The following is a 72,089-nucleotide window of genomic DNA, read 5'->3' on the forward strand; positions in this document are numbered from 1 at the left end:
GTGTTGGAATGGGAACAGGGAAGGGGCTGGATGGGTGAGAACAGTGACTAACAAAAATTGAGGCCAGGGTGGTTACAGCAACATAGGATGTATTGCAGGCAAAGTTCCCACTTGCACAACTCAGAAAATCTGGTGTCGGTGGAAAGGATCTCCAGTGACTCCTCAAATCCTTAGGCCCATCCCAGAACCTCTCCCTGGAGTCCATCTCCCTGCTCACCCCTACCATTCCCCACACTCCTACCTTCTACATGCCTCCTAAAGTCCATAAATCCAACCACCTATGATGCTCCATTGTGGCCGGTTACTGTGCTCCCACTGAGAGAATCTCTTCTCTCATAGACCATCACCTTCAAATTATTACCCTCCTATATAAAAGATACCGACCATTTCCTCCACTGACTCTCCACAGTTCCTGTTCCTTTACCACATGGTTTCCTGCTCATCACTATTGTGCCACCTGCCTTTACACTAACTTCCCTAATGCCCATGACCTTATCACTATTGAAAACTGCCTTTCCCAATGCCCAACGGCCTTCAGACAAACATCTTCCTTCCTAGTCACCTTGGCCAATTATATCCTCATCCACTATTACAACTCCTTTGAAGGCATTACCGACAAACAAATCCATGGTATGGCTATGGGCAACTACATGGCACCATCCTATGCCAACCTATTCAAGGGCCATCTGGAGGAATCCATTCTCAACATGCAGAATCCTAAACCCCTCACCTCTTTCAGATTCATTGATGACAGCTTTGTCTTCTGAATTGAGGGTGAGGAAACCCTATTCACATTCCTCCAGAGCCTCAACAACTTCTCCCCCATTTGCTCCCGCTGATCCTACTCAATCCAACAAGCCACCTTCCTAGATGTTGACCTCCACCTCAAAGATGGTTACATCAGTACCTCTGTCCGTATCAAACCTATTGATCACCAGCAATACCTCTGCTTCAATAGCTGCCATCCATTCGACACCAAGAAGTCCCTTCCATACAATCTAGCTACCAATGGTTATCATATCTGCAGCGACAAGCTGTCCCTCTCAAAATATATTGAGAGTCTCACTGAAGCCTTCATAGACGATAATTATCCTCCCAACCACGTACAAAAACAAATCTCCTGTGCTTATCTTTCCAGTCTCCCACCACCTTCCAAAGTCCCACAGTCCAGCTACAGAGGAGCACTCCTCTCATAAGTCAGCACCACCCAGGATGGAGTGACTGAATAACATTCACCACCAGGGTTTTGATCACCTCTTGTTGTGCCCCGAAATGAGAAATGTCATGCTCACTATCCTCTATCCTTCTCACCCCTCTCAAAGTGGTATTCTGCTGTCCACCAAATCTACACAATATACTCATCCATACCTACACAGCCCTTGTTCCCAACCCCTTACCTCATGGCTCATACCCCTGCAATAGACTTAGAGCAAACCTGACCTAGACATCCTCCCACCACAACCTACTCCAGTCCAGTCACAAACATCACCTATCCCATCAAAGGCAGGACTACCTGTGAAAAGTCATCTACAAGCTAAGCTGCAACCACTGTGCTGCATTCTATGTGGGCATGACAACCAACAAGCTGTCCGTCTGCATGAATGGCCACCGACAAACTGTGGCCAAGAAACAAGTGGACAACCCCATTGCTCAGCATACTGCCAAACATGACATCCTTCATTTCAATGACTGCTTCGCAACCTGTGACATATGGATCCTTCCCATCAACAATCAGCTTTTCTGAATTGCTCAGGTGGGAACTTTCCCTGCAATACATCCTACTTTCCCGTAACTCTCCTGGCATCAACCTTCGTTAGTCACTTTCCTCACCCATCCAGCCCCTTCCCTGTTCCCATTCCAGCACTTTACAGCCCTTATTCCATTATCACACCCAGTCTTTTTACTGCTCTCCTTTTCCTATGCCCGTCCCCCACTCCCCACCTCTCCCATGCTCTCCGTCCAACCTGCAGCGGTTCACTATGAGTGTGAGTGTGTGAGTGTATATGTATGTGTGTGTGTGTGTGTGTGTGTGTGTGTGTGTGTGTGTGTGTGTGTGTGTGTGTGTGTGTGTGTGTGTGGGTGGGTGTGTGGGTGGGTGGATGGGTGTGTCACCTATTTTACTGGCCTAAAGCTTTATTTGTGACAGCCTTTTTGTTATGCTTATCTGCGACTCCTATGGTGAGTAGCAACTTTCCTTTTCATAATATTGCTACATTCAATCCTGGATTATCCATTGCTCTTTTTATTTCTAAAATTTAGTAAAGTAACTGTAAGCCCCATAATAAATGGTTTATTTGATTACAATATTGAAATGGTGGCTACAATATATCCCCATAAATTAGTTTTAAGTAATAAAGGGGAAGGAAAATTTTATAGAATTGTAAATGCTGACTCAGCTACACTATTCAGAGAGAATTTGTAGCATAAAATATGGGAAAAAGATTTCTAAGGCCACACAGTAGATGATAAATTTAACTATTTCCTAAAAATATTCTTATTAATATGAAACTGTTTACTTTTACAGTGGGTCAGTGATATTTACAGTGGAAGCAGAGATAAATGGTGTCTTACATCTGGAACCAAAATATCTAGTGCGGGGAAGAAAGAGCTCTAGTCAGTCCTTAAAAATAAGCAGTACTGAAAACATTCTTCAACATACCATCAAAAGGTCAAAAACAATGTACTATGCAAAAAAAAAAAAAAAAAAGAGAGAGAGAGAGAGAGAGAGAGAGAGAGAGATTCGAAATTGCAATAACAAGGCAAAGACAATTTGGAATGTTGTTAGCAACTAAATGAATAATCACTGCAAGAAAAATAATATTCAACTCCCAGATGGCAGACACAGATGATACAAACTTAGGATCATTGGCAACTAAGTTCAGTGAATACTTCCTATTACTAGCTGAAAACACTGGAACAAAAAACTTTCCAATGAAAACAAGTCCAATACTTTTTTAGACAGCTAATACATACTCCACCACCGGACATCAATTCTGACAAATTATCTGTTAGAAAGGTCACAAAAATCATTAGACTGCTAAAAAGTGACATCTGGTTACATTGATATCTCAGTAAGTATTAATCTTATGCTGACAATAGTGCCACTATTGTGTTAACCTAGTAATTAGTTGATGAGTCAAGGAGTATTTTTTGAAAGACTGAAGTATGCAAAAGTAAAGATAAGTTACTGATCTCTGATTATAGACCAAGTGAATTCCTTCCCAAAAGGTTTTAAGAAAGTGGGCTAGAATAGAATTTTGAACCATGTTGCTGAGAGTAATCTTTTAACAACACCTCTGTTTGGCTCTGTAAATGCTTCTTTAATGGGAATGCAATACATGATCTCACCATCACAATTCTTGTACAACTAAGCTACAGAAAGTAACTATTGGCAGTTTCTGTGATCTTATCAAGGTCTTTGACTGCGTATGTCATAAAATTGTGCAAGGGAACGTACAATGGTATGGCAATAAAGATCTTCCCTTTCCATGGACAGAGTCATGTCTTGACAATATAAAACAGAGCATCAAATTATAAAATGGTATAACAGGAATAAGATTAAATTCACAGTTAGGAAGCATTAAATGTAGTATGCTCAATGGTTTGTTTCTTAGTCTGCTCCTGTTTTTGGTGTACCCAAATGATTCACTGGGGCCTTAGAGGAACTTTAAAAACTTTAATGTTTGTTGAGGACACAAATGTATTGACAAAAGGTCCAGATACAGGAAAATAATGGAACTGGTCTACACCTGGTTCATAACTGACATTATAACCCTTTATCTTCCAAAAACTAACATTATCCAATTCCAGACATATAAAAATGACTTACAGGAATCACAAATAGAAACCAATTGACTTACATTTGATGAGAGTACATGTATGAAGTTTGAATATATCCAGATGGATTACAAAAGGAGAAGGGCACCAATATGTGGATAACCTAAAAAGAAGGAAAAAGCTCAGATCTGTCTGCTTTGCATTCAGAAATCTCTCTCACTGAGCTGACCTACAGACAAGATTACTAGCATAAGATTGAATACTTTTAATCAGTTCTGTCCTATGGCATAAGTTTCTGGGAAATTGCAAGTAAGGGGAAAATTTGTTTGTTCTACAGAAATTTTTAATAAGAATATTGTGTAAATTCAATAACTGAATGTTTTTAGAAGCCTCTTCAGGGAACCAGGTATTCTTACACTTACATGCCAACACATATATTCCCTACCGATGTTTCTGATCAATAATAAGAGTGAATTTATAAAAAACACAGTATTCACAACCACAGTACTAGTAGTAGAATTAATTTCCTTAAGGGCTATGCATCCCTAATCAACTACCATAATACACACTGATGGCAGTATTTAGACATTATTTCTAAATCTAAATCTTTGCCTGTGTCAATACCAATAACAGATGCAACTCCATACAGAGATGTGTGATCCATTTTCATCCACGTCCCATCTACAGACACACAGAGGTCAGTAACATTTGTAGGAAATTCACTGTCATGAATATCTATCCCAGGATCTATTTCTATCTGGTTTATTTCCACCAATTCCTCACTTCTTTCTTCATAGAAACTTTGACAGTATAGCATACAGCGTCAAACATTTCATTATTTATTTTTTCAAACCTTGCACAGGGTGGAGGCATGTTCAGAAAACCACACAATAAATTACCTCCTTCCCTGTCCTGTCCAAGGCATCTCAAAGCATATGCTGACCTAAAATTGCTTTCATAGGAACTGGTATCAGTTTTTTTGGAGGAGGAAAATGAAAATTCATAGCCATATGAATTACAAATTAATTTAAAATCACAAGCTACTCCTACTCTTCTTCCTTCAACAACAATCATGCATTCTATATTTTTAAAGTTAAACTTTATAGCCTGGCAGAGCAGCTCTAAATCAAAAAGTCTGAATCCAATGGAAATAAATATCAACATCATTCATGCACCTGTGCCATTCTCCTGTCCCAAGTTTCGATGCTGAAGCTGAAAACTTACGTTCTTCATTTCGATTTTCTTCCCCTTTTTTGTTGGTAAACCAATTTCCATGAAATCTCCATTTCTTGAACATAGTTTTTCCACCACCCATTATGCATAGATCTTGACTTTCTAATAAAGGTTTGTGAATTCAACTTTCTTTTTATTTATTTATTTATTTATTCTTTGCCCATGGACTCCAGCTGAAAATCCAGCTGAGAGTATTGGGTGTGTCATACAATAGCCTATTAACATCAAACTTGATTTCAATATATATATAAATGAAACAAATGATTAAACAGAAATAGTCCATAATCATACAAAGGTTTTACATGTTTCACATTATACGTACACACAAATCAAAAAACATACAGAAATGATAATTTTTACAGGTACATTTCAGTAATGATATATTTAAACACCATCTTAGTATTCACTCAAACTGTATATACATTTCTCTGTGAGATATAGTTTCAAATGATTTTTAAAACATTTTAGATCTGTTTCTTTTTTAATGATTTTGGGGAGTTTATTAAAAAACCTTTTGCCTGCTTCTTCTGGGGCAGTCAAAAGGTTTTAATATTGTTTAGTACTGTCAAAACATAAATTTGTTTAGTACTGTCAAAACATAAATGAACCGTATGTAAGAAAGTTTTCAGGAAAAGATACAGATGTCAGCCACAGATATAGATGTCAGCCAAAGATATCAAAACAAAATAACCTTTACACTGACAAAAATTCCACTGAAGCAAGCAGTTTCCCAAATGTCAGAAACGGTGGGAGCAGCTGCCAGTGCAGAGTTAATCAGTTTAACAATTTAAAGGAATTTCTAAAGCTGCTATCACTTTAAAATTCACACAAAACATAGATTAAACTGTATAGATCAATAAAATAATATTTTTTTAAAATCGATTTTTTTACCAAAATCCATAACATCCCCCCTTTCATAAGACATTGTTAATACCCACAAATCCAAAAGAAAATTAAAAACCCATTTACTTCGCAATGTTTACTACAAATTAACTTCATCATCATCATCATCTTCTTCTTCTTCTTCATCCTCTTCTTCTTCTTCCTCAATTCCCTTATGCTCTCTCCCCATTTTTTTTACATTCCACTCTATTCTCACACAGTCTCTCCATTTCCACAATTGTTTTTCCATGCCTTTGTCCCAGTTTCTCAACCCTGCCCTCCCATGTGATCTGAGGTCCTTTTCATCAAATTCTTGTTTAGCTTTTCTTTTCTCTCCCATTCTCTTAACACATGCATACTACTTCAACTTATAATCCTCAGATATAATGTTCATTGCTTTCTTCTATCCAGTCTCTTCTCAAATTCTTTCAGTTCTAACTTGACATCTTCTAAGCTTTCCTCTGCCTTCCTCACAAATTTCATTTTTGTCTCAGTGATCTTACTTAGCTGTTTCTCTTGCAGTGCCATGTAAGGGATGTAGTGGACCAAATGAGAAACCACTGTAATGAGCCACCTGAGAATTGCTAGGAAAACAGTACCTAAATTTGTAAGGAGGAAATTTCTTGCACAAACCTCAACTACTGTGCAATAATGGCAAATAGGAATGTTTGTTATAAAGCCATATGAGAAGTAATAATGCACTGTAAACAGGGCTCACTATTTGTAGATGTAAACATATTTTCTTCAAAAAATGTCAATGCCATCAAGTAAAAATCAATCTACTAATAGCAGATAAACAGCAATTGTATAGTAAAACTGAGAAGACAGCTGCTGTTTTCAGAGTAGCAGATTTCTTACTAATTTACTTCATTATATTTAGTTGGTATGGGGGAAGAGTGGAAGGAGTGAAGCAGTGGGATGAATGTAAGAGTTCAAGTTTTCCATCTGTTTGTTTTTAATTGTTGGTTCCAAATTGTCTCATCAGATGGTGCTCATCTGTTGCACTTCCTGTTCCATCTTGATTACTAAAACTCTTGTTGTTAGGTAAGGAGAGAACACGATTAATATTCGTTCTTAAAAAGTAAGAACTCTTCACAGAAAACAGTTCAACCATTTTTCTAATATTCATTATTTCGAGTGATCTGAAAATGTGAATTAGGATGTGGGATAGTTGATTATGCTCATGAAACAGCAAATATAATTTGGTAAGTTTTTAGGTTATGCTTCGACTGTTATGTGTTGGAGTGCTCCTAAGGGAGGAATGGGCCATCCTGTCTTGGGAGGAATGGGACGGTGTCTCATTTCTCCCAATACCAGCACTTTGAGAATTACTGTTTTTATACACTGACTGCGTAGTCCTTACAGGACAAACTGCACCATAAGTGGGTCAGGAAGTTCCATGAAAGGATGGCTGTGGCTAAGAGTCTCCTTTTAGAGGCTTTAATGTAAGTTGATAAGGGATATAGCATAAAAAAGGTAGCAAAAGCATTTGGGCTCTCCACGTCAGCTCTTCAGTGACATCTTCAGAAATATTCCCAGGCTACTGATAAGGGGAGCATTGCCTTTCAGTGCAGTTTTTATGTGTTTTGATGTTTTCTAAACATCAGGAGTCGGCACTGGTGAGTACTTTTTGACTGCCAGTAGAAAGCATTATGGATTAAGTGAAATTTGGGTGAAAATTCCTGGTTATCAGTGTGCTTGTGCTTTACACAGCAAAATGCTAAATCTTGGGAAGCAAAAATATAAAAAATAAATAAAAAAAAATCACAGGACATGACTAGTTCAAAGATTTTGTAGGATGACACAAGGAACTATCATCGAGGACCCCTGAACCAACCACTTTTAACTCATCAAATGCTGATCTCTTCTCATAATCTATTTATGAAAAATATGAACTTACACCAAATCACGTATTCACTTGTGATGAAGCAAGAATATCTACAGTCAATATACCACCTAAGATTGTTGCAAAGCATGGTGAGAAACAAGTGGGTCAGCAGAAAGAGGAGAGCAAATTATTAGGAACATTTTACCTGCAGCTTTTATATTTCTGAGAGTTAGGTGGAAACATTTCCTTCTAACAAGTGCTATTCCAGGTAGTCTTACACTGACTAGCAGTACAGGATATATGTTGAGCATACTTTTTGAACAGTATTTGCAGCACATAAGTGATCAGACCAAATGCAGCAAGAACCAACCAATACTACTAATCTTGGATAATCACGAGAGCAATGTTGGTGCGGATGTTATCATTACAGCTAAAGAAAAGGGAGTCATTTTGTTAATTGTTTCACCACATCATTGCCCATTGACTCCAGCCTCTTGACATGTAAAAGCCACTATAGTATTTGTAATGACTGGTTACTAAACCACCAAGAAAAAACTATTTCCATCTCTTTCACAGGTGAGCTGGTTGGACAAGCATATCCTTTGAGTGTCACACAAAACAATATTCTTTCTGGCTTTAGGAAATCTGGCATTTATCCTTATAACAATGAGCTCTTCATTGTAGCAGAATCTTTCACATCATCTGTAACTGATTCCTTTCTCTCATCTCCATAAGTTTCCCTTGCATCAAATGAACAACAACATACTTCATCTATAGAATCCATTCAGTTCAATGTGTCTTCACAAGTTTCTTCTGTTGTAGATGAAAAAGGTTCCATAGAATCCAGCCCTTCAATGGTGCAAGCAGGAAGTCCTGAACAGGTTCATCCTTTTCTGAAAGCAGAACCATGAAAAGATGGTCACAAAGGAAGGAAGAGGGGATTCTAACATGCATACCAGAAAAGGCCAATGAAGAAAGATTAGCACCTGAATGGCAAACCAAGCATTCAGAAAAATCAAGTAGGTGTAAGCCTAAAGCCATCAGAAATATATTTAAAAAGAAAGCACTTGGTGATGATTCTGGTTCATGAAAGGCTGCCAAATATGGAGACACTGATGATGATCTTGACATGTTCTTGAGCTCTGAGGAAGATGAAATAGAAGATATGGATTGGGAAGGCCATCAAACAAAGATTAAGGAAAGTGACTTTATTCTTGTTAAGTTTTTTATGAAATAATGTGTTTCATTATTTTGGAAGAATAATTAAGTGTGATCTAAATGATTGTCAAAATTACATTTATATAGAAAGAAGTAGAGTTTCTAAATTCTACTTTCCAGTTGAAAAATATGTGAGCACCGGGGGGGGGGGGGGGGGGGGGGAACAGATATTTTAATGAAGTTACCAGTCCCATTATATTCTGAAAGGACTGAACATATGAAATCTTTGCATACATTTTGTGTAAATCTTTCAGTGGATAATGTACAGCAGTGTTGTGGAGACCAGTACCAGTTATATGTTCAATTGAATGTTGACAGACTACCTCTGTGTCATACTATCTCTCATACCTCCCTAGTTCATCTCATACCTCCCTAGTTCTGTCCCAGCTCTCCCTTAGATATGGCAGGTATGGGACATTTGCATCATCTTACAGCACACTTCACAATTCATTGTTGAAGTGAACTGTGCTGTTCACTTTCTTGAATTTATGTATATCAAAGATGAATGTGCCATAATATGTCATTAAATTTGTTGTAGAGGCTAGTGGAAATAAGTGAAACTGAATTTTTCAAAAAGTGTCACACACCTCTCACTCTTCCATTGTATGTGAAGAGCACAGTGTATTGTTGTTTGTACAGCATGAAGATTAAGTTCTTATGATTTCTTTGTGTCACATTAATGCATACTTTGACCTGTTCCACATCCTTGAAGCTTCTCATTCTTATTGGGATGTGCAGAACAAGACGAATGAATGAATAGAAGACTTAGAACAGCTTTGGTGTGTAATGCACTGCCTTCATGTGACTGTAAAGGTTTGAGTTAGATTTTTTTCTGTGCAGGTGCTGGAACTTGTCATGTTAATGAAACAAATATTTCCAAACAAGCAAGATTAGTTAATGGAAAAGAAATGGATACCACTGTCACACTACCATGTATGACTAGCGGTGGCTGTAAAAGACAGCTGTGAAAAGACATTGCCTAAAAGAGCTGTTGTTATATTAAATGTTGGATACCAACATAGCAATGTATAATGGTCTACAGAACTCTTCATCAGTTCTCAAAATTTGCTGTTGTTTAGGAAGACACCAAAGAACTTACAGCTTACTGTTGCACTGTATGATGGATGTCAACTGTCTTACAGTGTTGTTTACCAAAAAGAAAGATAAAATATTATTATGTACTTTGGTCTACAATTCAAAGTAACTTATACTAATTAACTGTGGTATCTCTTATCAAATATCAATTATCAAAATGAAAACAACTGAAATAGTGATTTAAGGTAACGAACTGAAATAGTGATTTAAAGTAACCAACTAAAAAAAAAAAATAAAGTGATATCCAAATTTTACCCTGTTCCCTCTTCAGCAGAATAAGGAAAGAAAATAATGTAGGACACACAGAAGCTGTGATTTATACTTTCCAGGAGGAATAAAAAGTTGTACTAAACTATACATTCAAAGAGACACATGGAATAGGGAAGGAGTTGTAAGGAACAACTTCCATCTAGTAAGTATGTATCTTACCTTTATTTTTCTTCTCGCTTTTTCTTCTACATGCTAGTGGAAGCACTTCAAAATTACAGTTTTTTGATCTTTTAGCACCGCTACACTTGTTTTCATTTTTTCAGTTCTTGTGTACTTACCCATCACATTTTCCAGACATATTTTTTCAAATCTCATCTGGTGCAGTCCCTAACAATCAGTCTTTCCTTCTCATCCCATCTGGTAGGTCTCCCATGACCCAGTGTTCTAGATGGCTTTTCCTAAACCTCACCAGCCTTTCCTTCACCCCTCTTACTTCCCCTTCAGCTGTTCTCCCAGAAGAATGAGCACTAGGTCTGAAAGTTTGCAAACTTTAATACTATCTACAAGTACATTCTTTTGCTACCATTTGTTGAGTAGATTTTTTTTATCTACCCACTTACATTATATTTTTAAAAACGAAGAGGTATCCAGAACAAGATGATTATCATCTTTTCTATAATCTGGCAAGCAAGATGCAGTTATTGTCAGCCTCTTCCACAATACTTTATCCAACCACAGTTTATGTTCATATATTTGACACCAGCTGGAATTTCTAGTTTTGATGTGTTTAAAAATCTGCTTCTCCCAGCCATGACAAGTTCTTCCCGTTTGTTTCTTCCCAGAAACTCTTCAGTTAAATAATATTCTCAGGATCCTGCAGGGAATGTTTCTCTACATACATCCATACCTCTGTAACTACACTCCTGGAAATTGAAATAAGAACACCGTGAATTCATTGACCCAGGAAGGGGAAACTTTATTGACACATTCCTGGGGTCAGATACATCACATGATCACACTGACAGAACCACAGGCACATAGACACAGGCAACAGAGCATGCACAATGTCGGCACTAGTACAGTGTATATCAACCTTTCGCAGCAATGCAGGCTGCTATTCTCCCATGGAGACGATCGTAGAGATGCTGGATGTAGTCCTGTGGAACGGCTTGCCATGCCATTTCCACCTGGCGCCTCAGTTGGACCAGCGTTCGTGCTGGACGTGCAGACCGCGTGAGACGACGCTTCATCCAGTCCCAAACATGCTCAATGGGGGACAGATCCGGAGATCTTGCTGGCCAGGGTAGTTGACTTACACCTTCTAGAGCACGTTGGGTGGCACGGGATACATGCGGACGTGCATTGTCCTGTTGGAACAGCAAGTTCCCTTGCCGGTCTAGGAATGGTAGAACGATGGGTTCGATGACGGTTTGGATGTACCGTGCACTATTCAGTGTCCCCTCGACGATCACCAGTGGTGTACGGCCAGTGTAGGACATCACTCCCCACACCGTGATGCCGGGTGTTGGCCCTGTGTGCCTCGGTCGTATGCAGTCCTGATTGTGGTGCTCACCTACACGGTGCCAAACACGCATACAACCATCATTGGCACCAAGGCAGAAGCGACTCTCATCGCTGAAGACGACACGTCTCCATTCGTCCCTCCATTCACGCCTGTCGCGACACCACTGGGGGCGGGCTGCACGATGTTGGGGTGTGAGCGGAAGACGGCCTAACGGTGTGCGGGACCGTAGCCCAGCTTCATGGAGATGGTTGCGAATGGTCCTCGCCGATACCCCAGGAGCAACAGTGTCCCTAATTTGCTGGGAAGTGGCGGTGCGGTCCCCTACGGCACTGCGTAGGATCCTACGGTCTTGGCGTGCATCCGTGCGTCGCTGCGGTCCGGTCCCAGGTCGACGGGCACGTGCACCTTCCGCCGACCACTGGCGACAACATCGATGTACTGTGGAGACCTCACGCCCCACGTGTTGAGCAATTCGGCGGTACGTCCACCCGGCCTCCCGCATGCCCACTATACGCCCTCGCTCAAAGTCCGTCAACTGCACATACGGTTCACATCCACGCTGTCGCGGCATGCTACCAGTGTTAAATACTGCGATGGAGCTCCGTATGCCACGGCAAACTGGCTGACACTGACGGCGGCGGTGCACAAATGCTGCGCAGCTAGCGCCATTCGACGGCCAACACCACGGTTCCTGGTGTGTCCGCTGTGCCGTGCGTGTGATCATTGCTTGTACAGCCCTCTCGCAGTGTCCGGAGCAAGTATGGTGGGTCTGACACACCGGTGTCAATGTGTTCCTTTTTCCATTTCCCGGAGTGTATTTTTCTTCAAGAATCTTCAGCAGACCCCATCCCAATCCTAGCTGTTGTCAGAAATCTTCATTTGTTAAATGATTTCACCATTTTTTTTTTTTTTTTTTTTTTTTTTTTTTTTTTTTTTTTTTTTTTTGGTAGACAGTGACAGAAGAACTCCATTTCTGTTGCCTGGAGATGAATCTACGTTGGTCCAATTATTGTTGCTGTTTCTGATATGTGTATAAATATAGACACAAAATATCTAAACAAGCTGATATTGGAAATCTGTGGAAATATTCATAATCAGACATACTATGTGCTATATTTTGGAAGTATTTTGTACTAAATTATGAGTCTAATGGTGTACCATATTATTCACAGAGATAACCCTGTTTAACAGTCTAACTCACCCATATTCTATTTTTTTCTTTTCATCTCAGATTTGTACAGGGACTTTCAGAAGATGTATACTAAAATTTAAAAACACTGCTTGCTTTGCCTGATTTTGATTTCCGCTGACATAAATTCCTCATGCCAGAGATCTAGTTTCAGTTGTACTTCCACTTCTGTCTCTCTGCACGCCATTAAAACATTGTCAAAAACTAAGGTATCATATGTTAGATTCCTTAGTATGATAACTTTTAAATTTCATTTCTATAATGATTAAGGAGAATGGTGAGGGACATTTAACTTGTTGGACCTTGTGCTCAAATCTGAACCAAAATGCAAGTTCATTGTGAAGGTTTTCACAGCTCCTGTTCACATAATGACCATGCTCTTGTAATAATGCTGGCAAGCACATGACAATAGATCCTCCTCTAGTACTGATCTAGGACACTTGGAGCTACTAATGTCAAACTTTGGTTTGTTATCAAAAGTATCAGCCCCAACAACAGCAGAATGACATTGTGAAATAATTAATCAAAGTTTATTTGGAAATCCAGCTAACATTTGTGAAATAGATGTACAAATGTACAATTTCACACTGGTTCACAGGACCATACCAAAAGGGTGCCAAGGATGTAAGCACAAAGAATGTGCAAAAACTGACTGAAAAGAAAAACAAAAATGAAGAATGGTGCAAGAATTAACTCAAAGTTGTGTATGAGTGCTTCTACTGCACTTGTTCCCATCTTCTGCCTGTGAGACCAAGTCTTTCCCTCAGAACACAACTGTAAACACATGCTGTTGTTACATTGTCATATCTACAGTTAATTTCAATCATATACCATCAGAAAAAAATGACTTTATTGAATAGACATCAATTACTTGGCAATAGCGTGGCAACACATGGCAATAGTATGCTTGGTTCATACAGGTGCCACCAACACAAATAGCTCGTGTTCATCAGTGAAACGATTGCAGCTACTTCACTGTGATATTACAGAATATAAAAGATTGGGGAGTGGATGCTGAAGTACATATGCTATTTGAGGAAAGTCTTCTTAGTTTACTGATTTTTTCCAACAGGAAAATGGAGCAAGTTGCAACAGTGGAGAAAATAAGCAAAAAAGGTGGAGAGGATATGTATTTTACTTATCCTCCTGTCAGTACTTCTGCTGATCTCAAAGCAATCTTGCTAAATGTGTGCAGCATACAATCAAAACCTCATTGGCATGCATCCCATGGAAGTGTTAGTTATAATGGTCACTTTGTTTGGGAACATGTTGCAGTTTTCCAACTACTTTGGCAGCTCTACTATGATTATGGAGACTTTAATTTATTGCTTTAAAATGAAGAGAGACTGCAATAAAGGATGTTCCTCTAGCTGTCAAGCAGTGACAGCTTTCCAGAATTTATCATTTAAACCAAGGTGTTACAAGATATGGCCAATAGTGACAAATAAACCACTGAAACAGAAGCATTTTCTAAGATACTTCTGTGAAACAAAAGAAATGACTATGTATTTATGTACTTTTTAGAGATATAGTCTGACATATTAATGAAACCGAACTGTACTAAGGAATCACTGCAAGGAAGGAAGCTATTCTAAATGAAATAAGATAGCCATGTGCTTAGGTAAAATATTATTAACAAGCTATGTGAAGAAGCAATGCAGAAATATGCAGCTAAAGCCAAGGATGCTTGTGATTCAATATACATTCAAGGCAGTGTTGCAGTTCAAAGGTAAAGAGGATGTCTGGAGATATGACTGCATGTGAGGCACACATGATTTGTGCCAAAACTCTGTGTGAGTGCTTCAATGTATTTAACAGAATAATAAGTGAAATGGAAGAAGATTTCACATTGCAATGTCTCAGCAGACCTTAATTTTAAGGCAGGAAACACTTTAATTAAAAGCTCTGTATCTTACTTTTAGAAGCATGCAGCCGAGTTTCATGCCAAATATATTAGAGATATTGCTAGAAGGGAAATAGTTAAGAAAAATAGCTGTGTTGGAGTACTCCCACAGCTGCTATTCAGTTCCAGGTGAAAGAACTGATGAAAAATATTCACACAGATTCCCACATGGGTATTTTGCAGTTTTTTTTAGAGTCTCCAAATCATGGGTTCAGAAAGGCCTTTCCAACCTTAAAAATAGGGTTGAAGATATTTATCATAATGCCTGTGACTGTATCTTATTGTGAACAAAGTTTCAGTAAATTAAAGATAGTAAAAAAAGCTGCTTAAGATCATGTCTTGGCAGAAGCAGGCTGTCAAATTTAGCCATCTTGCCAACAGAATATGGCACAGCTGCAGAAGTTGATTTCAGTGACATAATCAATGGATTTTCTTCCCTGGAAGTGAGAAAATGTAAAGTTAAATTACAATAAAAGCGTCTCCTGGAAAGGGATACCATTTCAACTATTAATTATAACCCTATTTCTTATATTTTGAATTAATGATTTATTAGGAGGAAATAAAATTTATTTTTTGTTATAAATCTACTAAAACCAATGTAAACTAGTTGGCATAAACATAAGATATATGGATTTAGTCATATTATAAAAGTATTAGAAAGCTTATACAATTTGTAATTTGTTTGCTATGATGATACATTAAAGTCCTGTCTGAAATATTTATCATCAATTTTAGATGATTTAAGGAAAATTTTTCAGTAGTGCTTCAATTTTATTAAATTTGGTTTAAAAAAGGACAGAGCAAATTTGGTATTTCTTCAATGGATACTGGACCACTTCAGTGGCTCTGATGACTCAGTAACACAACTCAGAGAGAATTTACGGGATGAAGACTAAGAAGAACTTACCACAAAAGTTATTTACTCCAGAGAACTAGCTCAGTACACACAAATACACTGCAAGTAGTCTTCACAATCAAAATTATTTAAGTGTTTAGCAATCTTTATTGCCCTCTCATTTTCTGAGTTCATGATGATAGGTTGCTTTCACTAAAATATGAACATTAGCAAAGTCTTTATATTGTTAGGATGACTTTAGGCTGCTGGTGACATGGCTGCCTTCCCTCAGTGATAAAACACAAAGTGCCATTCATGTCACACCCTCCAGCCACTTGTACACTAGTTAATGCTTCCATCAACCATGATATTGTCATTGAATAGCTATAACCCACCATTAAGTGTGAGAAATACATGAAATACTGTCCTTAAAATAACAAAATTTTGACTGTGTCCTACAGTGTGCAACTAGTTGACAGAATACAGCAGCAAGAAGACTGCAATGCTGCATCAGCAGATTTTACAAGAACACACCTTTAACAAATTCTCTGAAGGCTTAAATTCTTATGAAAAATTACTCTGGTGGCATTTCCTGTGATTATGCTTTTTAATACTTGGGTGAAACTGCCTAATAGGAGTATTTGTAAGAGTAATGCTTAAACTGTCAGCTGTGAATCACTTGTAGACTCACTCAGCAATTACCTGAGTTGTATCTATTAAGATCTTGTTTGGGCAATTGATTATTATGCTTGTGACATCCGTAAACTTTATAGTCTCTGTGCCATATTTTAAAAGCACTGGAAGGCTGTTTGTAGGTTGATAACAAAAGTGGTCCCAGTACCAATCCTTATAGCACCACACAAGCTATTTTCCTCCAATCTGAGGTTAGTTTCACACCTGTGACTCATCTGTCGAGACCATCTGCTTTCTGTTATGATCGTAAGACTATATCCATGCATATCCGTATTGCCATAACACTTAGTTTACCATGTACCATTTTGAAACTCTCATAATGAAAGGCTTTGTTAAGGTCATGGCTTATACTAACAGGGGATTTTTTCATATTTAATTCTACTAGCAGTTCATTTGTGAAGTCTTGTATCAGTTTCTCTCTGGAAAAGCCTTTACAAAAGTGAAACTGAGAGTTGGTTAACAAGTTAAACTCTGTTAAATGAGTCAGCATTCTATCAAAAATACTACATTGTGACAGATAGGTGTTACTAGAGGCTATTTAAGTCTGTCAGGAAGTAAGCCCTGAGTCACTGATTGATTACGAAGGTAGCCAAATGGCAATCCTATTGATTCAGCATAAGATTTTAATATTCTACTAGATTGTAGACAGCAGAACTGCTGTTTTAGTAATCTTATGAATTTTTTAATGCCACATAGCTTAGAAAAGTTATACTTTCTTAATGACTGACTGCAGGAATTGGGAATACTGGTGGTAATGGACTTTCAATTCTAGACTGCAGCTCATCCTCTGAATTAGGTAGAGCTCTCTCTTCCTAGAACAGGCACCTTAATTCAAAGAATTATCCATCCCTTGTCCATGATGCTGTTTGATTTTGTCCTGAATTGTTTTAGAGGAAAACAAGACTCAACTTTCTGTAGGAATATGTTTAAGAAATAACTAACTTCTCCATCTGCACTTTCTTTTTTATAAATTTCTCCTCAGTATCCTTTCTATAATTTGTCTGTGACTGAATCATTGTTTATTATTATGCAATGCAGTGCTGTTCCTTAATGATCTATACCTAATTAGTGAGTACATTTTATTGTTAAAATTTCATCATCATGGTAAGATAAACCACAGCGTGTTGTTGGGTCTAAAAACAAACTGTCAATAGCTGTAGTGCAATGTCCTCAAACCTCATAGGGAACTTTGCTGTGAAAATTAATATAAAGTTGGACATCAGCAACTCTAGATGTCCTTATCCAGTTCCACAAATCATGATTCTCAAATTATACTCCATAAGCCTGATGAAGTATTGTGGCATCCCATTCACAAAGCTGTTTAACACAAAAATTGCTTAATACCACACACAGCTGTACTTTTCTCAATAAACACTGTTATAGTACTGACACAGGAAATGTAGCATCCATATGATTTCCTTGTTCATGGCTTCTAGAATGTTAAATGAGAAAATTGAATGCTGGCTTTTGCATGATTGAAGTTTTCAAAATCCATGCTAGTTGGTATGAGGAAAGTCATTCTGTTTGACAAGCTCTTTATGTCATTGGGAAGTCGTTGTTCATGGTGATTTCAGTATTGGTATCATGAAAAGAACTGATTGAGGGCATTTAAAGTTAATGGTATCCAGTTTTCAGTTGTTCCTCACTGTAGCACTTCAAATAAAAATATTCATAACATCGCAGAACTTGAAATGCATTTCTAAATCGTACTGTCATTCATAAAGTGCATGTGAGCACTATAATAAATGGTATGTACAATCATGATGGCAAAATGGCGGCAGTAAATAATCCTTACCGACAAGATTTATGTAAGAAAGGAGAAGTACTGCTTCACAGAATTATAAGTGCACATTCAGGCACACTGTTCATTGAAAATTTTAAGTAAGAAAATTGAGAAGAAATGTAGCAAGGACACACAGCCAAAAAGAAATCGAATGCTTTACTAAAATACTATTACAATTCTTAAAGCAATTCTCTTCATATCCTACATTACAGTTTAGTGGGGATTCAAGTAACCAGCCTGACTAGATCACAATGTGCAGCCCAGATAACTGAATTGCACCAAGGAATTATTAGTGCAACAATCTGCTGCAGATTGTACTACAAAATAAACAAAAATAGATTTTTTTTCTGTAGCTGATGGGGTCTTCATGTGAATAATGAGGTGTCTATAATTGTTCACTACAGAAAGTTATCATGGGTATTCATACATGTGGGATCATATTCATGCACTCCATCAAATAATTAAATCTGTTTTATATGTATTTTGACCAACATTTTCCTTTCTCTTACAAAGCAAATTTTCTGGCATATGTACATTGCTGTAATCCTATAGTGTGAGCGTGTAATCAAACACCACACAAAACAAGTGCCTCCAAAGCTGGCATAAGGAGATTGCCTCACAGGAAGAACAGATGACACAGCAAGCACTGTGCTGTGTGCTCAGTAGCCCAATATAAGCCGGCACACCAAGCTCTCGGACAGACGTATGCTGACTTGTTGCATGCTCACCTGCAAGGCTGTATATGATATGTTTTATAGTTGTAAGACTTTATATTGCTCTATACTTCATTTAGTGCTACTGTGAATCTCTTTATTTGGAAAGAGAATGAAACTTGGTTGGTGTTACTTCTGAACAAAATTTCTGATATTGTGTCTGTACAGTGTTGTAAGGTATTTGGTGAAAAGTATGCTATTCTACTCAATGCATTTTGTTTCTTAATTTGATATACAGCCAATACATCAGTGAAAGAAGTTCTTAAACCTCTTGTTGAAACTGAGTGAGGTAGCGCAGTGGACTCGCATTCGGGAGGACAATGGTTCAATCCCGCATCCGGCCATCCAGATATAGGTTTTCTGTGATTTCCCTAAATCGCTCCAGGCAATTGCTGGGATGGTTACTTTGAAAGGGCATGGGAGACTTCCTTCCCCATCCTTCCCTAATGTGATGAGACTGATGACCTTGCTGTTTGGTCACTTCCCCCAAACAATCCAATCCAATCCAATCCAAATGTTGTTGAACAACAGCAAGCTCTCCCTCACCATTAGCAGGCTCTCTCCTCAGCACTAAACAATTTCAAACCTTCACTGATGCACCAGGTTTCACCACCACTGACACAGCCCCCACCATTTCCCTTGTATGAGGATTCTGCAGAAGATAGGGATGCATATTAAAAACACATTCGCCAAAATTACCAAAATTTCAGAGTCATTGATGCCAACCTGTGTAAGGCTTTATTTTTATCATGGATTTTTCCTTGTGTTTATCACATTTTGTGTCAGCAAGCTTCTCTTCAGGAATCTACCAGTCTCTCTTTTGATGACGTGTTTCAGTTTCTTTCTAATTATCATTGCAAACACACTCATGTTATTGCTACATATATTGAGTTTTACTGTTATCAAATGCAGCCACAACGTTCGTACAGAGCTTGGGGAGTGGAACTTCATGGGTTTTGCCATCATTATAAAGTTCGTTACTGAGGCCCACTGGGACTCATATGCTGATTAAATGGTTTGTGTTGCTATAATTTGCCTGGCCCCTGATAAAGAAGTTTGTGAATGTGCTTTAAAATGCGAAAATCCTTCTCTCACAGATGTTCTGAACATTGCTTAGTCTTTTGAAGTATCTGGGACACCAGGAAATCAGACAGAAGGATGGTGAGAAGTAGCCATCATTGCTTGCTCTCCTTCTTAGCCAGTGTCAGTTACTCGTGGGGGGAAGATGATGTTGCAGCTGCATAACTGCAGCCTCCATGTCATATGAGGCAGCACTATACGAAGCAGCAGCAGCAACAACCAGCATCACAACAGTGACCATGTGTCTCTCTTCTGCCGTGCCCTTATTGTTTTGTTCCACATGAGCAGGCCATGTGCCCAAAGTGTGTGGCCCATTCATTGTAAAAAAAAAAAGGAACATATTGCATCTGTGTGCAGCTCTCAACCTCCTTTACCAGATATGAACATGGATGTGAACAGTGTTTCCCAAGTGATGGTGTCTCAAACAAACTCTACATTGAAGTACATGTGACGGACAAGCAGTTAAAACTGCAAGTGGACATGGGTGCAGCAGTGACTTTGTTAAATTCTCAAACCTATGTGGATCTTGGATCACTGGCATTATCCCCTGTCTCTTGTCAGTTGATGAGTTTCAACAACAACGACAAATACCCGTATTGGAACATTTTTCTGCTTTTGTAGTGTACAATGCAGATGCTCAGCCTTTGACCTCTCTAGTAGTGGATGATGCCAACATGGAAAACTTATTTGGGTAAGACACCTTCAGAATTTTTGGGTTCTCTATTTCTGATGAACTGGATCTGATATCAGAAACTGGACATGCTATGCTCAGAATATTCCTCCCCATTTCCAAAGGCTTAGAGTGTGCTACCAATTTCAAGGCTCATATCACAACAAAATGATAGGTGCCCCCCCCCCCCCCCCCCAATTTTTTTCATGTCCACCTAGTCCCAATAGTCTTACAGGAGACAGTCATATTGGAACTAGATTGACCTATGTTTTTGGGTGTTATCATACTTGTCTCCTCTAACAAATGGTCTACTCCATAGGCAGTTGGCAAAAAACCTAATGGCGACCTTCTGCTCTATGGAGATTTCAAGAAGTCTGTAAATCCACGGTCTGTTGATACCTATCCCTTCCTTTGTCAGAATGAACTCCTACCACAGCTTTCTGGGGACCAATATTTTTTGAAAATAGACTTTTCAGAAGCCTACTTACAACTGCCTCCAGATGATGTTTCCAAACATGTCCTCATAGTAAATACCCTCTTCAGGTTATATAAATACCAGTGCCTGCCATTCAGTGTGGCTAGTGCACCAGTCATTTTCCAACAATTTTTGGAGTAACTCACAGCATGCTCAGCCATGCACTGGAGTGCCCTCTGTTCCTGCAGTAACCTCCACCATCTGTGCTGGCCCTTGTTGTGCAGTCCATGTCTCCTCTGCCTCTGCCACTCATGGGCATAGTAGTGAGCACCATGCCACCTCCATCTGTGCAACCCCTGTTGCCATTTCTGCTGCTGCTGCCACTGTCACTGTCATTTTCATTGCTGTCTCCATCGCTGAGTGCCTGCCCAGATGTGGACATGGATACAGCACCCCTATGACCAGTGCTCTCATGGGTGTATGGGCATCATTTCTGTTTGCACCAGCACCATTTCAGATTATAATCTCCAGTGATAACACAAGACCTGTTCGAGCAGTCATCACATACCGATGAAGACATGGTCATCTCCCCAGGGAATACTCTTCCTAAAGTGGAAAGGTGTCTTGTAACCCTGTAGTGTGAGTACATAATCAAACAGCACATGGTACAAGTGCCTTCACAGCCGGTGTAGAGAGGTCATCTTGCAACCAGGCAAAGCAAGTCCTGTTCTGTGTGCAGAACAGCCCAATGTAAGCTTGTGCAATGTGTCTTAGGCCACACTTATGTTTACTTATTTGTTGTAGGCTCACCTCCAAGACTGTGTTGATGTATTCTATAGTTATAAGACTTTGTACTGTTCTATAAATTATTCAGTGTTATCATGAATCTCTTCTTGTGGAAGCAGAATAAAACTTGTTTCATTTACTTCTGTACAATGTTACAAGATACATTATCTAAAAATGAAAGAAATCAATTACTGATAAAATTATATAATTGAATAAATAAAAAAATCTCGCCACCGAGCAATGGCAGAACACACACATAACAGACTGTTGTGATTGGCAAGCATTCAGAGTCAGTAGCTCCCTCTTCAGGCAGTAGGGTTAAAGGGGATGGAGGAAGGGTGACGGAAAGGACTGGAGAGGTCTAGGAAAAGGTGTAGATTTCGGGAAAGTCACCCAGAATGATGGGTCAGTGGAGGCTTACCATACAGGATGAAAAGGAAAATAAATCATGAAGATTTGAAATACACTAGTGGACCCTCAACCTGTGAGTGTGGGGAGGAGCAGATGATATCTCACTTACACAACTGCCATTTGTGCCTTTCGTCATGTACTGAAGAAGATCTAATGGAATGAATGTAGCTTGTTTTTGGTCAAAAACAATTTAATTTAAATTTTATGACAGTTTACTCGTGTATAAATATTTACAGCTGTATGCTAACTTTAATGCATGAAAGTGTTTTAGTGGGTGAAAGTAATTTATCTACTGTCCTGTTTGTCTGTTTCCATGTTTTAATGTGTTAACATCTCAGTCCATGCACATATGTCCACAACTGTTAAATTTTTTTGTTGATTCCCCTGTAATTGATGTCTTTGACAGGAATTTAAAAAAAAATCTATTGTAGGTTAATGAACCATGGATGAGGTAGTTGGAAATGCTACTGCCACTTGCCAGTCTCTGGAACAACAGTATTTGTAGAGATTTGGAAGTGTAGCAAAAAAAAGTAGACAAAATACAATTAAAATCAAAGCACTTGTTTTACCACAGAGCACAGAATGGCATTAAATTTTAGAATCCATTGTAAACAATGAAATAAAAAATTACAAATATCACTGAAATATCTGAGAAAATAGTAGAGTTAAATTTAAAAATTAACAAAAGGATTCTATGTAAATCATTTAAGTTTAAGCACCACTGTCCTCACATTCTGATGGAAAGGTAGAGAAGCTCTATGAAGAGCTGGAAAATGTCAACGAACCCCACTGCAGGATGATAATTGGGGTCTTTAATGAAAAAGCAGGCGATAACAGTTAAATAATTCTTCAATGACCTACTGCAAATATGAACCAGAAATGACAGAGATCAGATGTTGTCATAATTTTCCAAAAAATAACAACATATTTGCATTTAACACAACACAGGAATGTGGTATCCAATGAGAACAATATCAGTGATTCACACCTGGAATCAATTAACTAATACAAATACTTGGGAGTAACAATTTGTGTGCATACAAAGTGGAATGATCAAATAGGGTCCATCATACGAATGTGAACTGGCAGATGCTTGACGTTTGGGTGACCCACCTATGTCTGCTGTCTTAGTAATATATTGAGAGCCCAAAAGTACATATCCAAGTGCACACTTTCCATTGACATACTTGATGTTTTGTTCAGAGTCCATTTGATGTCTGAGGTGATACTGAAGTTTGAATAACAAACAAACAATATATCTGAATCACTATAATATGGACAACATTAGGGTTCTCTCTGCACTATTATTCAGACTGAAAATACAGTGTCATCATAAGTGACACACTTACTCTCAGGCCAACCACTGTCATTGCCTGACATTGCCAATACTCTGTTCCACCTTCAGCTCAGATGAATTCTTTTGTAATGATGGTTTGTAATAACATTTTTATGGTGTCAACCATGCTATATTTCATAATTACAATACATCTTTTAATTCAAATAATGTTTTAAAAAATTTTAATTGAGCTCAAGGCGGTATCAACAAAGATGCTATGCATCGTAATAAAAATTAAGGTCTTCCAAAGATAGCTTGTTCTGTTCACAGGTGAATGATGTTTATAGTATATTGATTGAACTGGATTGATATGAAGATAAACAGGTTAAAAATTTTAAAAAGCAAAACCACTAGAAAAATATAAAATAAAAATTGAAAGCATGTTGTCATATAGGTCAAATTATTTCAAATGATTAGGAGAGCATGAATCTGAAATCAGATTTTGTTAACACAAAGTATGTTTGACATTATCTTTTAGGTAAAAATGATTACCTGAAGTGAGGTACAAAAAAAGTAGAAACTGCAAAAATAGGAATTGCAACCATCCATTGTTAATAATTCTATGTAATTTATTAAAAACAAATAGCATTGTTACCAGTCACAAAACAACAAGGTCATCTTGAAATGACTGTTCACATTTAAAACCCACTGAGGTGATAAAAGTCATGAGAGAACAATATATACATATACACATGGCAGTAGTACTGTGAGCAGAAGGTATAAATGGGTGGTACATTGGTGGAGCTGCCATTTGTACTCAGGTGATGCATGTAAAAAGGTTTCTGAAGTGATTATAGCTGCCAACAGGTATCAACAGATTTTGACACAATGATAGTTGGAGCTAGATGCATTTCAGAAATCATTAGAGAATTCAATGTTCTGAGAGTGCCGAGAATACCAAATTTCAGGCATTACCTCTCACCACAGACAATGCAGTGGCACTTAATGACTGAGATCAGTGGCATTTATGAAGAATTCTCATTACTAGTAGACAAGCAACACTGTGCAAAATAACTGCATAAACTGATGTGTGATGTATGCTGAGTGTTTCTGTTAGGACATTGTGGCAAAATTTGGCATTAGTGGGCTGTGGCAGCAGATGATCAATGCATGTGCTGCATGACAGGATAAGCATGCTTTTGAGCATATCAGCTGGACCCTAGATGACTGGGAAACTGAACTTGGTCAGATGAGTCCAGATTTCAATTGGTAAGAGCTGATAGTAGGGTTCGAGAGTGGCTCAGACAACAAAAAGCAACTGACCCAAGTTGACAACAAGGCACCATGCAAGTTCATGCTGACCCAAGTTGGCAACAAGGCACCGTGCAAGTTGGTGGTGGCTCCATAATGATATGGACTGTTTCCAGAATGAGATTTTCACTCTGCAGCGGAGTGTGTGCTGATATGAAACTTCCTGGCAGATTAAAACTGTGTGCCCGACTGAGACTCGAACTCGGGACCTTTGCCTTTCGCGGCTAAGTGCTCTACCAACTGAGCTACCAAAGCACGACTCACGACCGATACTCACAGCTTTACTTCTGCCAATACCTCGTCTCCTACCTTCCAAACTTTACAGAAGCTCTCCTGCGAACCTGCAGGTTTCAGCTATAAGCTATATTATGGGAATGAGTGAAATTCTGTGGAATGAGTTTAGTGTAACCAGATTGCCAGAGAGGGTGAATTTTTATCTGTTAAGTTAAACCAAATGCAGATGATGATCATGTGAATGTTGTTGACATAATCCTAAACAAAATGGCAAAGCATAGTCTGTTGAAATGAAATTAGTGCCTGACAGAACTGTGACAGCATGATTTAAATGTTCGCAGGAGAGCTTCTGTAAAGTTTGGAAGGTAGGAGACGAGGTACTGGCAGAAGTAAAGCTGTGAGTACTGGGCGTGAGTCGTGCTTCGGTAGCTCAGTTGGTAGAGCACTTGCCCGCGAAAGGCAAAGGTCCCGAGTTCGAGTCTTGGTCAGGCACACAGTTTTGATCTGCCAGGAAGTTTGATATGGACTGTGTTTAAATGGAACGAACTGGGTACTCTGGTCAAATTGAACCAACCAATGATTGAAAATGATTATGTTCAGTTACCTGGAGGCCATTCGTAGCCATTCATGGACTTCATGTTCCCAAACAATGATGTCATTGGCCACAATTGTTCATGATTGGTTTGAAGAACATTCTGGATAATTTGAATGATTTGACCACCCAGATAATGTGAAACGAATAACATTGTAAACTAGGCTGATACGTCGATTGGCGCGCGCTTCACTCACTGCATTACAGTTCACTTAGACGGGCCCTGTTGTCTTATATACAGGATATTTATAGGGTGCTCCTCGTGACAAGCACTATACCGATAGTTGCAACAATATGGATGACAGTTACATTGCAACAGCTAATCAGTGACATCAGGTGGTGCCACTACAGCCTGATTCCAAGATAATATGTCAATACATACGTTTCCCTCTTCCTACCCCTGCCCGCACCAGCAATGACCACTGGTAGAGAGAAACATACGTGGTGCATGGTGTATAGGAGCTGTCACTGGGAGGAGCAACGATCGGGTCGATGTCAATGGGCGCCGCTGTTGAAGGCTGGGGCAGGATGAGGCTCAATGGAAGTTGCAGGGTCGTAGGAGATGTCTCGGGACCAAGGGTCTGCCAGGAAAGGGAAGGACAGAACCCATCCGCAAGGAAGACGCCTCAACAACGACATGCGCGAGTGGCAGCGATAGAGTCATTACACTACTGGCCATTAGAATTGCTGCACCACGAAGATCACGTGCTACAGACGCGAAATTTATCCGACAGAAACAAGATGCTGTGTTTTGCAAACGATTAGCTTTTCAGAGCATTCACACAAGGTTGGCGCCGTTGGCGACACCTACAACGTACTGACATGAGGAAAGTTTCCAACTGATTTCTCATACACAAACAGCAGTTGTCCGGCGTTGCCTGGTGAAACGTTGTTGTGATGCCTCGTGTAAGGAGGAGAAATGCGTACCATCACGTTTCCGACTTTGATAAAGGTCGGATTGTAGCCTATCTCGATTGCGGTTTATCGTATCGCGACATTGCTGCTCGCGTTGATCGAGATCCAATGACTGTTAGCAGAATATAGAATCGGTGGGTTCAGGAGGGTAATGCGGAACGTCGTGCTGGATCCCAACGGCCTCGTATCACTATCAGTCGAGATGACAGGCATCTTATCCGCATGGCTGTAACGGATCGTGCAGCCACGTCTCGATCCCTGAGTCAACAGATGGGGACGTTTGCAAGGCAACAACCATCTGCACGAACAGTTCGACCACATTTGCAGCAGGATGGACTATCAGCTCGGAGACCATGGCTGCAGTTACCCCTGACGCTGCAGCATAGACAGGAGCGCCTGCGATGGTGTACTCAACGACGAACCTGGGTACACGAATGGCAAAACGTCATTTTTTCGGATGAATCCAGGTTCTGTTTACAGCATCATGGTGGTCGCATCCGTGTTTGGCGACATCGCAGTGAACGCACATTGGAAGCGTGTATTCGTCATCGCCATACTGGCGTATCACCCGGCGTGATGGTATGGGGTGCCATTGGTTGCACGTCTCGGTCACCTCTTGTTCGCATTGACGGCACTTTGAACAGTGGACGTTAAATTTCAGATGTGTTGCGACCCGTGGCTTTACACTTCATTCGGTCCCTGCAAAACCCTACATTTCAGCAGGATAACGAACGACCGCATGTTGCAGGCCCTGTACGGGCCTTTCTGGATAGAGAAAATGTTCGACTGCTGCGCTGGCCAGCACATTCTCCAGATCTCTCACCAACTGAAAACGTCTGGTCAATGGTGGCCGAGCAACTCTCTCGTCACAATGTGCCAGTCACTACTCTTGATGAACTGTGGTATCGTGTTGAAGCTTCATGGGCAGCTGTACCTGTAAACACCATCCAAGCTCTATTTGACTCAATGCCCAGGCGTATCAAGGCCGCTATTACGACCAGAGGTGGTTGTTCTGGGTACTGATTTCTCAGGATCTATGCACCCAAACTGCGTGAAAATGTAATCACACGTCAGTTATAGTATAATATATTTGTCCAATGAATACCCGTTTATCACCTGCATTTGTTCTTGATGTAGCAATTTAAATGGCCAGTAGTGTATGATGTACGAGGTGCGTCCAAAAAGTAAGGCGACTTTAAATTTTTATGAAAAAATTATTTATTTATTAATCAATATTCATGTTGTCTCTTTCGAAGTAATCCCCCTCCCATACAGTACACTTGTACTAACGCTTCTTCCAATCCTCGAAGCACTTCTCATAAGCATTTTTTGGTACAGCCTTGAGTATTTCCAGCGATGCGGTTTTTATTTCCTCAGTCGTTAAAAATCTTCGTTATTCCATAAGTCTCTTCAGTTTCGGAAAGAGGAAAATGTCGCAGGAGGCCAAATCCGGTGAACATAGTGGTTGAAGCGTGATTGTTATGTTGTTCAAAATGGTTCAAATGGCTCTGAGCACTATGGGACTTAATTGCTGAGGTCATTAGTCCCCTAGAACTTAGAACTACTGCAACCTAACTAACCTAAGGACATCACACTCACCCATGCCCGAGGCAGGATTCGAACCTGCGACCGTAGCGGTCGCGCAGTTCCAGACTGAAGCGCCTAGAACCGCTCGGCTACTCCGGCCGGCTGTTATGTTGTTTTTGGCCAAAAAATCTCTCACTAGCAACGATGAATGAGCAACTGCATTGTCGTGATGCAACAGTGATGAAGTGTTTTTCCACAATTCCGGATGTTTTTTGCGTATTGCTTCACGCAAACGGCGCATAACGTCAAGGGAATACTCCTTATTGACCGTACGACCTTGAGGCAAAAATTCATGATCCACTACGCCACGGTAATTGAAAAAAACAGTGAGCAAAACTTTGACATTTGATCGAACTTGGCATTTTTTTTTTCTGTCTCGGCTCTCCGGGACACTTCCATTGGCGTCGTGACCGGGTTTTGGTTTCGACGTCATAACCGTAACCCGTTGTTTCGTCACCAGTTATGATCCTTTTGAGCAATACAGGATCATCATTGACGTCATTCAAGAGCTCCTGAGCGACGCTCATGCGACGGTTCTTCTGATTGAAATTGAGAAGTTTTGGAACAAACTTCGCTGACACACGTCTCACGCCCAAAACACCCGAAAAAATTAGATGACTCGAGCCGACCGATATACCAACATCCTCAGGAACTTCTCTTACTGTAATTCGACAATTTTCCAAAACAATTTTCTTCGCATCTTCGACATTATCATCTGTGGTAGTTGATGTGCTGGGGCGTCCAGAGCGAGGCTCGTCATTGGCATCTTCTCGGCCGTCTTGGAAGAGCTTATACCACTTGTCAACATATTTTTTTACTTAGAGCAGATTCACCGTATGCCACTGTCAACATTTCAAATGTTTTAGAGAACTCGATTCCATTTTCAATACAAAATTTGATGCATATTCTTTGCTCCATTTTTTATAATAATCGAAAATCGTCTAATCTTTCTACTAGTCAAAAACAAACGAAGCATGCTGTACAATTGAAACTGTGGACATATGTCTGGGACATGTGAACCAACATAATGAAAAAAAAGATCGATTATTGAATGTACGTTGCCCATGTAATTTGAAATGTCACCTTACTTTTCGAACAGCCCTCGTATTGAGCATCAGGTAAGCTTTTTATACTGCACCCGAGGGAGGTTGAAAATATATCTCTCTGTGGTCAATTCTACTGAATGAAGCATCGTGGCTTAATTTTGTAAAGACTTCAACTGGAGTCATAATGCATAAGCTTCCACTTCAAATAATGCGTTGATCTTCATTTTCAAATCAGCACAAGGTCTTAAAGTGCTGTTGGGTTTGCGTGCTATTACCAGTGGATTGGCCCATTGAATGTGGGGAATTTGTGTAACACTTCTTTGTGAATGGTCCGCCCTCGTGGTCTCGCGGTAGCGTTCTCTCTTCCCGAGCACGGGGTCCCGGGTTCGATTCCCGGCGGGGTCAGGGATTTTTCCTGCCTCGAGATGAGTTGGTGTTGTTGTGTCGTCTTCATCATCATCATTCATCCCCATTACGGTCGGAGGAAGGCAACGGCAAACCACCTCCATTAGGACCTTGCCTAATAAGGCGGTGTGGGTCTCCCGCATCGTTCCCCTACGTTCTGCAAAGAGGCATGGGACTTCATTTCCCATTTTTCTTTGTGAATGAGTCTGTCCAGTTCTGGTTTGGAGCCAGGAGCACTGGGCATGCTCTCAACAAGCGCAGGTCAGCTATTGCATTAAGAGTGTCGTGACCTCAGAAACTAGTGGGATACCCTAACCCAGATGAGAAGATTTGAGCATATCTGTCACAGAGAGTCTCTGGGAACCCTGCAAGGTAATTCAGATTCAATGGTGAGTACTGTTTCATGAACCATAACTCCAAAAACGTGGATCCAGTCTTTCCCAATAACGTTGTCCACTGCGGTATTAGATACCACAAGAAAATTTACTGGACGAGTGACTTAGACATAAGTGAGTAAAACAGAAAGTTTCCTTAGTAAGTGCATGTTATGCTGCCCGTGTGGCGAAAGGTTTGTTTCGGCTGTCTGCAAGGGCAGCAAGGAAGCAGAAGCACAAATGTCAAGGAGCAACTTCACTGAACGTTTGCCTACGAATACATTCAAGGACATTTGGTGGAGTCCATTCTGTGGAACCTGCATTTGCGTAAAGTTATCACTCACTTGCTTCACTTCCACAGATTGGGGTGTATTCGCATCAGAACATATGAGTCATCACGGAAAAATCCTATTTCCATATGTGGTTCCTGACTTAACGAATAGGGGTAAGGTGCGTAGCAACGTCCCTGTTAGAGAGCCTGCGTAGTTCTGCCCACACAAACATTTTAGATGGTAATTTCTTCTTAACCCTTGTAGATAGGCGGCCCTGTCTGCATAAGATTGATTGTGGCCTTTTTTTCCAGCAGCGAAAACTCCTACCTGGCTGCAATATTATGTTTCTTGTTGAAAAATATTGATGTTTCAAAGAATATGTTCTAGGCAATTCAATTGCTTCCCGATTTGTTAACGACTCTAGTTTCTGCACTAGGTAATACAGATATTTTTGCGAGTCGGAGATTTGGCAAGCCATAAAGTGTAACTGCCATCGTTGACAGTAAGCGTCCCACTCTTCACTTTGTTTGTTAAATTGTGCGAAATCCGAAAGCAAAGTGTAGCGAATAATGAGGGTTAAATGCATCCGCCGGCCGGCGTGGCCGAGCGGTTTTAGGCGCTACAGCCTGGAACGGCGCGACCGCTACGGTCGCAGGTTCGAATCCTGCCTCGGGCATGGATGTGTGTGATGTCCTTAGGTTCGTTAGGTTTAAGTAGTTCCAAGTTCTAGGGGACTGATGACCTCAGAAGTTGAGTCATATAGTGCTCAGAGCCATTTGAACCATTTTGTTAAATGCATCCAATTAAAATTAACCGCTGTTTAACGACGTTTTCTCCCGCACAAGTGGTGCCAAGCGTAATGAATAATATAGGGTTTGCATTTCTTCGCCGGCCGCGGTGGCTAAGCGGTTCTAGGCGCTGCAGTCGGGAACCGCGCGGCTGCTACGGTTGCAGGTTCGAATCCTGCCGCGGGAGTGAATGTGTGTGATGTCCTTACGTTAGTTAGGTTTAAGTAGTTCTAAGTTCTAGGGGACTGATGACCTCAGATGTTAAGTCCCATAGTGCTCAGAGTCATTTTTGCATTTCTTCAAAATATTGTCCGCAACATTATTTACGCATCCATGCACAGGGATGCCAAGTGTAACGAATATGCGGATTTTAGGCGATGTGAGGAAAGATAACTCTGGCAGCCAGTGTTCAAACTATCAGCAATTTCACGGAAAATGAAAACTGTAACCCTCATATTCCACGCGGTAAGTTCGCGAGTGTAGCACTTTCCAGGTGCAACAAAAACGGTGGATTTCTGACTGTAATATCGGCATCCACTTCTCCTGGCATAAGTGGAGGTAACTTGCTAGCCTCTTGGCTTATAAAAATTACTTGTAGCCGTCAGCACGAAGGGTCTCTTCCCCACCGGCGCGGAGCGCTAACATGCATGCGATAAACAGTGCATAACGAAATGACAGAGGGAATTGATCTCAGTGCTACTGAAAATGATATTACGAAATATTGGGACGCCATTTGTTTTTATTTTATTCATATAACTGAAAATCAAGAAAACGGTTCCTGGAGCTAGTCTACCGTTAATACTCACAGTAAAGTTTCCGGATACTAAATATTTGCCGAGCACCGTGTAGGTGACAACAAAACGCTCGACAAGATCTTAGAATTTGCACCAGATAGCGTGTACCACATGTGTTTCCCAAGAAACTATTCTAATTATTCGTTCCATCTTTACGCGAAATCGCACTTCGTACATTAAATCACTTGTTGCCTCACCGGAAACTGACCGTAGTGTCGCTAGCTTAACGTAATATCGCACAAGTACGTCATCCGAGGGAAAGTGAATAAATGTCTGTCTTTACGCTAGATCACATTTTATACACTCATTCATGTACTTATATGGTATACTAGTACTGAGCAATCTTAACAGCTCGACGCCCAGGGCGTGCTTGTTACTGTTTCTCGGTATCTACCGATGCCTAGCAATAGTAACTGAAATTTGTAATTAGTGTCTGAATGCGATATGAAAGTTACAGAAGTTGTTAACAAGTTCTCAGTGCAAGTAACATCAGAAGCATGGTTGAAGCCGCACGTTAACATTTAAATATTAAATATTAAGAAAAGCACTCCGACTTCAGGCCACAAGTGGCCTACCGGGACCATCCGACCGCCGTTCAAAATGGCTCTGAGAACTATGGGACTTTACTTCTGAGGTCATCAGTCTTCTAGAACTTAGAACTACTTAAACCTAACTAACATAAGGACATCACACACACTCATGCCCGAGGCAGGATTCGAACCTGCAACCGTAGCGGTCGCGCGGTTCCAGACTGCAGCGCCTAGAACCGCTCGGCCACCAGCGGCCGGCCCGACCGCCGTGTCATCCTCAAAGGAGGATGCGGATAGGAAGGGCGTGGGGTAAGCACACCGCTCTCCCGGTCGTTATGATGGTATTCTTGAGCGAAGCCGCTACTATTCGGTCGAGTAGCTCCTCAATTGGCATCACGCGGCTGAGTGCACCCCGAAAAATGGCAACAGCGCATGGCGGCCTGGATGGTCACCTATCCAAGTGCCGACCACGCCCAACAGCGCTTAACGCCGGTGATTTCAAGGGAATCGGTGTATCCACTGCGGCAAAGCCGTTGCCGTTAATTACAAAGAAAGAATTAATATAAATAAAGAAAGATACGCTTTTTGGTGAACAGCCTCGTAAGTGAATTGCCCCTGTCTCTCTGTGGTCCGGCACTATACAGGTTCCATTCACCGCACAGGCTACAAGACCACCTGGCACGTAAGGGGGTGGATACGTCGAATGATCCTATCTTCTTGCTAGCTTAAAGCGGCGAAAATCTTTCTATACTGTACAGGTACTTTAAAACGTAACAACAAAATGTTATAAAATGTAGGCACAGATATGGCATATATCCCAAAACAAAAATGTTGTCTTAAAGATTATCTGCTTTTGTTAAAAATTAAAAAAAAAGAAAAGCTCCAACCCTACTGTACTGTTTTGTATATCAGTATTTCAAAATTGCTTTAAATTGTAAGGTGCTCGTTCCTACTTTCGAAAAACAGTGACTATTCGTATGAAGACTCTTTCTCTCCTAATACAATCTTACAATCGATTAAGATTTTTTTTAAAACATCAGAATAATAGATTTATTTATCAACATTCGCAACACAGCCATATGATGTCCGTTTATTTGTTTTCTGTGGTTACTTGCCGAGTCATCTGCTGATCCACAGATCGCTTTTGTTGTTCAGAAGACAGGTAGCACAGAAGACTTACGAGTTACTCCTCCACGGTTGGAAAAAAAATTGTAAACCAAACCAAACCAATATGCCGGTCGGTCCGCACATTACTAATTGCATTACATTAATGTACGCACCGACTACGTTCGACATCAGTGTGCAACAGCCACTTATAGTTGGCAGGTGGCAGCACTAGCAGCGGTGGGTATATAAACCGTGTCGGGGGGGGGGGGGGGGAGGGGCACAGTGGAAAACATTGCCGTAATGCGGAAACTAAGCGATTTACCTGGCGTCCAGTAGGGCATGATTATTGGCTTTCGAGATAAGGGTGAATTCATCTCCGAAACATCTAAGTTTGTAAACTGATCGCGTGCTTCCGTGGTTTACGTATATGCAAAATGACTCTATTCAAAATCGGCCCCGACTCTATTGTGGTGCACCATGGGCCATAGATGACGGCTGCGGAGACGTGTACGGACGAATAGACGTGCAACTTTTGAGCAACTGGTCGCCCATATGAACCCAGGGGCTACCAACAGTGTCTCAACGACAGTTCAGCGAAAGTTATTGTTTATAGGCCTGCGTAGCATGCACCTGGTTCAAGCACCCATGGCAGCTGCTGTCCACCAGCGACGAAGGCTGAAATTTGCACTCGAATATCGCAACCGAACGTCTACTGAGTGGCGATAGCTGATCTTTTCAAATGAATCACGTTTAATACACCATTGGACATTTCACAGCGTGAAACGTTGGAATGTAATCACCCTGCGACAATTATCGGAATGATTCTGGCCGGAGAGCATTCCCTGGGTGATCTCGACATTCTGGAAGGCACAGTGGGTCAGCACAAGTATGCGTCTATCTGTGGGGACCATGTCCACAACTGCACGCAGTTTGTTCATCCTCCGCACAAAAGAATATTGAAAGGTGGTCACATAGTAAGATAACATAAAAATGTTCGATTTTTTTAAATGTGGTGGGAGGATTACGAGAGATAGACATATACAGTATAGGTGAACTGGACATTTAGTTGCAGATAGTTTCAGAATGAGTGGAAATATCATGTTACGAGAGCGAAGTAGTCGCGGGTGGCATCTGTGGAATAGTCGACTTACAGCAGTGACGGTAGTATCCCAGAACATGTTTATCTTTGGTTTAGTTGTAGAGTGGAGAGTAGTCGAATGTTGGACATGGAGTAATCTGGCAGAACTTTTAGCGTAGTGCATATTACAGGTGGATATTGCTGAAGAAAATTGTTAGAAACTATTAATCTCATGGGAGGACTTATGGTCACAGCATTTATGAACCGGAGAGAATGGATTTGCGTTATGGATATGTTTTTAGGGTAATAATTTTTGTTGGCACGTACTGATTAGGTTAACGATTCTTGCAATAGAACCGTCAACTTCCCCACCTCAATTTAGATCATTTTAGTTGGCATACTCGCTAAAAAATAAATAAATAAATAAAATAAAAATAAAACAACAGCTACAAGGACAGGTGCAATTTGAGAAGCAATAATTCGACTTCTTATTCTGTATATAGACATCGTTTTGGAAACCGCAATAAATGTAATAACAACCATAACAATAATTACAGACATTCATAAAATCAGCAATGTAATCAGTCAGGCCAAAACAACACCTGGCATAACCAACGAAATTCAGGTAACAACGAATAATATCAGAATAACAGTCAGCAAAACAAGTCTGTGCGGCAGAACTCTAGTAGATCGTCACCACGGTGGCAAGTAGAGGTAGTCAAAGTTCGATTACCGACGCCTGATGACGTTCAGTGATAGCGTAAAAAGAATAAACAATGACTTCAAGTCTCCGCAGCTGAAGGGAAAAGGCAACAAACGGATGACTCTGCTGCCTAACTACTAACTGTAAGGAATTCGAAGATACTGCGGACATTCTGCTACAGAAAAATGAAGTTCGCCCAAAACAAATTGAGCACCCTGTAATAAACATTTGCATTGCTAATAATGATTTTACCGGAGTTTTGGACTCACGTAACGCAATATCAGTTATCAGCGACCCAGCGTACAATAAATGTACAAAATACTTTGCCCAACACTACCTGTCAGAAAAATTAAAATACAAGGTACCATTTCGGGAGGTACTGTTGATGTTAAACATGAGACCCTCCTGGAATTTTCTTCTCATGGCTACTGTTTTTCTGGTTCAAATAGCTCTGAGAACTATGCGACTGAACTTCTGAGGTCATCAGTCGCCTAGAACTTAGAACTAATTAAATCTAACTAACCTAAGGACATCACGCACATCCATGCCCGAGGCAGGATTCGAACCTGCAACCGTAGCGGTCGCTCGGCTCCAGACTGTATCGCCCAGAACCGCAAGGCCACTCCGGCCGGCTACTGTTTTTCTATTAACTTTATAATTGTGCCATAGAACTCTACTTCAAGTAATTTTACATGTCAATTTCTTTAATCAGAACAAAGCAGTAATGAACTTCAATGATGCAGTAATTAATCTAACCATTTCGCATCAACATATAGTTTTAAAATTTGAATATTGATTAAGTTCACAAGAAGAAGTGATCACCCGCCTATGTTTCCTGTACAATGATTCTTTTAAATTGTCACCCAAGTCTGTTGACAGTAAAAACGGCTTATCATCGTACAAACAACAACAGTAACGATCAGGTAATCAATTGACGTACACCAATCCAGCAACAGATCGAAGAAGCAGAAAACTCTGATGAACATGACAGGAAAGAATCAAGTGAAATTTTACAAGAACGTGCGGCAGTGTTTACACATACACCTGGAACCATCAAATGATTTCAGTACCAGTTTCAGGTTAGAGAGCACTACAAATTCTGTGTGAGACCTTACGTAATTCTGTTTCATTATCGACAAAACGTGAAGGTTAAGATACAGTCTATGTTAGAAAACGGTGTTACTGCACCAACTGCCAGCTCCTACAACAGTCCATTGCACATCGCTGAAGAAAGAGATGTTTCAATTAGGTTGGTCTTGAACTCACATCAGCGCTATCATTCTTCTGGAAACAGAGAAACCATAGACACTTGACGAATTGTTATAAAATTTCTATGGCACATACAGTTATTGTCATCTATATTTTATACTCGAGTTTTTGGTAAATAGAGTTATATCCTGACTGCAGGAAGTCCATAACGTTTTTATGCTTTTGGACATGTTAATATTCCTGTCATTTGCCTTTTAGTTTAAATATCAGCAGCATTTATTTGTGGACTAAAAACTATTTTTTCCAGACGATCTAGAGAGACACATGACCACCTACATCAATGATAGTTTGACAGCAGAACCAACATACTCAACACATAACAAAATCTTAAAAAAATTACTGGACATTTTTGAAGAATCAAGGTTGATAGTAAACTTAGAAACATCACGTTTTGCTAAAACGAGTGTCAAATTTTTAGGCCATATCATTTCACGAGAAGGTATTTCACCCAACCCTGAAAAACTATAAGCAGTCAGAACAGTCCCACCACTTACTACTAAACGACAAGTCAGAAGCTTATTGGAAGTAGTAAATTTTCACTGCGGATTTGTGGAATAGAAAATGTTGACTACACCAACATTATGTTCATTGACAGGCAATAAACACCGCCTGTTACTGGAATGATCAAGCACAGTTAGAGTTTCATACGCTGAAAGAGGCACTGCTCATTGCATCTTTGTTAGCTCATCCTGATCCCTCAAAAGATTATTGCTTATCTGCAGATTCTTCCAAAATAGGACTCATAGCTCATCTTTTCAAAAGCACATTGTGAACGGAATCATTGACCAAAAGAGCTTTGAATTTGCGAAAAGAATGTTAAGTAAATCAGAAAGAAATTACTGAATCACAGAATTACCGGTAAAGGCCTTAGCCATTGTTTGGGTGTTTACGAAATCCTTAGAGGAATATAATTTGCTATCTGTTACATTCCAGGAAAAGACTACATCATTGCTGATGCTTTATCTCATAGCTCAGTTGGTTATGCTGATAACAAAACAGATACTTTACAGAACACAAATTTTAGCTTCCTTTATCTACAAAAAGTAGCTTTCGAAAACTTTATGTCAAATTCATTTCCCAACATAGAAGAAGAAAAAATAAAGATCCTATTTGCAATGGAAAGTCAGGAGAAATAATAGCTAGCAGACAGTTTCATTTGGTCAGAAATGGTATCCTCTTTAAACATAGCACTGTAAATGGTACACTTTGGGTGGTGTGTATTCCAAAGGAATCTGTCAATAAGTTCATATGGTACACGCACTTCAGCTACGCTCGTGGAAGTGTTTCCACAAATTTTGGACCATGTGCGATTTGAACAACATGGAGACGAGAATACAAAAAGTGCTTGCGAAGTGTAAACTCTGTCAAAAACCCAAACCTGCTACCATCTCACACTGTGCCCCACTGTTACCAATCATAGCATCTAAGCTTAAAGAATTAGCAGCTGTAGATTTACTAGGACCACTAGTTAGATCCAGAAATGGCTCTTCTTACGTTTTCGTCACAGTGGAGTTGACATCTAAATTTGCATCACCCACGCCTTTGCCTAAGACTACAGCTAAAACAGTGTCCAAAGCTTTCATTAAGAACTTTTTATATTATGTAGGACATGTAGACAAGGTGAAAACAGATAACAGCCTCAGTTTCGATCCAAAATTTGGCTATGTATTAAAGAGATACAAGATCCAGCCCATATTTATTTCATTATATTCTCCACATTCAAACCCATCAGAATGTATAATGAAAGATATAACAAGTTGTGCAGACTCTACTGCCACCGTTGACACAGAAACTGGGATACATATATCACTTTATTACAAGGTATCTTAAATGAGCTTCCTCATGACTCAACTTCTTTGACATCAGTCTTAGTATGAAAGAAACACCAGCCGTCAGACAAAATCAAAGAACTCGTACAATTTCCTTACACCAGAAAATTGCGGCACAAAGATATCATACAACTAGCCTTAACAAATATCAAACACAGCTGAAAAACGTAGGAATTCTAATATGAAGACACAAGTCAGTAAATTCCACGTAAGGCCAAAAGTTTTTCTAATCTCTTCTGGTATCAATATGATTTGCCACTTAGTTGGTTTTTACTGACGACCAGTACCACATTCTTTGTGAATGATATTTTGTGTGCATGATGGCAGTATTTCTTGCAAATTTTCTTTGACACTTTTGTTAACTTAAAAATTGTTTTACCACTTCGTACTAAACTTTAACCTCTCCTGTTCACCAGGCCTCTTGAAAGTCTGTGACGAGGAGTTTTACTGAAAAATGTTCACATTCTGAAAGATCATTGGGAGAGACTTATTCAAAAACTATAAGAAATGAGAGAGGGAATGTGTCACAAAAAGAGTAAAATAATAATTAATAACAGTCTTTTTCAATAAACAGTTTTAACTTACTATATAACTCATATTTGGCATAAGCAGTACCAAGCTACACCAATATAAGTAAGCTAGTGTAGAGAATCATATATTTATTCTTGTTTTATGTTTCAATGTAATTTCTCTACACTTGACAGGCAGATTTATTTATGTTGGTATGCAATACATTTTGCACTGGCTAAACCAATTTTTGCTAGAATATGATGCACTGTTGCACATGCTATAACAACTTACTTTTCTCTGATTTTGCGTTTTCGATGATTCTTGGTGTGCTATTAGATTAGACAGAATTTCTTTTAAGATGTCATGTTCCATAGTTTGCTTGGCTCTTCTTTTGCTTGTAGTTGGATGCTTTTCTATGTTGTATGAATGAGTGTGATATACTTTAGAGAGATGTGCATTAGCAGGATATCGATACTTTAAGTAAAATATGTAAGGTAGAAATTCATGAGTTAGTAATAAGTTACGAGGGATAGATGTTAAGATGATGGTTAACCATGGTTAAGAAAATGAAAGTTAAAAAAAAAGATCTTAAGTGATGATGAGATGTATAAGGTTTGATAAAAGAATATGGTTTTGTATAAGGTGGTGATCTGAGAAGTTCATGGTTGAGAAAAAAGGTTTTGAGTTTATGGTTTTAATAATGTTGGTAGGCTGAAGTTAAGGTACGGAGTTTGAGCGGTATTTGAGGTATAATTTGAGTACTATGGAAGTTATATGATTGAAAGATTAAATTTTAGGAAAATGTAAGTGATGAATAAGAGATTTCGGAAGTATGTTCTGATAGATTTAAGAAATTGATGTATGGAAATGATTTGAGGACTTTTTTAAGTATAGGTGATGAAATACGTATTTGATGCATGCATGAGGATATTTCACAATTTTGGGTGAACACTTCTTGTTGACGCATGACTCTGCGACAGCTCCCTTTTCCTTCCTTTAGCAAATGATCATGAATCCACGGCAGATATTTGACATTTGAAAGTAGTGATGATTCTGGTACCAAAAAATATATGTTCCTAGTGATAGATATTTTTATTTGCATTTCTTGGTTTAAATTTAAAGATGCCAGTTTATAATATGTTTTCAGTTTCTTCAGGACATACATGAATTTGTTCTTATTACGAGGGCAGTTCAATAAGTAATGCAACACATTTTTTTTCTCGGCCAATTTTTGTTGAAAAAACCGGAAATTTCATGTGGAATATTTTCAAACATTCCCGCTTCGTCTCGTATAGTTTCATTGACTTCCGATAGGTGGCAGTGCTGTACGGAGCTGTTAAAATGGCGTCTGTAACGGATGTGCGTTGCAAACAACGGGCAGTGATCGAGTTTCTTTTGGCGGAAAACCAGGGCATCTCAGATATTCATAGGCGCTTGCAGAATGTCTACGGTGATCTGGCAGTGGACAAAAGCACGGTGAGTCGTTGGGCAAAGCGTGTGTCATCATCGCCGCAAGGTCAAGCAAGACTGTCTGATCTCCCGCGTGCGGGCCGGCCGTGCACAGCTGTGACTCCTGCAATGGCGGAGCGTGCGAACACACTCGTTCGAGATGATCGACGGATCACCATCAAACAACTCAGTGCTCAACTTGACATCTCTGTTGGTAGTGTTGTCACAATTGTTCACCAGTTGGGATATTCAAAGGTTTGTTCCCGCTGGGTCCCTCGTTGTCTAACCGAACACCATAAAGAGCAAAGGAGAACCATCTGTGCGGAATTGCTTGCTCGTCATGTGGCTGAGGGTGACAATTTCTTGTCAAAGATTGTTACAGGCGATGAAACATGGGTTCATCACTTCAAACCTGAAGCAAAACGGCAAAGAATGGAGTGGCGCCACACCCACTCCCCTACCAAGAAAAAGTTTAAAGCCATACCCTCAGCCGGTAAAGTCATGGTTACAGTCTTCTGGGACGCTGAAGGGGTTATTCTGTTCGATGTCCTCCCCCATGGTCAAACGATCAACTCTGAAGTGTATTGTGCTACTCTTCAGAAATTGAAGAAACGACTTCAGCGTGTTCGTAGGCACAAAAATCTGAACGAGCTTCTCCTTCTTCACGACAACGCAAGACCTCACACAAGTCTTCGCACCCGAGAGGAGCTCACAAAACTTCAGTGGACTGTTCTTCCTCATGCACCCTACAGCCCCGATCTCGCACCGTCGGATTTCCATATGTTTGGCCCAATGAAGGACGCAATCCGTGGGAGGCACTACGCGGATGATGAAGAAGTTATTGATGCAGTAGGACGTTGGCTCCGACATCGACCAGTGGAATGGTACCGTGCAGGCATACAGGCCCTCATTTCAAGGTGGCGTAAGGCCGTAGCACTTAATGGAGATTACGTTGAAAAATAGTGTTGTGTAGCTAAAAGATTGGGGAATAACCTGGTGTATTTCAATGCTGAATAAAACAACCGCTGTTTCAGAAAAAAAATGTGTTGCATTACTTATTGAACTGCCCTCGTACATTACTATGTTTCTCATTTTGTAGATTAATTATGTGTATCTTATGTGATTTCTTTGCTTGTCCAATATTTCATACCTTTTGCTTCGTTACGAATAATTTACTCGGAATGTTTGAATTTTCATGTAACACTTTTTGGGCATATAATTCTCTACATGTGATAGTTGAAAATTTGTGGCTAACCTCCCCCTCCGACCCCCTGTATGGATTCAGTGGTCGCATACAGATTAATTGTACAGAGTCCAGTTCCCCACACGAGCCAGTTGCGAGCTGGCACGACGCAAGCGACGGGCGGCCTGTGACGGACGGAGCAGCAGCAGTGAGTGACGGCGAGCCGGGCGTCGCACGCGAGTTATGGCGGAGCGGAGCGCAGCGCGGCCGGCGAGTGACAAGCGACGCTCGAGTGGGCGCGTAACGAGGCGGAACAGCCGTCCGGGCAGCGGCCAGGTGTGGAGAACAGCAGAGCAGCGCAGCGCAGCACGTGCCGACACGCTCCGACGCCGCCGCGCGCAGCACGTTGTGCACACCGCACCACAACACACCGCGGGCCGTTACGTAACAGCGCGCCACGTTAAGGGCTGCCAACCGTGAAAGGCGCGCGACGCTACCTGGACGCGTCACAGCTCAGTGTTTGTCATGGTGCCCATGCATACGTTCATTAATCCTACCCCTTTCCTTGAAAAAGCTATATACATCAAGAGCGCCCATACGGTAGTTTATAGGGGCGAGGACGGAAGTGTGGGCGGGGGAGGGGAGGGGGGCAAACCGGAGGGTACGAAGTATTGTCAATATTTTGGGAGACGAATGGGAACTTGGAAGTAGCCAAGTAAAGTTCTGCTTCCGACCCTGTCAAAAACCTGCGTAATACCGACTTTTAAATCATTTTCTTGAAAGAAAAACCCCTGCTTACACTACATGTTTTTTCCCCTTTCCCGAGAGGTGGAGAAGGAGACCGCGGCCGCCCCTTGCCCCCGGGCATGCGCGCCCCTGGTACACATCCGCTCTTTTAAACAACGGTAAATTCATGACGCAATGCAACAATATTATGAGAACCATAGTTGCTACTCACTATATAGCGGAGATGCTGAGTCGCAGATAGGCACGACAGAAAGGCTGTCAGAAAGTGAAAAAGCGACGCCTGACTCGCTGTCACTCACTGCTGCTCCGTCCGTCACAGGCCGCCCGTCGCTGGCTTCGTGCCAGTTTGGCTCGTGTGGGGAACTGGACTCTGTACAATTAATCTGTATGCAACCACTGAATCCATACGGAAGGGGGGAGGGGTAGCCACAAATTTTCAACTATCACATGTAGAGAATGAACTTACGCTAATTAATATTTTATTTGTTTACAGGTGCGGGTCTTCAGTTCTTTTACTCACAGAAACCCTGGCGTCACACTGCTGCAGAATGCAGGCCATCGATAAAGTTGAGTACCGTGTGGTACAGTGGAGGGTGCTGTTTAAGAGCACGTGAACACTTTAACTTTTGACACCTTGCCGATTTGTTCGTTATTTTTTCTTTGAATGCTATTAAACGTAACTTAGATGCTGTAATCCGAAATACACGGCACTAAATCTACAGCGCTGACATTGCTACCCCTCTAGATTTCGTGAAACTTGGAATCAGGGTCGCGAGCACATCTTCAGTTGTCCACGTTTGAAGGAGGTTTTGCTCATGCGGAACTTGCGTGACGTAATTGCCGTACGGGACAAATATGTAAGGATTTGATAAACAACGTGCATGGTTCACGGCATGCATAGCTCTTACCACTAAACTACAAGTTTATGTCGATGTCACCAGGTGGTAGCACACTGCAGCAGACTTCTATCCATGGAGGTAAGAATAGAGGGAGACGTCGTGACGTCACAGCTGTGAAGCTATGTGAAGCCGAGGGTAGCCATCTCAATCCGACCAAAACATTGCTGCTGTAAGCTTGTGTGCATAGGCTTGTCGCTCGCTTTTGGAAGGATTTTGCGCTATTATGGTGACTTGTGTGGTGTTCGGATGCACGAATCGTTCTGACTGTGATGCGAAATCGAAGGGAATAACATTTCATGTGTAAGTTGTCTCGTTAAGTGTGATCTTACAACTTCAGTGTGAATGAACCTGTGCTACATCGGTACTTGTACTATAGCGTGTTTTTCTCCTGTATGATTTTAGATTTCCTAAAAATGAAAGTCGGAAAGCTCTGTGGGAGAATGTCGTGAGGAGGAAGAATTGGCGTGCGTCTAAATGGAGCACTATATGTTCTCAGCATTTCCGAGAAGAGGACATAGACCGAACTTCCCTTTCAACAGTAAGGCTCCGAGAAAATGCTGTACCATCAGTTTTCCCTACACACCCAAAACATTTGCAAAAGGTATGTTAATTCAAAGAATTAAATACTCAGTTTTCAAGTTTACGTTTCAGTATAATACGTACGTATCGTCGATAATCGAAGTGTTGAGTAACTCACTTTGTCTTCATCATGTACCAAATTAAAAGCTAACACTACATTAACTGGCGTAAAGTATAGGACTAAACAGGACACTGTGTAGATTTGCCATTCTATGTACCGTATTTCAGTAAATATTGGTGGTAATGAACAGTGTTTCCCAGTAGTGTAACGTAACTGAAATGTCCCAGTACGTATTACAAACAAGATGTATTTATGGGGCTTTGGAGGGTGGGTATAGCTAACTCAGTTTTCAGTTTCTATTATTTAGTTTGTGATACACGTTTATTACTGAATTAACAAAATTGTATCGTTTACATTGAAGGCTAGCTATTCGTAATATTACATTAAAAACTATTTTTAATCAGAAGAAACGCAGAATTTCGCCTTTACCAGAATTTATTTTAAACAAAAAATTTGAAACAACCAATCTAATGATGTTACATGCGTATATGGTGCAATTAGCGACTGTAATACACGCAGCACTATAGCACACTGGCAGTGTTTTGGTCAGAGTGTCATGGCAGCGAGCCACGCCCCCATGGCTTCAAAACGTAGTACGGCTGGGATATGTAGCGCCATCTTCCCTTATTCTTACCTCCATGCTTCTATCCCTGTCCGCTTGGCATAAATCGCGGTAAACGCTAACACACTCCTCAGATATGCCAATTCGATCACTATACAGTAAAACTACATCGGGCGTCAATATATGTTATAGTTGTACTGATAGAAAAACAATTTCGTGGGTCTGTGAATGAGTTATAGTATATTAATTTTTGGATTTTATCATACAGTAATTCTTTTGAGGCAGTGCGAACCATAAGGGTCCAAAGCACTTATGCATCGATCGTGAGGTTGTAGCATTTATTCATCTTCTGGCATCTGTTGACCTTATGGTGAGTCAGGTTTATCTGTCCTGTAGGCCCACGTTGTATATATGAACATTCACGAAAAGCTGTTTCACTGGTATCTCTATATTCACTTAATGTGGGATCGACAAAGGCGTGCTTTGGCCCGTACTGTTCTCAGCGCCTCATTTGTATTCTAGTAAAGTGACCTTGTTCGTAGACTGTACTACTTGAATTTAATCATTTTCACAAACGGCTGTTTGTGTTCGGAGTTGGATGTTTGTTTACTGTGCAGCAATCGGCTCTCATGTGCAGTGTCAGGATGAATTCTATTGAATCTGTTTTTAAGTTCAAGATGGTTCAAATGGCTCTGAGCACTATGGGACTTAACATCTGAGGTCATCAGTCTCCTAGAACTTAGAACTACTTAAACCTAACTAACCTAAGGGCATCACACATATCCATGCCCGAGGCAGGATTCGAAACTGCGACCGTAGCAGCCGCGCGGTTCCAGACTGAAGCGCCTAGAACCGCTCGGGAGATCCATTGATGGAGAAAGTGACGAAATCAAATTAACGTCAGTACGAGCGAACATTTAACAAAGAAGTGTACAATAGCGTAAGAGTACATTTAACAAAGAAGTGTACAATAGCACAGTTCTGTAGGTGCAAGGTAAGAATTTCTGAATTTCAACCTGGAAGTTAATTCGTGGATTAATACATGTGTTACGCATCTTGTACATTCGTCTGATAAAATAAAAATGCACGAAAACTATCACTTACCCAAAAATTTGAAACGGAGAGTAGCGAAAGCTTACTCATTATTTCGTTCCTGCTCTAAACTCTACCAAGCAACAAAATTCGGCAAAAAAATTCTTTCTGTTAGACAAGTTATGCATGTTATTATTATTACTGTTATTATTGTTATAGGCAGTGGCTGTTGTTGTGTAAACTTATTGATAAGCGTAACTGTTACACAGCAGGTACTCTTAATTTCGCACTCTAAAATTTATCTGAATCTAAAAATCTGTGAACACGCAGAATGTAAAGCTTCCTGGCAGATTAAAACTGTGTGCCAGACTGAGACTCAAACTCGGGACCTTGGCCTTTCGCGGGAAAGTGCTTTACCACTGGATCAGCGAGATCCGCAGGAGAGCTCCTGTGAAGTTTGGAAGGTAGGAGACGAGGTACTGGCAGAATTAAAGCTGTGGGGATGGGTCGCGAGTCGTGCTTGGTTAGCTCAGTCGATAGAGCACTTGCCCGCGAAAGGAATAGGTCCTGAGGTCGAGTCTCAGTACGGCATGCAGCTTCAACCCACCAAGAAGTTTCATAAAAGTGCACACTCTGCTGCAGAGCGAAAATTTCATTCTGGACCAGGAATGTATACTCACGAGCCACCACTGGTGCGGTAATTCGTTTTCTGCAATTGAAGGGGAACAACGCTGTGACAATCAGTGCTGAGTTGGTAGATGGTACGGCAACAATGCACCATACAGAGATTGCAACGGAAACGTTGCAGCTGTGTCTGGCCTAATCACCATGAGCAAGTATTGGTTGTGCCATTGTGACGATGCGGCAAATGAGGAAAACAAGTAGTAGAAAAATGTTAAGAACGTAGAGATCCAATTGATGTGTTGGCAAATGTGCCAACACCTTGTAGATAGAGGAGGCCTAAATGCACGCTATCTAACGCAGACGGGCGTGAATTCTGGAACAGGATAAGTAGTGAAAGCTAATAAGAAACGTATGCAGCTCCTCGAATACTTAACTTTTATTTATCCTTGTTGTATACATCGTTCTTCTTGTTGAGACATTTCCTACGATAACTATCCAACTATGTAAGGCTAATGGCGCCTTGCTAGGTCGTAGCCATGGACTTAGCTGAAGGCTATTCTAACTGTCTCTCGGCAAATGAGAGAAAGGCTTCGTCGGTGTAGTAGCTAGGAAAGTCGTCGTACAACTGGGGCGAGTGCTAGTCCGTATCTCGAGACCTGCCTTGTGGTGGCGCTCGGTCTGCGATCACACAGTGGCGACACGCGGGTCCGACATGTACTAAATGGACCGCGGCCGATTTAAGCTACCACCTAGCAAGTGTGGTGTCTGGCGGTGACACCACACCAATCATCATCGGGCATGACGATGCTGAATTCTTCTTGGGACTGCCATGACGTCGTGCTGACAGATTATGCTCCTAAGACGCAAACAGTCATAGGACCGAACTACCGAAAATTCCTGTGAAAGTTATAGGAGTCTCGCAAGACAAAGAGCAATGGGAAACTATCCATGGTCTTGTATTACTCCACAAGAATACCACAGTCTTCTCTGCACAGATCGTAATCAAATATACTGCTTCTTTGAGTTATCAAATTTTTGCGCACCATCCTTACTGTTCTAACACTGCAAGAATGACTTCTTCCTCTCCCTTAAGACGAAGAAAACATTGCCTGATAATCATTTCGAGAAAGATAACTAGTTCATCTTCAGGGTAAAACGTTCACTGTACAGCCAAAATGAAATTTTACGATCACCACCTCTGCCAAGTAATTCATCAGTTGAAAAATATTCCGCATTGAAGGATAGTTACGCAGAAAAAGACTGACACCATCTCCAAGTTTTGAGCAAGACCGCTAGTTCAGAAGGAACTGTGGCAGCGGAAAGATCTGATTTGTAAAAATTTTCGTAATCTGCCTTTCAGCACCAGTTTACATAGGAGTCCTGCTTGGAGCTGGCTAACCACACAGTCGCTCTGCAAGCTGTTCACTTGAATACCATTTAACTATCCATGGGAAAAAATGTCTCAGTGTTGTCACTTCTCCCTAGATGGCTACTGTTCCTGCCTGCATCCGTTAATTGTTCACAGTCCAAAACTGGCAACACATCTGTGAGCTATCAGGGATCTGCTTACGCCCTCTCGACTGTTGTGGGTGTTGTGTTCGCAGAAGTGCCAACACCTTGTTACTAGAGGAGGACGAAATGCACGCGTTTTAGCTCACGCAGGCTGGCGCGAGGAGGGAAGGACTATACTGACGTGTGGTCTGGAACATGACAAGGAATTAGAATTCAGAAAGCGGACGTAATTAGTTTGATACTTAACTTTAATCCATTAACGATGAGCGTCGCTCTTGACGGTACATGATTCAGAATATTATCAGTTCAGAATAGTAACTGAATATGGCGCCTTGCTAGGTCGTAGCAAATGGCGTAGCTGAAGGCTATGCTGAACTGTCGTCTCGGCAAATGAGAGCATATGTAGACAGTGAACCATCGCTAGCAAAGTCGGCTGTACAACTGGGGCGAGTGCTAGGGAGTCTCTATAGACTAGACCTGCCGTGTGCCGGTGCTCGGTCTGCAATCACTGATAGTGGCGACACGCGGGTCCGACGTATACTAACGGACCGTGGCCGATTTATAGGCTACCACCTAGCAAGTGTGGTGTCTGGCGGTGACACCACAGTGGGTGTGGCTTTTACGTCAAAGCAGTGTTTGGAGCAGTATTACTGAGAGCTAAAGGACCTTTTCATTTAGTTTATACCGTTGATGAGACCAGGTTTCACCACCATAGTGCGACTGATTCAGCTCCGATCTTAAACGTAATGTACCGCTCATCTCTTGTATTCAAGATAGAGACTGTGCACAGTGATTGGAAGAAAGCACAAGTCACACACATATACAAGAGTGGTGGCAAAAGTGATCCTATCTCCCTGACAGACCTCTTCTGACTCAAACATAGTGAGATACTCCAACAGAATGACCTCCTCCATGCCAAACAGCATGGTTCCCTAAAACATCAATCACACTCTTTTCTCACATGTTACTCCGAAAGCTATAATAAAAGAAATTAGGAAGGTGCACTGTTTCTTGACTTCTAATGAGTATTTGACTCAGTAACACACCAATGACTGTATGGGGTATCAAATAAAATGAATTCAGGATTTCTTGATAGGGACAACACACCATGCTATCTCGGATGAATATTCATTGACGGAAGTGGAAGTAACTTAGGGTATGTCACAAAAACATTTGTTGGGGCCCTTCTTTCTCATATGGTATGTTAACGACCTGGCAGAAGATATTAACAGTAACTTCAAGCTTTTCGCAGGTTATGCAGTTATCTATAATGAAATACTACATGAAAAAAAGTTGTACAAATATCCCTTTACATCTTGATGAGACTTCAGATTGATGTAAAAATTGGCAACTTGTTTTAAATTCTCAGAAATGTAAAACTGTGCACTTCACAAAATGAATAAAAGTAGTACATACCTATGACAACAGCATCGACGAGTCACACTGGGAACCAGTTTATTCATACAAATATCTGGGCGTAACAGTTTGTAGGGACATGAAACGGAATGGTAACATAGAATCAATTGTAGGTAAAATAAGTGGCAGACTGCAGTCCATTGACAGGATACTGCAAAATGCAGCCAGTCTAGAAAGATAGAAAGATTGCTTACAAATCACTTGTGCGTCCATCTTAGAAAGTTATTCGAGTGCGTGGTACCTGTATCAAATAGCAACAACACAGGATGTATAACGTATATAAGGTTTCATTTATTTGTGGGAGTGGTTTACAGGAATGTCGAGCAACGTGAATGGCAGATGCTTGAAGATAGACCTCAGTTATTCCGCAAAAGCCCATTTACAAAGTTTCGAGAGCCAGTATTAAGTGAGAAACCAAGAGATATGTTCCAGCCCGTTATATATCGGTGCTATAGCTGTCTCGTTCCCAGCATTTTTTACACGATTGATCATGAGGAACCACTGACACATTCTATTAAGCTAAATACTCTCTGCCCTGCACGTCACAACGGTCTGCAGAGTATGCATGCAGATTTAGATCAGCTCCAAAGAATGAACAGTCAGTTTCATTGGCTGGAAAGTTTTCATGGTGTGAATGGCGTCATAAACGTTGACTTCTGAGAAAAATGAAAATCAATCACCACACAATTCTTCAGTGAGAAATGGGATGGCTTAGAGAAGAAATTAAAGGAAAAACCGATTCGTCTGGTGAAGACGAAAGAGAGAGCACTCCTGTCAGCACTACTAATGGGTTGGGTTGTTTGGGGGAAGAGTCCAGACTCCGAGGTCATTGGTCTCATGAGATTAGGGAAGTCGACCGCGTCCTTTCAAAGGAACCATCCCGGCTTTTGCCTGAAGGGATTTGGGGAAATCACTCAGAACTTAAATCAAGATGTCCGGACGCGGGATTGAACCGTCGTCCTTCTGAATGCGAGTCCAGTGTGCTAACCACTGCGCCACCTCGCTCGGTTCACGACTAACGGAATAGTCTTGTGTAACATGTGACTGGCATGTCTTAGAGTCTACAACAGTAGTCGGAATAACAGCATAGTGTTAGGTGGCCGAAACCATCGATACCATATCACCAAGTCATTGGTGTCCGATATATAGGAGACCATATCTCAGTGGTCGTGCAGGTAGTGAGGTGTTCATGTAGCGCAGTATCCAAGGTGTACCGTAGCACCTCGATTTGAAGAAAACCATTGCCACCAAATGTAATAGCTCTGAACAAGAAAACGTTGATCTTATGAATTGCCACCGAAAATCGTGAATTGTAATAGGGAATAAACAGGCCACAGTGCAGCAGTGGTGGACAGCGACAGTAGGTGAGCACCCATAACATCCAGGACCAACTTCTCTGCTGTACAGTGTACTTCTACCTAACAAACGTCATAAGGCACAGAGGCGAACACGGACCAAGGAACACCACTGTGCATGCGGCCACTTGTTTGGAGGAATGGGAACGTTTTGATGGGTTTTCGAATTATTAAAGATTCTTTCTCTTACGCTCAGAGTTGTCGTATGCTCGCGGGACTGTTTCCACGATTGTAGCACTAGAATCGGCGATGTTGCATGCCTGCAGTAGTTCAAACCAGATAGAAACTGTCAACTAGAGGCGACATCCACCAATCAGGAGTATGGAAAGATAGTGACGTGAGGAACTGGCGCTACAAGCAGTGTCAGTCCCACATAGGAATCCTACTCCCACTCCTGACTTCAGTTCGTTGTAACTTACCCTTGATGACTCTTCCTAGTCAGACTCCTGTCCACTGTATTTTGGCTGCGATCACTTTTCCTAAGCACTGGTAACCTGCTCACGTCTTGTAAGTGTGCCATAATTCAGGAAATGTAAGAGACCATATATTTACCAAATTCATCTGTTATCATTTCAGACTGCATTTCCTGGATATCCACTCCCTCGACGTATCCTATCGACCAGTTCACCGCCATTGGAGGCTAAAAGCCTGGGTAAAGGTCAACTGGACTGATGAGTCAGAGGCCACATTAGTACCCGATAGTGGAAGAGTACAACTACATTGAATTGCACGACACTCACTGACAAGTCTTCGTTCACTTATGTAGGAAGTTGCCTACTTGAGGTAAAATGAGTTCTCCACCATTTTCCTCCCTTTCTGCCTTTTTTTTCTTAATCATCGGTCTTCTGACCGGTTTTGATGCTACAGACTATGAATTCCTCTCCTGCACCAAACTATTCATCTCAGAGTACCGCTTCAACCCTATGACTGCGGTTATTTGCCAGATGTATTCCAATCTCCGTCCTTCCCTACATTTTTCACACTCGACGGTTCTCTCTAGTACCATGAAGCTCATTCCCTGCTGTCTCAATACACGTCCCTTCATCCTGTTCCTTCCTCTTGTCATTATTTTCCATACATTCCTTTCTTCGCCAATTTTGTGAAGAACATCCCCACTCATTATCTTATCATTCCATCCTAATTTTCAACATTCTTCTGTAGCACATCTCAAATGCTTCAACTCTCTTCTGTTCAGGCATTCCCATTGTCCATGATTCACTACCATACAATGCCGTGCGTCTAATGTACTATCTGATAAATTTCTTCTTGAAAGAAGTCCTATCAGTAGACTTCTCCTGGCCAGGAATGCCTCTTTGTCTGTATTAGTCTGCTTTTTATGTCCTCCTTGCTTCATCTGTCTTGCCGGCCGCGGTGGTCTCACGGTTCTAGGCGCTCAGTCCGGAACCGCGCGACTGCTACGGTCGCAGGTTCGAATCCTGCCTCGGGCATGGATGTGTGTGATGTCCTTAGGTTAGTTAGGTTTAAGTAGTTCTAAGTTCTAGGGGACTGATGACCACAGATGTTAAGTCCCATAGTACTCAGAGCCATTTGAACCATTCATCTGTCTTGCGGTATTTGGATTCCAAGATAGAAGAATTCTTTAACTTCGTCTACTTCGTGACTGCAATCTGAATGTTAAGTTTATAGCTATTCGCATTTCAGCTACTTCTCAGTACATTTTTCTTTTTCCTGTTTACTCTCAATCCATATTCCTTGCTCATTAGCAGTTGAGTCCCATAGTGCTCAGAGCCATTTGAGCCATTTTTGAGCTCATTAGACTCTTCATTCCAGTCAACAGATCCTGTAATTTTTCTTTACTTACACTGAGAATAGCAATGTCATCAGAGTCTTATTATTAGTATCCTTGCATCCTGAATTTTAATCCCACACTCGAACCTTTCTTTTATTTACGTCACTGCATCATCGATGTATAGATTGAGCAACCAGTGGGAAACGCTACATCCCTGTCTTACCGTCTTTTTAATCTGGGCACTTCGTCCTTGGCCTTCCAGTCTTATTATTCCTTTAAGTACTGTACATTGCCCGTATTTCGTTAAAGCTTACTTCAAGGCGCTTCAGTCCGGAGCCGCGCTGCTGCTACGGTCGCAGGTCCGAATCCTGCCTCGGGCATGGATGTGTGTGATGTCCTTAGGTTAGTTAGGTTTAAGTAGTTCTAATTCTATGCGACTGATGACCTCAGATGTTAAGTCCCATAGGGCTTAGAGCCATTTACTGAAGCTTACTGCTATCGTTCTCAGAATTTCGAACAACTTGGACCATTCTACAGTGTCGAACGTTTTTCTAGATCGACAAGTCCTGTGAAAGAGGCTTGATTTTTCTTAAGTCTTACTTCTATTATCAAGGGCAACGTCATAGCTTCTTCTTTGGCTCATTTACCTTTCCTAAGGCCAAAATGATCGTTATGTAGGAAATCCTCAGTTTTCCTTTCCATTCTTCAATAAGTTATTCTTGTAAGGATGCACGAGCTGTTAAGCAGATCGTGCGATAGCCCTCACACTTATCTGCTCTTGCTATCTTCAGAATTGTGTGATGATACTGTAGGAAAAGGCTGATGATACATCACCAGTCCAGCAGTTGTACACATCAACTCGAATAATCGTTTGGTTGCCGCTTCTCCCAATGACTGTAGATATCTATCCCTTCTGCCTTATTTGACATCGAGTCTTCCACAGCTCTTTTAAATTATGATTTTAATATTGGATCCCCAATGTCTTCCATATCGACTCCCATTTCGTCTTCTATCGTGTTACCAGAAAAGTGCTTCCTCTCAAGAGAGATTCAATGTACTCTTTTCACCTACCCGTTCTTTCCTCTGCATTTAACGGTGGAATTCCCGCTGCACTATTAGTGTTACCGTCCTTGCTTTTAATTTCATCGAAGGTTGTTTCGACTCTTCTATAGGCTGAGTCAGTCCTTGAAGACAACCGTATCTTTTTCGATTTCTTCATATTTTTTCTGCAGTAATTTTTACCTGGCTGCCCTGTACTTCATGTTTATTTCATTCCTGAGTGGTTTACATCGCTATATTCCTGTCTTTCCATGAACAGTTTTGTACCTACTTCTTTCAGGGATAAACTGAAGTCTTTCTTCTGTTACCCAAGAATCCTTCGCAGCTGCCTTCCCTGTAAACTCTCTTTGAATGTCCAGCAGTTGTGCTTGCTCTTTTGAGAGATGTCCACCCCTATTCAACTGAACTGCCTGATGTACTCTTTCTACGGGGTCAATCAATAAACTATTCTCCCAACCAATTTCAGTAACAAGCGACAAACAATCAGTTACCTTTAACGGTAATGATAAGGGAAAGGATTAGTATGCCCCGACGATTCACTTTAGATTTTGCATTTATTGTCACACCCTTCAGTGTAAACCACAGAACAAGCAAGTGTAACAATGAGAGAATATTTGCACTCGTAATATTTGCTATATAACTTAAGAATTACTTAATAAAAAATAGGAATCTAAAATTAGTCCTTTTTAACAAACATTTTAAGACCATAAACAATAAAGATCAACGGTTAATAAAGTCCAATAAACTTGAGCAAGGATTGCCTTTTCAGTCTCTGAATGAAGTCAGAAGGTGACATAGGGGACAATCGGACGTACATTAAATATTACACCATAAAGGACGATCACTAATTAAGAATTAAAACCACAAGTTACAGAAGATTCATTTAAAGCAATTAATATCAATAGCAAATAATTAAGCCTTAGCAAATTCATCAAAACAAAGTATTTCAGTTCAGTAACAATGTTGGATCGTGGAATACGCCGGATTACCGACACAGAAGGCTAAATTTTACCAACCAGCAATTTCTCCAAACATAGAACTACCTTAATAGTGTACAATACTTAGGTTATCCAGAACTACTCTAATTCGCCTTTCTTGGGCATAACGGTGGAGTAGATAATTAACCTCTTATTTCATTCTCCTGGAACATTGAGCGGCAATAGACACTCGGGCAAATCCTACCCCAGCGTGGCTCGGGAAAGAGAATGGCTCCACCAGGAGGAGGAAACATTTACCCGAACTGGAAATGGAACTCGTTGGCGATTTTTTAATCATTAACCAAAGCTTGCTGGCCAGCGGGCGAAAATTACAGAGGAAAAGGTAGCTTTATTTGTGCTCACAAGAACTGATAACTTCTGCAAATGAGATTCCAGCAGAACTACCGCCGTAGTTTCAATACGGGACTTCGGAGCTGAGGAGAGCAAGTCAACTACGGTCTCTACCCAATAGCCCCAACATTTCAGACAGACCGAGCAACCGACATCAGTCGTGGCTAGGCGGATTACCAAACAGAAACTCTAGCACTACCTTAAGTATAATTAAATAGAGCACTTAAATGCCACAGGGACTAAACTATTTAACACACGAATATATATACAATAACGATTAAAGTTAGATATGCCTACGTACTAAACCACAGCAGATATTGGCGAACATTAACATAATCTCGCATTTCAGACATCAATAAAATTAATTGGCTCTCTCTCTCCGCCGCACATGCAAGGTTATTTAACATTTTACAACGTGCTTATCCAAGTAGTGACCTACACCGTCCATGGGAAAACAACGGCTAGCAGAAGGTCCACAGACAAAAAAAATTTTCTTTTTTGTTACTTGACGAAACGCGCCTTAAGTCAGTATGGCGTACAAATGCACAATTATGCAAGGGGGCAGCAGCACACACGCAAGGCAATTTACGATAACAAACTCAAAGCAGAGAAACGTTGCCACGCAGTTATTAATAGCTCCCACAACACCGGAAGATTGGGCCCGCCAGACGGCGGCCGTTGCATTAACTAGATGAAAAATCTTACTTTCATTGACGACACCACATTCCGGATGTACTTCCGCAGACGGACTTCATAACTTCCCCAGCCCATGAACGGAAACCAAACGTTGTCCACAGATTTACGGCCCCTTGTGTCCTCACGCCCCGGCTTTTTGGGCCCATCCAGGCTTAGCTTAGAGCAGGGGCGGGCAGGAATTCTGCACGTGTGCGGTGCACATGCACGTGTGCAGTTAACAGGTGTTCTGCGTGCGCACAGGGGCAAGCTGGCCACCCGCTTCTCTCCCCTCCCCGCCATACCGTCTCTCCGCTTCTTCCTCTGTAATGCGTTTTGTTTCCTGGCCTGCTTTATTGAATGAAGGAATAAGGTTAGTAGGAGTGCTTGAAAGTAATCATTGTTTGAAAGAGTACCTATTACCTACGATACGTTTTATTTAATTATCACAGGTGGAGTTTACAATACGTTTAATGTCTGGAACAAAATTTCTACATACAGACAAACGCAAACAGTTACGCAAATTTTCATTACTGATGTTTGCTCTTAACCGAGACTTATTAATTTTCATAACAGAAAAAAATCTCTCACAAACGTATGTCGAGCCAAACATTGACATTATCTTCGCGGCATCACGATGGAGACGAGGAAACTTGCTGTGGAAAGTCTTGCCAAAAGGAACCTGTCTCTCAGACGAGAATTACGCTGTAGACCTATTAATTCCATTTGCAAACTGGGATGAATATCATCTACAGAAGCAGCAGATTGTCTCGAGAACTATTCAAAACCTTGGGATAAGTAAGATATATCCCCAAATCGCTTGAGAAATTCCTCTTTTATTGCACTAAGAACGGCAACATACTGACATTTATTATAATGGCGTTCAATATTAAACTTCCGCTGACCAGCGAGAATACTGTCACATAATATACATTTCCAATTTTCACGTTTTTGCACAGAGAAAAAATGATTCTCCCATTCTTTTTTAAAAGATAGCAAATCTCCAATTCTCCGTTTCCTTGATTCACTCTGCATTTTTCGGTTACTGAAATTCACTACGTAGTGGTCGCTTCGCTTCAACGTCCGCAGCTTAGCCTGGAACTACACTGCGGCAACCTGCCGGCTGTCGCCACTGCTCCGTTCGACGATTGCACGCGAGCAGCACACGTGCAGCGCTGTGTGCTCGTGAGCCGCGTGCAACGTTTGCCCGCCCCTGGCTTAGAGGGACCGAGCGTCCAGCTGCAGAACGGTCGTCCAGGGCCAAACACTCGTCTCAACTGCCTCGTCCGCCCTGGGCACGGCAACGCTCTCTAGGAAAGCGCAGAAACTCCAAACAGGAGTAAACCAAGGGAAAACAGGAACCGTGGCAAACGACACGGTTCACTGCCTACTCTATTATTCCTTATCCCAGTATCCACATCTTTAGGAAATTTCAAACACGTCTCGTCATTATTCAGCATTTCAATATCCTACTTCCTTCCACAATGCTTCTTCAGCACGATTGTCTTAAACTTCAGTCTACACTTCATCATCACTAAATTGTGGTCTGAGTTTATACTTGCTTCCGGGACACCTTACAAACCAGTATCCGATTTCAAAACCTCTGTCTGACCACGATGTAAAACAGCTGGAATATTCGCCATGTCTTTCCCGAGTACGCCTCTTCTTCTTCTGAGTCTTGAACAGAGTATTTGCCATTACCACCTGCAATGTATGCAGGACCCCGTTAGTTTTTCTTCTGCGAATTCCTTATCCTCCCACAATCCTTTCTTCTATTCCTTTCTCCGTAACTGCGTTCGAATCCCCCATGATTATTACATTATCATCTCTCTTTACATAATGCATTACCTGCTCAGTATCCTCATACACTTTCTACATCTCTTCATCTTCTGCTTTTGACATCGGCATGTATATCTGAACTACTGGTGTCGGCGTTGGTTAGCTGTCAAATCTGGCGACAACTCCCCTATCACAGAACTGTTGACAGTAGCTCACTCTCTGGTCCCACTTTACTATTCATAGCGAATCCTACGCCCATCATACCATTTTATGCTGCTGTTGATATTATCAAATGGTTCAAATGGCTCTGAGCACTATGGGACTAAAAATCTGAGGTCATCAGTCCCGTAGAACTACTTAAACCTAACTAACCTAAGGACATCACACACATCCATGCCCGTTGATATTATCCTGTATTTTTCTAACCAGAAATCGTTATCTTCTTTCGATTTCACTTCACTCACCCCCAATAAATCAAGGTTGAGCCTTTATCTTTTCCAGTTTTCCTACCACTTCGAAACTTCTGACATTCCATGTTCCGACTCATAGAATTTTATCTTTTCGATGACCAGAACGGGAGACTAAAGCGGAATCTTTTGTCAATGGAGAGATCATCATGATCCTTTTTCATTTACAGGCCACATGTCCTGTGGATACATAATATGTGTCTTTAATGCATCGGTTTCGATTGCCTACTGCATCCTCATGTCGTTAATCATATAGTCAAGTCTAACAGGCCACTGACCTTCCTCTTCTGTGCTAGATGCACACGCATTGCCCGAACTCTTACGGGACTCGGTAAGATTGTCTGCCGCGAGTAATGAGTGTAATGGGCAGGGGCACTACGAATGTAGTGTGTGGACATTAGGCTGGGAATGTGGGTATCACGGGGGAGCGTGCAAGGGATAAACCCCTGCAGACGCACTGTCCTCAGTGCCCTCAATGGCTCAGATGGATAGAGCGTCTGCCATGTGAGTTGGAGATCCCGGATTCGAGTCTCGGTCGTGGCACACATTTTCAACTGTCCCCGTTGATGTATATCAACCCCTGTCGACAGCTTAGGGTCTTGATTTAATTATCATTTCATTCTAAGAGAGCTGCGTGGTCACCGATGATATCTGTTCTTTCGGACAGAACAAATACCATTTTCATATATATTTGAAAATATGTTCGTAACGCGACCACTTTTACAAGTAATTTACTAGGCGTGACCTAGTACATTACTTTTCCTACGATTCCACGCATTAGTAACCAGAGAAACTTATCGTGTACTCATTGACGTATTGTCTTCCACGTGACGCAGTACGGCCTATTCCACTTCGGGTGTTCGCTTTCTCCTTGGAGCATCATGGTCACACCGACTAACTGACGGTATACCTTTCTCGAAGTCGTTTCATAACTGCTGCGAAAACGGTATGGATGAAGTCATACATTGTGGATAATGATCATGATAAAGGCGACGAGCAACTCTTCCATTACCGTGAGCTTCGCCATACAGAACGATCTTGTCAATGTATTCTGCAAATGTATTCTCAACCATGTTGCTCTAACAATCGCAGACATGTGAATGAGGGCCGAACCAGGTCGCAGAGATAAGACACAGGTTGGATAGGCGTCAAATTACCTCAGCCAATCCGACGTAAGTGCCCTCCACCATGACTACTCTGTTGCATACCCATATAGCACGGAAATGGTACGTTTCCAGACATGGATTCCTGTTCATAATATTGTCTACTCAGTCCTCGCTACTAGTACGTGAAGTTTGTCACGGGAATTTCTGGAGACCCTGTATTAATGCTATAGAACTCTTAGTTTATCCTATTATAAGCAATTTGTAAGTTTTGACTGGTTTATAAGCATCAGTGCGTCATATATTTAATCTATATACTAATATTATTTATGTTAGAATTCCAAGTATTATCCCTCAACGCGAACTGGAGATCTGCCCAGGCCACAAATGGAGCGAGAGAATTATGACTGTATTAATGTTATAAAACTCTTAGTTTATCCTATTATAAGTAATTTGTAAGTTTTGACTCGTTTATAAGTATCAGTGCGTCATATATTTAATCTATATACTAATATTATTTATGTTAGAATTCCAAGTATTACCCCTCAACGCGAACTGGAGATCTGCCCAGGTCACAAATGGAGCGAGGGAAACATGACTATCTACAAACCTTCGAACGACCCCTAATTTCTCTTGTCTTTGCTTCGCGGTACTTCCGCGAAATGTACGCTGGCAAAAGTGGAATCGTTCTGCAATCAGCTGAAAATGCCGATTCCCTAGATTTCCCCAATAGTGCCCGGCGAAAAGAACGTCCCATTTGCGTTCGCGTAGCATTTCCGTATTATTCGCGTGTTGATTGGACCTACCGGTAACAAACCCAATGACATTGCTCTAAATCGGTTAGATGTTCTTCCTTGCATCCTACCTACTTGGGATCCCAAACAGTAGAGCAGTAGCCAAGAATGGGTCGCACTAGAGTTCTATACGTGGTCTTTCCTACAATTATTCCAATAAAGCCCGCATCTCGTGGTCGTGTGGTAGCGTTCTCGCTTCCCACGCCCGGGTTCCCGGGTTCGATTCCCGGCGGGGTCAGGGATTTTCTCTGCCTCGTGATCGCTGGGTGTTGTGTGCTGTCCTTAGGTTAGTTAGGTTTAAGTAGTTCTAAGTTCTAGGGGACTTATGACCACAGCAGTTGAGTCCCATAGTGCTCAGAGCCATTTGAACCATTTGATTCCAATAAATCAAAGTCGACTGTTCACCTTCCCTACTACGAACTTATGTGATCATTCCATTTCGTATCACTTTGCAGCGCTATGCTTAGACATTAAACGACGTGACAGTGTCAGCAAGCACACCCCTAACACTGTATTCGAACATTACAATACTGATTTTGTTGTTTGAGGCTTTCCTGACGGACTAGTTGTAAATACGGTTGTCGGGCGAGATGTCGGGCGTCGTTGCAATCCAGTCAGCGGTGTTGAAACCGATGTGCTTTTCTCGATATGTGGAGCACGAGCCATATCGTATTCTGACAGTTCGTCTGATGAGCTAATCCACGTCCGTACCACGTTTTTAGAGAACTGATATTCTAAACGGGAGGTTCGCCGTGCCTTACATCTGGCGAGTGTTACAGAAAGGGAGGAGCTGGGAGAAAGTGATGAACAAAGAGGAATGATCATTTTGCTGTAAACCAGCGGTATTTCTTTGAAAATAGGAAGATGATTGGAGAAACATACAGTTAAATGCGTCTTTCGTCCGCCAACGGAACTCGGAGCTCTTTTAGGCTCAGTGAAGGACGATCTTGATTATAAGAAGGCCTGGGGTCTGTAAGATTGCCTGTAGCTGCTGGATATAATACACCGGACAGACTTGTCGCGCTGAGGAGGAAAGATGTGCCGAACATCGACGACACACACCTCTGGACCAGCCAGAGAAATCTGCAGTGACCGTGCAATGCCTCAGTGGAGGGCATTGAAAGGAAAACGAAAACACCGAAATTCTATCGTCGACGTCTTCGTATTGGGACAGCATTATAAAAAGAAGCAGTGGAAATTCGCAGCTCGATTAATTTGCTTAACAGGGACACAGGATACCAACTCAGCACGGCAAGGGATCCAGCGCTGGCCACGCTAATATCACAGTGAACACAAGAGAGAACTGACGGTCGTACGAGGGATGACGCTGCGGTGGCGACATAAGATGTCCGGTCCACAACGGCGAGGAGGGGCGTAGGCTAGCGCGGACACGTATTTTGGCAGACAGGCTCCCGACAGGGGACGCTGGGGCGGCCGATGGCAGCGCATATTACGACTTGACACGCCTCTGCTCTTGCTTTCATCGTCCGACAGGTGGCGTAGCCGTCTCTCCCGCTACCGATCTGCATATTGGTCACCGAAATTTGGCGCGTTCACGCCTGCGCAGTTTCTTCTCTGATCGTCATAAGTAGGAGGCTTTGGTCACAGACTGGGCAAGGCTCTGTCCTCTCCCCTCTCCTTTATCTCCTGTACACCGCCGACATGCCCGAGCCATCCTCAACTGTACTCCTCCTCCACTATGTTGTTGACACCACCTTCCTGACTCTCTATCCTATCCCTCAACGGTCCAAACGAACCCGCCAAACCTACCAGTTCACCACTTGGTTCATCCAGTGGTTCCTTCGTATCAATCCCTCCAAGACCCAGGCAATGATCACAGGCTGAACCACCTGCTCCTTCCATCTCCATGCGTTCTACCTCACCATATATGGTCGGCCCATCCATCCATCCATCTCACCCTGAGGTACGTTGGCCTCACTCTCGCCCGTCAACTCACCTGGATGCATCTCCTGACCATCCAGCAGAAAGCTCATACCCACCTCTGCCTCCTGAAACTCCCATCTGGCCAGTAATGGGGATTGTGTCCTTCCACCACACCTACAAATTCCTCATCCATCCTATCCCTCCATTATGCCAGCATTGACTGGATCTCTGCTCCCCCCCCCCCCCCCTCCTTTTTATAAGGCCCTCCAAATCCTTCAACGCCACGCACTCTGCCTTGCCTTCTGTATCTGCCTTCCTGCCCCCACACAGCTCCTGTATGACCTCATCTCTTTCTCCCACCTCCTCCTTTTCCTCCAACATACCCACATCCTTTACACTGTCTGCAGGCTTGATCGCCCCCACTCCCTGATGACCTCCTTCCTCTTCACCTCCTACCCATTGTCATGACTCTATCACTGTATCCCATCCTCTCTCCACCTCCACACCCTCCATATCCTTCATCAGGGTAATGTCCAGCACCTCCTCGTTCCAGATGATTAACTTCACCATAACGTCTACCCTCCCTACCAACTGTAGACCAGCCTTGTTTCCACCCTCCCCACGCCCCTCCCCTGTCCCATCACCTTCCCCCAGAGCGGATTTTCCACCTTCCCCCCTCCCCAAGGCTATGCAGTCCCTCCTCGGCTGTTTCCTCTCCCATCCTTCCCTCCCTAGCTCCCTTCAGCGCGCCTCCACCCCATCCTCCTTTCTCTCCCCTGCTACTAACCTCACTTTCCCTTCTCCCTTGTATCCCCACCCCTAGCAGATCCCCCCCAGGTTTTTATTCATCATCGAGTGTGCTGCATCAGTGTTGTGTACAGTGTCATTCTACAGTGTCATCAAGTGATGTGGTTTTAATTCTGTGCTCGACCTGTATATGGTTTTGCTGTCCATGATTGTTCTGTGCTACGCCACTTATCGCATGGCTGTTTTAATCGTTCTGCACCTTTTTATGGTCTGGCTGTACTTCACCTTCTGTCTTCTAATCCTTACAGTGTGTGGATTTTTGTGTTAAATGCGTTTTTAGATTTTTGTTTCCGTTTTACAGTCACCCCTTTTGTATGCTTTCTTCCATTACGTTCCCCCTTTTTATATCTATGTTCCGCCATGTTTTCTCCTTTATATTGTTTTAAATGTCTTCCTGTCTACTTGCAATGTCTTACGAATGAAGAGCAGCGTCTATGCGGCTGCCGGTCCACCACTGACGGGGAACTGAAAATACAATAAAGGAAAAAAAAAAAAAAACCACACAACCTGATCAGTGTGTTCGCCGCAATTGAAGATGTCGATCAGTTACGACGATGAAATATTGTGCAATGTTCACAACAACATCCGATGTTTTGTCCGACAACCACATTTACAAGATTAATTTTTTTAATGTTCTTCATTACTCAAGATTTTTCTGCATTTAGAGAAAACTGTCATTCATCACACTAAATGAAAATTCTGTCTCGCACATCATCCTGTACCTCCTAGTCTTCACGCGTTCAGAATGTGCGGACTGCGGGCAGGCAAAGCACGGCCTGTTCCGGCTTCGCTCGGTGCTTCTCGGAAGTACCCGGAAAAGCGCGACGTCTCATTTAGTACTGCAACGCGGCATTATTTGGTCGGTACAGCTCTCTTAAGTTCGGCAAAATCGTGGAGTCAGCGTTATTTACTCTTCGCTATTTGTTCCTGGTATGGAGGACGTTCACTGGTCCAGTGGCTGAGTGTCCAAAAAGTGGCTGCTATCCATCTACCGTCACAGGCCTTTAAAATGAATGGGAATGATAGGAGAGAGGGACGAGAATTCTCAGTATACATTATGTAGTCGAATAGGCGACGGGCACTGCAAATTTGCTATGAAACTACTTTACAATACCACACAGAATGAATTTAAGCATTTAGTTGGCAACGAAAGTGCCGAAATTTACAACGATCGAGAGGTGGGATTCGCTGTTCTCTATGTCAATAAGCACGCTGTGGTAAATTTCAAGCCACAGAGCACGTGAAGAAACTGGTGGTAGGAACAGAAAATTTCTGAAGTAGCACGCATAATTCCCCTCTAAGTTGCTACAGTTTTCAATGGAAATGACTGAAGAGTATGGAGATTTTATATATTACTGCAAAGTACGTTGGTAAAGTCAAGGGCCATGCCTGGAACAATTTTTGCTTTAAAACTCACTGTTGTCGAACTCATGAAGAAAAAAGGAGTGCAGGAACGAAAGTTAGAACAGCCGGAATGGGCTGCAGACCTGGTATTTTAAGCAGTCTTGACTGGACACTGGCCATAGTAGGACTTTGCAAGAACAGAAACAACTTGTTGTTGGTTTATTGGGGATGCATTTAAAGGGAAAATCGTGTTGTAAAAGGGACACATAGTCCCTTAGGACTTAGGGACAAACATAGTCCAGTTCCCTGACCTCACTGGAGTTAAAAAAAATAAACGCAAAGTTTGAAGAATTCATCGTGGCATTGAAAGAGTTACCAGTTTTGTTCGCTTTTGAGGACACTGCCATCCTTACGTCTGTTTTTGAGACAGTTTGCCATCACTTGAAACCGTGCCTGTGCATGTGCCGATGTAAGTTAATTGATCTGCAAGGTGTGTCCTGTTTTAAAGACAAATACCTTTAACGTTAACAATGTCCAGGACGTCTACACTGCTTTCCTCGGGCAGAGTTTCCACGTCTACATAATGAGACTGCAAAATCTGCTTCAATATTTCGCTTAACAAGTGCCTGTGAAAGAAGTTTTTTTTCGATTATGGAAGTAAATAAGTCACGATTATGTGACAACTTGAGTGCTAAAATCTATGAAATTGTCTGCCTCCGTATGCCGACAGTTTGTACCAAATGAAATTTGCATGTCTTCAGTGCACCAAAACCAAAAGCGTCTACTAATCGCACGGTCGCACGCTTTTGCGGTGCGGTCGCAAAGCACAGACACTAAACTTATTACAGCGAACAGAGACGTCAATGAACGAACGGACAGATCATAACTTTGCGAAAATAAATAAAGTAAAGTTTTCACTCGAGGGAAGACTTGAACCAAGGACCTGTCGTTCCGCAGCTGCTCACGCTAACCACGGGACCACGGCACTCCTCGGCTCGCATTGTCCTTGATATTGCCTATCTTGCACATGGACTACTCAGTTTGTATATTTTGCTTGCTTCTTCATAGTTCCACACAACTTCTTCCTGTTTTTTCGATTCATCTGTGTTCAGTTTTTCAAGGCCTATCCACTGTGCCAACTTATAACTAAATCTGACGGGGGTGCGATGTGGAGGTTCCCTTGTGAGTGGAAAAACTGTCACACAGCATAACTGTAATAATGGTGCTTATCTTTTTGTAAGTACAGATATATTTTCGTCAAATGCTGCCTTACCACTTTCCGTGCGAGGCAGCAACGCGCCATGTTTCGTACCGGAATGCGGCTGTACCTAGTCACGTGATCAAGTTGTTAGGGCTGGGTCTACTGTTTGCGTTATTGAGTGATAGAAAAAGGTACAGAAATACTGTATTCAGTTTAGTAATAACACGTTAGCCGGCCGGAGTGGCCGAGCTTTTCTAGGCGCTACAGTCTAGAACCGTACGATCCCTACGGTCGCAGGTTCGAATCCTGCCTCGGGCATGGATGTGTGTGATGTCCTTAGGTTAGTTAGGTTTAAGTAGTTCTAAGTTCTAGGGGACTGATGACCTCAGAAGTTAAGTCCCATAGTGCTCAGAGCCATTTGAACCATTTCAAGTCCGCAGCTCGTGGTCGTGCGGTAGCGTTCTCGCTTCCCGCGCCCGGGTTCGATTCCCGGCGGGGTCAGGGATTTTCTCTGCCTCGTGATGACTGGATGTTGTGTGATGTCCTTAGGTTAGGTAGGTTTAAGTAGTTCTAAGTTCTAGGCGACTGATGACCATAGATGTTAAGTCGCATAGTGCAAAGAGCCAACCATTTCAACACGTGAGAATATCTGAGAAATCTCTAAACAAGTTAGCTGAGTTACTTTCAGTTATTTTTTTCCCGTTGAGCAACATCTGTCCCGTCTGCGTGTTATGTATGGAAAGCTCATTCACTTCCTAGGGGACCATTTTACGGGCTTTTTTTTTTTTTAATTTACGCACTATTTTTGTGTTGCTGTTTATATTTACCAGTCTATGTCCTATGTTTCTAACGCGTGTTGCTGTTGCTAATCTATTAAACTTGTTGTATACGAAAGCCTTGATGTGTTAAGCTCGATAATAATGCAAATTGTTTTGCAAGCAATATAAGTGAACGCTACATCTTACCAGTTAGCTGATCAGAAATGCCTGTACAGAGAGACACCGCCGATTCTGGGTGGTTCTTCGCTGTGCAGTCGGCATTGGTACGGCTGTCGCTACAGCGCTGTCACTTACGCGCCGACACAGAGGCTCCATCCCATTGTACTGTCTGCGCGTATCGCGCTCTCTAGACACACAGCCGTGGACGCAGCGACTACTGTGTTATGCGTCCGTGGTTTATAGCCACTGCCGATACAATGGGCAGGATCAGGCCAGGACCTTCTAGACCTTTAATCGCATAGGTGACTCTTGCGGGATTCCTGCATGCCAGACGAATGCATACGAGGGTCATTTCAGAAGTCCTGCACATTGCGCATGAGCGGCAGTTACAGTATCGCATTCAAGTTGGAATTCATGTCAGTTGTGGGCGAGACCTTAAGCCGTCGGCACACGGACCGTCCTGTCGAACGTTAACGTTGAGCGTGCCAAGTTCAACGTGTTGCTGAAAACTCAGGAACGATGCGACTTGTGCATATGGTACGTGGGCCCCAACGTGGTTCGAATGGCTCTGAGCACTATGGGACTTAACATCTTTGGTCATCAGTCCCCTAGAACTTAGAACTACTTAAACCTAATTAACCTAAGGACATCACACACATCCATGCCCGAGGCAGGATTCGAACCTGCGACCGTAGCGGTCGCGCGGCTCCGGACTGAGCGCCTAGAACCGCGAGACCACCACGGCCGGGCCCCAACGTGGTATACGCCATCGCAACGCACTCCAGCGGCAATTGAGGGATGTTTCTAGTTCGTAAATCACACTGTTTACTCAACGGGCGAGCGTAAAATTCCCACGATAGCTCTATTAAAACGCACATTTCCCCCATCGTTCACGGAAAGGAAAGTACCATGTCCAATCAATTAGGACACAGGCTTATAAAAGTTCCGTTACAAACAGTGCGGTACAAATTTGGAATGCTTCTCCGCATAAGATAAACATTATTTCATCATTCCCACATTTTAGGAAAACCCCAAGGTCAGTCTTACTTGATCGCTGTTCCTGCCCAGTAGCAGAATCTTTGCAACATGTGAATTACGAAGCGTAAAAGAAAGAGGAGCAAAATATCTTTAATCAAATAGCGCAAGCTGTCCTTTAAATTAAGCCAATCGAACAGTCACCCCTGAAAAAGAGGTGAAGTTATGTTTACATAACATCAAATATAGTAGTATATACTTATATTAAACTAATAATAAAGTATCAGAACCTAATAAAAACGCCAATGTTAGGAACAAAATTGGCCGTTTCAAACCGCAAACCATCGCCCTAACATGTTGCATGGGGGCTTAATTATATATTTTTGAAAATAATTTTTAATTTTGGTGACTGTATGTCCGATTACGCTGTGTCTTGTAAACGGTTGGCCCTGACTAGTATTATTACGCTATCTGACTGCATAGAACAACAACAAAGAATGAAATGAAAATTTTCGTTAACACAATTAATGGGAGACTTCAATGCCCAAGTGGGAAGAGAAGTGCAGTATCGTCCAACGATAGGGCCTGATAGTATCCATGAAACAAGCAACGAGAATGGTATCAAATTAATTAACCTTGCCGATACAAGGAGAATGATCGTTAGAAGCACATACTTCCCCCGCAAAGCAGTGCATAAAGTAACCTGGATATCCCCAGATGGAAGTACGATGAACCAGATCGATCACGTTCTTGTTGACCGAAGACATCATTGTAGTGTCGAGCATGTAAGATCCTTTCGCGGGGCAGATATGAATTCAGACCATTTCTTAGTGGTAGTCAAACTACGTCTGAAACTTTCAACCATGTGGAGAAGAAATTCTGAAATGATGGTCCGCTTCGACAAGAATAAGTTGAAAGATGTAGAAGTGAGACAGCGCTATCAAGAAAAAATTGCAGAACATCTCACAATAACAGAGAACCCTACCAGTGTGGAGAACGCATGGATGCTGCTGAGGAATGCAGTGTTAGAAAGTGCAAAAGAAGAACTAGTTTGCGATGCAAAACGAAGAAGTAAACCTTGGTTCGATGAACAATGTCGAGAATCTGTTGAGATTAGATCAGCGAAGAGGATAAAATGGCTACAGCAACTCTCGGAAGAAGCAAGGGTAGCTTACTACGAAGCGAGGCGTAACACGGACCAACTCATGAGAAAGAAGAAACGGGACCACCACAAAAGTCTGTTGATTGCAGTCGAAGAAGCAAAGTTGTCACGCTCGTTTTTCCAGGCCTCAAGATTCGCCAGAGGCGCATACAGACAACGTACATTGGTCCTAACGAATGAGACGGGTGAAGTTGTACCGCCAGAAGAGCAAGCAACCCTATTTAAAAAACATTTTGAAAACCTATTGAATCCCGACAACCCACCAGTAGGGACAACACAGACGGATGCCCGTTTTGACAGAGTTGAAGTCCCTGAACCATCTGAGGAAGAAATCAGTGTTGCCCTAAAAGCACTCAAGAACAACAAGGCTCCAGGAGGTAGTGGTATCACAGCTGAGATGCTTCGCTTGGGAGGGGAAACACTGGTGGGTGCTTTGAAACGATTAATTTCTACCATCTGGGAAGCAGAAGTTATTCCTGAGGAATGGAAGGGAGCAATCATATGTCCCATATTCAAGAAGGGAGATGCTACTCATGTATCCAACTACCGAGGGATTTCGTTACTTGAAATTGGCTACAAAGTTTTTACAACACTGCTACTAAACCGCATGAAACCACTGGCTGAAGGAATTGTAGGGACCTATCAATGTGGGTTCGTTGCTGGACGATCGACAATTGATCACATATTTACTCTGAGGCAGTTGATAGAAAAATTCTACGAATTCAATAAGGATCTACACCTCATCTTCATCGATTTTCGACAAGCTTATGACAGCATTGACCGCGCCACGTTATGGGAAACGTTAGAGGAACTTGGCATCCCATCAAAATACATCCGCTTAATTGCTGCTTGCTACTCTCAGTCTACGGCCCAAGTGCGGTTTGGTAATCAACTATCACCATCATTCAGTATACAAAATGGATTGAGACAAGGAGATCCATTGGCGCCAATATTATTCAATTTGGCCCTGGAAAAAGTAAGCCGCGACACTTGTCGAACCAGAGAGATGGAGATGGTGGGAGCAGACACAATCTTGGCATTTGCTGATGATGTTGTGATCCTTGGCGACACTCTAGAGCAAGTACGCAGGGATACTTCCCGATTCCTCCACAATGCAGAGAAAATTGGGCTGGTGGTGAACGAGGAAAAAACTAAATATCTTGTTGTATCACGCCGCCGAGATCTCCCTCCTTCCATTGATGTCGACAGGCATACCTTCGAACGAGTTGAAGAGTTCAAGTACCTGGGCTCCATACTAACAAATAGAAGTGAAGTAACGAAAGAAGTACAGCAACGTATAACAAATGCTAATCGCATGTTCTTTAGCCTGAACAATCTTTTCAGATCTCGGCTGATATCGCAGAAGAACAAGATCCACCTATACACGACACTGGTGAGACCAGTACTTTTATACGGCTGTGAAACTTGGGCAACATCAGCAACAGCAGAAGAAGCAATATGTGCATTTGAAAGGAAGGTACTTCGGAAGATATATGGACCCATCTACAATGCCATGGAAGGTAAATGGGAACGAAGAAAAAAAGAAGATTTATACCAGCGGTATGGAAAGCCACACATTGGACGAATATTGGCGCAGAAGAGACTCCAATGGTTTGGCCACATCCTACGGGCAGACGGATCCCTTCCAAACAGAGTCCTCCACTCTCAACCCACAGGAAAACGCCCTAGAGGACGCCCAAGAACTCGATGGAAGGATAGGATAACAACGATCCTGAAAGAAGTGGAACCAGCAGCCGTGGAGGAGGACGCCAACGACCGGATGAGATGGACTGCCATCTGCAACAGCTCCCTCCTCTCGTGTAATTGACAGACACTGCGTGTGTGTTTTTTTTTTGTTTTTTTGTTTCTGTAATGTATCCCTCTTGCCTTTTAAACCTTTGATTGAATGCCCTGTTTATTTTTTTCGTTTTTCTTTAAGCTGTAATGTACATATGTAACTTTTACTACTGTATAGAGTACTTTTGTAAGTCTTTTTGTCTTTACTTTTTCCTTTTGTTCTTCTTGCTGTAGGCCTTAAAGGCCCGATAAGGCAATAAATGATGATGATGATGAACACAATTAATTAATTAAGTCCCCAGCAACTATGAAACCTACGAAACCAAAGCACAAGTATAACTGTTCTGTATGTGGAAGTATGACTCAACGCACATCTGGCACGGTTCTTCTTCAACAAGACAAGAATTATTAAATACCAATTATACTGACGTGATAAAAGAAAATTAGAAATACTATAATTGCGCAAGAAAACCAGAATTACACTCTAATACAAGAACACACGCCAGATGCTTTGTTGACTGAACCTGTAATGACGCATTATTCAGGACACTGAAATAATGAGAGAGAAAAAGAAAATTTTTTTTTTTACCTTCATTTATATTGATGGAAAGCACTCTAAACATTACAATATCTCCACACCGACTTGCTACTACCACATCTCAACAAGAACTCTTCAGTATCACATCTCAGCAAGCACTCTCTGCTAGCACATCTCAACAAGCACTGACTACTACAAGTTCTGCCCAAGCACTGACTACTACAAATTCTGCCCAAGCACTGACTACTACGAGTCCTCGACAGGCACTCTTCACTAGCACATCTCAACAAGCACTGACTCCCACGAGTTCTCCCCAAGCACTGACTACTACGAGTCCTCGACAGGCACACCGTGGAGGCGGCTGAATAATACTCTTTGGCGCAATCTTTGGCGCCGTGGCTCAGTGTAGCCACCTTTCATATGCCCCTCCTCCACGGGCCAGAATTTGATGGTATTTTTGCCAGCATTGGTGGTGAAGATACCACCAAATTCGTCCACAAAAATACAGACAAAAATAAAAGATAATATTAATACCTAAATACCACATAATTAGTTAAAATTTTGGCTTTGCACTGACCTTTCAATAACCTAATATATAAAATACAGTAAGCAATACAAATTCTTTCACACATGTGGCTTTACATAATAGTTTACACAATACACAAAAAATCAGTTTATACAAATGTTTACATAACATGCTTTCCATAGTTCAAGAAACAAGTAGTTGACAGTTCCAGTAGTAGCACCCAGCAATGGTCAACAGGTGCAAATACCAACAAGTGACATCATTTTAGTAAAAGCAGTTGCATCTGTGGCACCCAGCAATGTTGAACAGGTGCAGACAGCAAGAAGCAACATCATTTCAGTAGAAGCAGTCCATCAGTGGCACCCAGGAATGTTGACAGGTGTAGACACCAACAAGTGACTTCATTTCAGTAGAAGCAGTCCATTAGTGGCACCCAGGAATGTTGACAGGTGCAGACACCAACAAGTGACTTCATTTCAGTAGAAGCAGTTCCAATAGTGACACCCAGCATTGTTGAACAGGTGCTGACACCAACAAGTGACTTCATTTCAGTAGAAGCAGTTCCATCTTTGGCACCCAGCAATGTTGAAGAGGTGCAGACAGCAACAAGTCACATTATTTCAGTAAAAACAGTCCATCAGTGGCACCCAGTAATGTTGAGCAGGTACACACAGCAACAAGTCACATTTCTCAGCAGAAGCAGTTCCATTAGTGGCACCCAGCAATGTTGAACAGGTGCAGACCCCAACAAGTGACATCATTTCAGTAGAAGCAGTCCATTAGTGGCACCCAGGAATGTTGACAGGTACACACAGCAACAAGTCACATTATGTCAGTAAAAAACAGTCCATCAGTGGCACCCAGTAATGTTGAGCAGGTGCAGACACCAACAAGTGACATTATTTCAGTAGAAGCAGTTCATCAGTGGCACCCAGTAATGTTGAACAGGTGCAGACACCAACAAGTGACATTATCTCAGTAGAAACAGTTCCATCTGTGGCACCCAGCAATGTTGAACAGGTACACACAGCAACAAGTCACATCATTTCAGTAAAAAACAGTCCATCGGTGGCACCCAGTAATGTTGAGCAGGTGCAGACACCAATAAGTGACATCACTCAGCAGAAACAGTTCCATTAGTGGCACCCAGCATTGTTGAACAGATGCAGACAGCAACAAGTGACATCATTTCAGTAGAAACAGTCCATCACTGGCACCCAGCAATGTTCAACAGGTGCAGACAGCAACAAGTGACATTATTTCAGTAGAAGCAGTTCATCAGTGGCACCCAGCAATGTTGAACAGGTGCAGAAACCAACAAGTGACATTATTTCAGTACAAGCAGTCCATCAGTTGCACCTAGCAATGATGAGTAGGTCCAGAGAGCAGACCATGATATTCACTATCACTGATCACACTGTTCATCAGAGTTTATTAGCAGAAATTAAACATGTCCTAGTGGCACCAATCATGTAGAAAAAGTACAAGTAACAGTCCATAATATTCACTATCCTAATCACACAGTTCATCACCAGAAATTAATCATTTCTAAGTGGCACCCATTATGTTGAAAAAGTGCAGGTAACAGTCCATAATATTCACCATCACTAATCACACAGTTCATCATGAACAATAGTTTGAATGCACATACAAATGCTTTTACACTAAACATACAAATCA

This window comes from Schistocerca piceifrons, chromosome 1, assembly GCF_021461385.2.
Source record: "Schistocerca piceifrons isolate TAMUIC-IGC-003096 chromosome 1, iqSchPice1.1, whole genome shotgun sequence".
Taxonomy (NCBI): domain Eukaryota; kingdom Metazoa; phylum Arthropoda; class Insecta; order Orthoptera; family Acrididae; genus Schistocerca; species Schistocerca piceifrons.